Raw genomic sequence first — 70,048 nt, 5'->3', positions numbered from 1 at the left:
GGCCCCTGCTCTGACAGTCCTGCCCGAGGGAGAGCTCTCGGCCCCCCAAGGAGGGTGGCCTGTTTGAGCCTCATGGCCCCTCACCCACTGCGGGCACCCTGGCCTCCTCCCTGCCCATTGTCGCTGTACCTGAGCCTCGGCTTTCTCGCCGGAGCTCATGGAGCCTCTCGTTTTGCAGGTTGATGCTGTCACCTGGCCTGCGTGGATGGACCTCAGAGCTTTGCACCTTCCTGCCTCTTGCCATGTGCCACCCCCCCGCCTCTGTGCCGGCCCTGGCTGAGAGCCCTAGTAAACTGCTGTGGTAGCCAGCCGCGGTGGGCACTTGTCACCATCTGTCATCTGTCGGTCGGCGGCAGCTTTCCGGCTCTGGGACCCCAGAGATGGAGCCTGGGCCGCACTGGGGGGGAAGGGTGGCATGGGTTTGTGAGTGTGAGTGCGCGTACGTGTGAGGTGGCGATATGGGCATGAGATGGGGGAGGTTGGGGACTGGCCTGTGGCCCAGGCCCAGCTGGTGATGCCCCACCCAGCACCCCACCCCACCCCGCCTGAGGGTTCCCCTGGGGAGGATCCCCCCACCCCGTGGGAGGCCAGCGCAGCCGTGGTCCTGCCCCTTGCTCCCCAAGGAGTAGCACACAGCTCCCCACCCTTAGCCGCAGGCGGAGGTTGGATGCAGCTCTGGGGCCCCGCTGCTCCCGACATGATATCATAGCTTCTCTGCTTCCGGGTGCCCGGCCGAGGGGTGGGTACGGAGAAGGGGCGCCTGGGTGGGGAGAGCCTGGCCTGGGCTGCTCTCAGGATCTCCCTCTCCTGCGGGAGTGAGGGCATGGGGGAGGCATCCCTAAACAGGAGGGACCGGAGCCAGAGAGGCCACTGGGAGCAGCCTGGCCCCTGCGGGGGGCGGGGAGGACAGGAAGCAGCCCCGCCGCCCACTGTGCGCTGTGCAGAGCGGGTGCCAGGGAGGCAGACCGACCCCCCTCATTACAGGACTGGAGTCAGCATTGCCCTTCCCAGGCCCCGTAGTTCTCAGGGCCTCGTGAGGGTGAGGGCCGCACACCAGACCCCCAGGGCAGGCGGAGTCCACGGCCTCAAAATTCCAGAAAGGTCTGCAGGAAGCTGCTTCCTGCTCAGTGGTCCCTCAGCCCTCCAGCGCTCCGGGTCCCTCCCCAGCCCCAGTCTTCTGCTGAGAAGCGCCTGAAGCATTCCGGATCCAGGCTGCTTTGTCCCAAAGACTGCTTCAGTTTCGATGATTCTGTGAAGCGCTGAGTTTCTAGACACTTTCTTGCCCAGGGCCTGAGAAATGCGACACCACTGAGGGGTGGGCAGCGGCAGCGGGACAAGTGGAGCCAGGCAGACCCCAGGCTGCGGCCACTTCCTCAGCTTTGCTGCGGTGGCCACTGGCTGCCCAGGCCTGGGGTGTCTGGAGGAGATGTCGGCTGCAAATTGGATTTTACGCCTCCCGGCTGCAGGTGTGAGGCCCTCGGGCCCTCGGGAGGCTTGAGGGGCAGCTGGGGGACACGACGCCAGTTGCAGCACGTCTGGCCAGGCTGGGGGTGGGCTTCTGAGGGGAGGGGCTTGGCCAGGGGCAGGGCAAGACTGGATATGGGTTTGCGGGGGCAGATCACCGGTTCAGTTGTCTCCCACCTGGCCAGGAAGCCTGAGTAGCAGAGGACATTGGCTCGGGCTCCCGCAAGTTGAGGTCCCTGGGCTGGAGTTGTGGCCCCATTTCACAGGTGAGGAAATTGAGCCCAGAGGACGAGCTTGCCTGCAGGGTGGGGAGGGAGCTTGGCTGCTGGGAGAACAAGGCCGGGCTGTGCCGCAGCTCCCTCCCAGCTGCCTGACCTTGGGGAGTCTGGGGGTTGGCCCCTCCTGAGCCTGCACGGGCCCCAGCACCCCGTGCTGCTCCGTCAGCGCTGCTCGCTGGCGCTGGTGAGAGCAGGTGTTTCAAGGTGAGGAGTTCAGGTGGGCAGGCCGAGGGCAGCACGGGACCAGGAGGAGGGCGCCCCGGGCAGTGCTGATGTTGGTGGCAGCTGCCACCGCCCGGCCGGATTCTGAGAATCCCCACCCGAGAGTGACGTGTCACAGTGACCTTGAGCTTCTGCTGTCTGGAGCAGCCGCGAGGTCGAGAGCTGCACCAGCAGCAAGAGGTCCGCCCAGCAGGCGCCCATCTGGTGCCAGCACAGGACGGGCTGGGGTTGATATGACCGGCAGTATCCATGGCGCACCTCCTGGAACCAGCAGGTCTGGGTGGAAGGACCCCCACTCTGTCCCTCCTTCTCCTGGGAAGGCACAGAGAGGGACCGGGCTTCCCTAAGTCACGCAGCGTGTCGCAACAGAGCCGAACTTGGAACCGGTCTCCATGTCTCCAGGCCAGACGTGAGTTATGGGAACCCAGAGGTTGGTCACACCGAACTTACCTTTTGGGGAGAGTGGGGTGATGGAAAGAACACGGCTTTGGCACCGAGTGGGTGGACAAGAGGTGTTTGTGCAACGGGTGGGGGGTCGCATCTCAAGGACCCACATCCCTTCTCTCCCATTTCTCATCCATCCAGGTCTCGACCTCACCCCCCACCCCCACCCCCAGCCATCTCGGCATGCAGCCTGGGTGCTGGAGTCGCACAGCCCAGGGTCGCTCACAGCTCCCTCCCTGTGAGCCTCGGTTTCCCATCTGTAAAACGGGGCTGATAAATCCTCCACCGGGAGGCTGACAGGAGCCAGGCCTGCAGAGGGCTGGGGCTCAGATTCCGTCCCGCGCTGGCTATACCTGCACCCTCCTTGCTGCAGGAGCCCCCAAGGACCCTGCCACGGGGACCCTCTGCCCAGGAGCTGGACTCGGCACTTCAGGGCACCTTGGACCATGAGCCACTGATCTGCAAGAGCCCCCAGCTGAGCCAGCCTCGGGTCGGGGGCCACGTACAAGGAGCCTTTCCGCTCAGGGTGTACATTGTAAAATATATACAATTTCAATAACGCCTCCACTTAACAGGATACGACTCAGGCAAACAACCAAACAAAACAGAAGACAAAACAAAACAAAACAAAAACACCTTCCCTCTCCCTAAGGGAAGGCACTCCAGGTTCCATCCGTGCACTGTCGCTCTTAAGGCATTTTCTAGAGCTGTCGCCAAGCCATGACAATATCCTGCAGTTTACGGACTAAACAACAAACACGACCGCCTCTAATGCGGCCCGTGTAACACTGGGATGGGGCTTGGGGAGTAGGAAACATGGAGGGAATTCATTAAAGAGACAGCAGAGGGAGGACACCCAGCAAGTCCCTGTGGCGGTTATTATGGCCGTGTAACAAAACGCCCCCCAGCAATGGCACCAAACCTGCAGTTATGACGGGGCCTTGCCGGGACAGCTGGTCTCTGGTCCTGGGCTGGAGTCCCCCGCAGGCTCGCTCAGCCACAGGCCTGCTGGTCACGCTGGCTGTTGGCTGGCACCCGAGCTGGGGCTGCGGGCCTGACACCCGCACACGGCCCCTCCCTGTGGCCCGGGCTTCTTCATGGCTTGGGCCACTGGTCCCGGGAAGCAGTCCCAGAGCAAAAGCTGGGCAGAAATGGCATCCCTTTCTGAGACCCCGCCTCAGAAGTAACATAGCATCACCTCCACTGTTCTCTTGCGTCTGCAGGGAGCAATGGTGAGCCTGCCCAGGTTCAAGGGGCGGGAGAGAGGCTTCACGTCTTGGGAAGAATGGCAAGGTGGCCGTTTCTGCAAAGTCCGACTTCCTCCAATTCCCCCTTCACTTCCATCTTCTTTCACTGTGCGGGATCCATCCTTCATTCTGCAGGGTCAGGGTGTGGAGATGCCTGCCTGAACGGGGCTGTGGTGTCCTCCACTGGACACCACGGCAACACAAGCTGCTCCCACCTGAGACAGGTGGCTGTCTCAGCCCCACTGCAGCAGAGCCGGTGCTGTGACCGCCAGTGGAGACAGTCCTCCCGGCTGTTAACAGGGAGGCACTAGTTTGGGTGGTCCCTGGGATGGAAACGGTGTGACTCGCTGGGGGAAGTAACTTTCAGAGGCACAACCTCCATAGGCTCTGACCATGGGAGAGGGGCTCCGGCACACACCCCGTCCTGCAGGACGTCACCCCGCCTCACGGGTGCTATTCCTGGAGGGGTCTTGCCGGGGCCTCTCCATTGTGCTCAAGGCTAGCTGCTTCGGGGTGATGGGGAGACCAGCAAATCCTCTAGGCATCAGGCATTGCTTTGCTTTGAAAATGGTTTCTTGGCCGGAAGATAAGGAAGGCTCTGGAGTCTCATGCACAGAAGTTCTTGCAGAGAAGCGGCCACTTGTCCTCAGTAGCTCAGAAACATCCAGCAGTCTTTCTAATCCGTTCAAGCATCTCCCTAGCCACCCTGCACCCATCCATCCATCTATCCATCATTCCATCCCCCATCTACCCATCCACCTACCTATCCACCCATCCCCCCCACCCCCATTCATCCGCCCATCCATTCCCCATCCGTCCCTTCAACCACCCACCCACCCATTTACTCTCTCGACAGCCGCGTGTTCTAAGCACCTGCTTCTCACCTGGCCTTGGCCCAGGAAGTAAGCCAGGGCCCCTGCCCACCAGAAGCCCCTAGTGTGGAGGGAGATTCATACATGTAACAGAGAAGCCCCAGCACGCTGCAGGAGGCACCCAGAAACAAAGGTGACCCAGAGCAGGTGGCTATGCGGGCTGGCTGGGGGCTAGGATGGCTTCCAGAGGAGGTGGCGCCTGAACTGCAGGCAGGGCAGGAACCTGTCACCTCCCTCCAGCCCAGAGTCACCAGGCCACCAGGCATCAGAGACCCAGAGCCGACTTTGGCCTGAAGTTTTTGTTCTCCCTTTAACCAAATCCCCTCTCCCTTTCCCCATGAATTTCCAATTGAAATACCCAAATTGTTTACTTGCTGAAATCAGTTGACAAGGGATAAGCTTGTATTTGCGATTCGATTGACTATGGTACACTGTATGACAATTACAGCTTGAACGGATTTCTCTTTGATTTATTTTCCTCTTAACGTTTTCTTCCGCTGGTAATTCTGAGACTAATTGTTCTCGCCGTCATTCTCATCAACTGCAGAAGGATAATGAACGGCTGCAGAGCAGAGGCTGCGCTCCCGAGCTGCCGGCCCTCGGGGCTCTGGCTCTGTGTCCCCGTGTCCCTTTCAGACTGCCCATGCCCTGGGACTGGAAGTTTCCACAAAACGTGTCTCCCCAGAGAAGGTTCTGCTGTCACGGCTCTGATGGGAGCTCAGGATGGGGCCGGCCAGGAAGGCTGAGGCCCTGCCTGCCAGGCCCTGCTCTGGAATTGCCACCCGGAGGGAGGTGGCAGGAGCCCCTTCCGGCTCCGAGGGCCATGCTGCTGAGCGAAACTCTCCTCCTCTCCGGGCCTCAGTTTCCCCACCTGTGAGATGGGCCTTCCCTCCCCATCTCTGTGCCCGCGCTGCCCCGTGTCGTCCTGCCTGGAGAGCCCTTCCCATCCTGATGAACAGTCACAGCCGCCCCGGGAGATGCTCCCTCCTCTTCTCGCCCTCCCAGCCTCACCTCCAGGGGGCCTCTCGGCTCTGGGCTCTGTCCTGGGGGCCACTGCGAGCCAGGCATGGGCCAACTCGGGGTGCAGGTGGGCGTCACCCCGGCCTCGCTTTGCAGATGGGCCACTGAGGCTCGGAGGGACCAGACAAGGCTGCAGACTTGCCCAGTGCTGGCCACTGGGCAGCGCTGGACCCGGGGTTGGATCCTTTCCCATTGGGCCACTGCCCGCCTGAGGACACCTGCCGCTGCCTCCCTGGGGGCCTGCCAGGCATCCTGGTGGGGCAGGGGGAGCCTTCCCAGAGCCCCTCACCCACCCTGTGCCGTTCACTGGGCTCGAACACCCACGCCCTGCCCGCTGGGGAGGGATGGGGGAGCGTAGCCTCCCCAGGTGCCCAGACGGCGAGGTCGTGACCCTGCTGGTGAGGCCAGCAGGGCCTGAGAGGCCGTGACCCCATGGCCACCCGCCTGAACATGACAGCTCCCTCCGGGTGTGTCTCTGTGTACACGGCTGTGTGCACACATGTGTGTGTGATGACGGCCGCTCGGAGCCTGGTTGTGTGGTGTCCTGACTCAGGCCCGACCTGCCGGGGGGCCCTGGACAGTTAGCTCACTGCCTGTCTGGGCCTGTTTCTCATTCGTGACGCGGGGTGTGGGTGAGGGACGTCTGTGTGGCCTTTCACAGATGACAAACGTTGTCTGACCCTCACACGCGGTGGGGCAGGGGGCTAGTCACCTGCCTGTGACAGACCAGGGAACTGCGGGTGTGGCCCAGAACCAGCCTCTGCCCCCGGCTCACCCTCCACCCCTGCCCATCCTGGCACTCAGGAGACGAACAGCCTCCCAGGGCTCCGAGCGGATTCCTGTGGATGGATGTATCCATATAGTAGGTACCTGTGGAGACACCTCTGCTGAAAAATTCCCGCACAATGGGGACTTTCTGCTATTTTGGGATATATGGATCCGTGCAGGAGCCGGGATGCCATTTCCATCACGGTGCCACGTCTGTGAGAAGGAGGATCAATAGCAGAGGTGCGAGAAAGGGGGTGGGGACGAGCGAGAGGGAGCCGTGCTGAGCCTGGCACGGGGAGGTCAGCCCCGCAGGCTTCCGGAAAGATCAGGGTGGGGAGGGCGTCCCGCTTGCCGCCCCTGGCCTCACTGGAGCCGCCCCAAATGAGGTCGGCTGGGGTGTTGGGGCCACTGGGCTGGGAGATCAGCTGACCCCCTGGGCCACAGGGGCAGGAGAGCACCCCCAGGCCATGGCCACAGCCGGGCGTGGGGCAGGCTCTTGCCCAGTCACTGGGGTTTCTTCCCGCCATTGTGTGCGATGGAATGGCACCCCCACCGCACATAAGCCCAGTGAAAACCTCACAGTCTTGCTCTGCTGGGGGTCCACCCTCGGCCCTTGGTCTGCTGACCCCCTGCGGGAGGAGGGTCAGATTCATCTCAGTGCAGATGGCCGGAGCCCGGCTTGGGGTCCTGGCACAGGCTCAGATCCAGCTCTGCCGTTTCTCTGACACTCCAACCTCGGAGAGTCAGTTTCTCAACTTTAGCTTCCTTATCTGTAAAATAATCCCTTTCTTTAAAAGTGTTGAGCATATGACATTAGAGAGTCTAGGAAGGTACTTGATAAATGTGGCCCTTTTCTGCCAGCACTGCCTGCAATGGGCTGGGTCGCAGAGGGGGAGTGCCCGTCACTGGAGCTGGTCAGAGCCCACTGTGCCCCAAGGCCTGGGAGACTGGCAGAGGGGGCCCCAGAGGCCCTGCCAAGTGGGGATCAAAAGAATGCAAGGCCCCCCCCCCCCCCCCCCGGAGACTGGAGTGACCCAGCCCTGCTGAGGACCACAGAAGTCCTCCTAAGATTGCACTTCACTCTCGTGCGTTGCGGCCGGGAGGCACCTTCTCTGTGCTTCTGCCCCGAGCCGGCGGTTGAGGGGGTGGTGGCCATGGCTCCCGAGGGGAGCGCACGGTGCAGTGAGATGCCAGGGAGACTGAATGCAATTGCACACCAGGTGGTATGTATGTGACGCCCTGTGAATGCATTGATCCCTCGGGGATCGGTTATGAGTCAGGTAACAGACCAGCTTGTAAATGAAATATATTGGACAGTGCAGGCAGCCTGGCTGGGTGTCAGCTTGAGGGGAATAGGGCAGATTTATGAGGACTTGTTTCAGGCGGGGTGGCCGCAGCACCCGCCGTTCACCCAGCACCATTGCCACTGCTGGACTCACACACGGACCCCCAGGAGCTGGGAAGTCCCACATCACGAGGGCCGCATGTTCCAGGGACTTGCCAGGGGGTTACCTGTGTCCTCTCCAATGACCCTCACACCCAGGAGTCCGGCATCATCATCCCATTGCAGCTGGGCCAACCAGGTTCAGAGATGTTAAGTGGCTTGCCCTGTGTCACACAGCAAAGGAGCAGACAGCGTTTCAAAGTCAGATAGATGACTTGTGCCCCTCCCTTCCCAGTCAGCTCTTCTGAGCCAGGTGAGGGGGACAAGCAGGAATGGGGCCCCTTGGGGGGTCCCAGCTGAGCCCCAGTACTTGGCCTGTGTGACCCTGACCTCGGAACCAGGGCAGGGAGCCTCCCAGAGATGTGCAGAGCCAGCCGGGCCACACACAGGATCGCAGGGAGGGGCTGAGCGAATGAATGGGGTGGGGGTCTGGGCGAGTCTCCATCTCTGGGCTCAAGACCTGCCTGGGGGAGAAACAGGGGTCAGTGTGACCAGGGTCAGGGCTCAGAGCACAGCAGAGACAGAATGAAGTGTCCTGGGCCACACGAGGTCAGATTTCTAATCTCCTTGGCCCCGTTGCTCCACGCCTTAGCTGAATATCTGACCAAGAATACCAGGAGATGCACATAATCTTCTGGCTGCGCCCAGGCCCCTCAGAGACAGGAGCCCTCTGCCCCTCCCCCTGCTGAGGTCTCTGTCGCCGAGGGAAGCCCTAGTGAGCACCTTTGTCGGGGTGGGCGGGTAGTGGGAGAAGGAGGAGGGGCCCGTTCGTCTCTCTTCATGTCTCTCCCTCAGCTTCACCAGCTCCTCAGTGATCTTTATGGCCATCAGTTATTATATCTTCAATTGATATGAGTGGTCTCAATGGTTCTTAATGTTCAGTAAGTATTAAATCTCTCGTGTAAAGTATCTTTAATGTTCGGCATGAAGCCCCTAGTCATTGCCAGTAGTGCCGCCACAGAGGCCTCGACAGGGCCGTGAGTCCTTCAGGGTGGTAGTGAGGGGTCCTGGCCCCTGGGTCCCCAGGTCAGTGGGGCAGGAGTCTCTCCCCAAATCCTGCAGCTGGAGGATTTTATGATGGGAACGGAGACTTTCAAGAACACAGTCGAGGTTTGAGGTTAGGGCAAACACATGGTGTTAGTTGTCTTGTTTCTGCTGTAACAAATTGCTACCAACTTGTGAGTAAAAACAACACCTCTTCATTTCTTACAGCTCTGGAGGCCAGGGAATCTCCAGATGAGTGGACTTTAGGGGGCTGAAATCCAGGTGCTGGCAGAGCTGGTTTCTTTACAGTTTCCGGCGGACAATGTTTCCTCGCCTGTTCCAGCTCGGGGAGGCCCTGCATCCCTGGGCTTGTGGGGGCATCAGTCCCGTCCCTGATTCATCATCACTCTGCACTCCTGTCCCCCACCCCAACCCCTTAAAGGGCCTTTGAGATTACAAGTGGGGCCCCCCGCATAAATCCGGGAGAAATCACCCTTTCAAGCCCTCACCGTAAGGTAGGCCGGCAGCTGCTGTGGGACAGGATCCACAAGGCATGCAGTGGGCCTGTGGTGCGCGGCAACCCAGACAGCCCTGCAGGTGGGGAGGAAGGCCGGGGCTGTGGAGAGGTACCCGGGATCCCCATCCTGCCTCCCCCTTCGTGGCCTGGGCACTGACCCTTCCCGAGGCCCAGTGCTTGTGGCTAAGGGCAGCCTCCCTCCTGAGATTCCTGTGGCCTATGAGTGACCCCAATATGGACAGCGAGGACCTCGCTTCGGCATCCAGGGCCCGGACAGGCTCTGGCCCAGATGTCGCACGCTCTGCTTACCCAACGTCCTCCCACAGCCCCTTGCTCTCCTGCACACAGCCCTGCACACTCAGTGTTCCTTTGGGGTGCAATCCCCTTGCATCCCTTTTCCATGGGCAAACGCCTATTCATGCTTCAAGACATGGTTTTGGTGTCTCCTCCTCCAGGAAGTCTTCCCTGATTATGCCCACCCTACACAGCTCCTCCCACCCCTTGGGGGCTCCCTGTGAGCTGTGCCCTTGCCCAAGGCTGCTTTCCCTGCCCCGAGCAGCTGCCCGACATTTTCTAGGGGGGCTTTTCCCAGCTGGGCTGAGGAGCTGCTGGTGCTGGGCTACCTGCTTGCATGGCCCCATTATCTCACATGTAATTGATGCTTCCCATCACTCTCCTGTCTTCTTGGAACAACTTCAGGGTTTATTGAATCTGGAAAGAAAAGAGAGAGAGAAAAAGAGAGCCAGGTACATCGCACAAATCAGTGGTTCTGACAGTTTTATTAAATAATGGGGCAGTTCGGTCATGTTGTAAAATAAGGAGGCAGGGCCAGGGCTGGAGACGCGGAAGGAGGAGTCTGGTCTCTTCCACAATTGCCCTTGGGTTCTCCTTCATCTGTGGAAGATGGGGGTTCAGCTCCAGGTCTCCCCTCCCAATTGGCAGCTGGGCGACCACAAGCGGTGGCCAATCCCTGAAGGCCCGGAGCCACCCTCGCTCCCCTCCTGGGCCAGGTGGCTGCCGTTCTCCTGTCCTGCTGCCAGGGTCACTGAAAAGTGCCGGGAAGCCATGTGACTTTCACAGGGAAGGAGAGGAGGGCAGAGGCCAAGGCAGAGCGAGAAGGGAAGGAACCCATGTTTCCAGGGGCTTACTGTGCACCAGGAACCAGCCACTGGGCGCTAGTGGACAAGGAGCCCCTGGCAGACAGGGCAGCCCCCAGCTCCCAGGTAGGCAAACAGGCTGCATCCAAGTGAGGCGGCTCCCCTAAGGTGGACACTGGTGCCAGAGCCGGCTGCGTGCGCGCGTTGGTGCCTTGGCTTGTGTGTCCCTGCTGTGGGGTGACAACAGTGGACCAGGGGCGTGGGGTCGTGAGCCCAAGGATGCCCCCCCCCGTCTCCATCCCACCTGACGCCTAGGGAAAGTGAGGCTCAGACATGTGGCCTGAGTCCACGACGCCAGCTGCCTGTACCTGGGCACTGGGGTGAAGTAGAGCCAGTCCCACACCTCGAGGGGCTGCCTGAGGAGGAGACAGACGAGTGCAAGCACGGAGGTCCTGGATCAAATAGCGCGGCCCACGGGGAGCCTGCGTCATTGGTCATGTTTACCCATGGTGCCTGATTTTTCACACTGATTCTCACCCCAAGCCAAGTGAGCAGTGGAGTAGGCACAGTTAGTGGCCCAGAGAGGTTATGATACTTGCCTGGGACCACCACAGCTCAGGAGAGTCGGAGACTGGGCAGAGGCAGGGCCCAAGCCCTCTCACCCAGCAGTGCCCCTATGGTACCTGCAGCACCGCCCCATGTTCCCCCAGGGGCCCTGAGACAGCAGAATGGACCCTCACCTGGCGGGAGCATCATCTTCTTCCTGCCTTGGCCAGCACCGTTCATCACGGCACGCCAGGCTTCTGATGCTGGTCCCCGGGCAGGAGAGGCAGAGACAAACCAATGGGATGTCAAGGGCTCCAGCATACATCTTGGGTAAGTTGTCCATAACCAGAAATAATTGATCTACAGGCTGGCAAGACACCCAGCAGAATACCAAGGTATTTGCGGCTTTTCTGCTTAATAACCTCAAACTCTCCTGGGCAGCTGACGGGCCTGGGGTCTGGCTTGGTCTTTGCAAGACTGGCGGAGTCCCAGGGGTCCAGGGGTGGGTGGGCCCTTCCTCTGGGAGCCCCGGGGCCCTGAGAGGCCGAGGCAGGTGCACCCTTACTGGTGTCCACGGAGCCGCGCTTGTACATTGGGGGCTGGGGTCACAGAGGTCAGCTCACCCCTGTCCATGGGCCATGCAGGCAAGATTCCACTGAATTACAGCCAAAAAAAAAAAAAAAAAATCAGAACAAAATAATGGTCAGTAGAAAGTTGACTTCTCATTTCCCCGACACGCAGGCAGCTCCTCAGCGTGGGAACGGGTGGGGCTGTGGTTTTGTGGAAACGGCAGCAGGCATCTTGGGGTGTTCCCGACAGGGAACCGGGACCCTGCTGCAGCGGCCCCGGGAAGGCGGCTCCCTGTGTGTCTGCCTCCGTGCCTGATTCCTCCTTCAGGGACTGCAACCAGACTCAGATTTGCTTCTCCTCCCACACGCTCCTGTGCAGGTCCCCATCCCCGCTTCTCTGCTTCAGAGCCCGGGGAGCACTGAAGAGCCCGACCCCCTAGGGCCTGCCGTTCCTGCCTAGGGCTTTGGGCCAAACTCCCTGGGTCCATTGTTAAGTCACTCACAAACACACACGGGTCCCTCTCTGAGGTGAGCCCTGTGTGCCGGCAGATGCCCCTATGGAAATCAGACAAAAACCCCAGGAAAGGACCCAAGGGGCTGGTGTAGGCCTGGGGAGGACGCAGGCAAGGAGCCCCAAGGGGGTGGCTTTCAGGTGGAGAAACCAAGCAGAGGCCCAGGGTGGGCTCCTTCTGCTTCTTTAGAGCCTGCCACCCGCAGCCTGCCATCAGGCACCAAGGCCACCAGGACCTGGGGCTCAGTGGGGGGCGGCGGGTGGGGGTGGAGGAACCTGTCCTGTCCCACGTGTGTGCCAGCACCTGTGGAAGGAGACGAGCCCCCTCCCGGGACAAACTTCGCATCTGTCTACTCCAGACCTGCGTCTCGCCCCAGGGCCTCCAGGAAGGGGCACTCTGTGTCTGAAGCTGCTGACAGGACCAGGGGCTCTGGCTCCCTGCTGGGCTGACCTCCCACCTCTGACCCCTGACATGCTGGAGCAACGCCAGATGGACAGATTGCCTGTGCGGCAGAAGACCCGAACAAAGTAAGTTGAACACGTCTTTGAAGGAATCCTCTCCCCCGCCCCCGCGCCGGCTCCCTCCCTCAGGCTGTCTTCGCTAAATAGACCAAAACATGGTAATTTTATGAACAAATCAAGGCATGCATTATACATTTTTATGTTCTTAAGTTAACAAAGTGACTTGGAATCTATAAAAGGCACCAAAATAAGTATTGCATTTATTTTTGCCTTCCTGAATGGCCCTCTCATCCCTTGCTGTCCCCCCCCACCCCCCCCACCCCACCACCATGGCCCTGGCTGGGCCCTGGTTTCACCTCGCCCCACAAGTCCTGGGCCCAGCCCCATCACGTACTGGCGGCCAGGGTGACCCTGCCCCTCCCCCCAGCCTTCTCAAGGCCCCCTGAGGCCCTCTGACGTGCACATGCTGGGCAGAGGTCCCAGCCTAGCACTCGAGTCCTGCAGAGTTCAGTCACCTCCTGCATCTCCCGTCCCTGAGTCTCCACATGAGACGTACTGATCCTCTCTCCCCTCCCCGAATACTCCACACCTCTGCGTCCGCCTAAAATGCACCTCACCTGCCCTTTGATCAGCTGGTGAACTCCTCCCCATCCTTCAAAACCCAGCTCAAATGTCCCCTCCTCTGTGAGATCTCCTGTCAGTCAGCACGCTGACAAGTGCCCACCAACTCTTCTCCAAGCCAAAGGACAGCTTAGGCTGCTGGACCAGCAAGTGCAGACTGGGAAGGGAGGAGTTGGGGGAGGTGGTCTGCAGAGGTTCATCCTGAGAAGATGTGGAAGGAGAGAAAACAGCCTGGGGGTGAGGGGCCGCCCCGGTTTGGGGTGGCTGGCATGGTCAGCAGAGATGAGGTCACGGGGGTCCCATGCCCCAGCATCCTGTCACCACTGAGCGTGCCCTGGCGTTGGCCTGAGTGCCCACGGCCTGGAGGCCCACTCAGCCCCAGGCGCTGACCTGAGCCCTGCCCTCGTGGCCTTCTCTGGGTGACGATGACGTCAAAGGCCTGGTCGGGGGACAGTCTGTTCTGGGCTGCCCTGGAGGCAGAATATGTGGCTCAGAGTTCAAAGGCCGGCTGCCCCTTGCTGAGCGCGTGGCCCTCGGCAGGACTGGCTCTCAGACCCGAGGCCGCGGGGGCCCAGGGGTGATGCTGCCCTGGGGAGAAGCGAGGGGGTTCATCCTGTGTGCCGAGGCCCTGCTCTGGGCTGGCGCCAGGCCTGCCACTGGACATTCATTTTGGTTTCCCTCCGACTGCGGCCGGGAAAGTGAAGATGGGAGTGCCTGCGTCGCGGTGCCCTCACCCTGCGTCCAGGAGTCTGGGGCCAACGTTGTCCCCTGGACCTCCGAGTGGGGGATGATTTTGCTAATGGGGGCATTTGGCAGCAGGCGGTGTCTGGAGAGGGAGGCCAGGTGGGCCCGAGGCCGGCAGCCAACCCATGTGGGATCCAGGCTGGCGAGCGGGGGTGAATGGCGGGTCAGCAGGCTGCCGGCAACCTGCTGCCCTGTGTGAGCGCGGGGCGCCTGCTGACTGCAGCGGCATCCGAGGCCCGCGCTCTCCCAGCCCAGGCCGGTGCGGGCGGGGCCGGTGCGGCTTCAGCGCAGGAGGGGAGGACAGGGGGCCAACTTTCTCGCCAGGACCAGGGCCCTGAGCTTGGCCTATGGGGGCCTACGTGTGTGTGTGTGTGTGTGTGAGCACGCGTGAATGCACTCACACACGTGTGTGAGCAAGCGTGTGAAGCACGTTGTGCGCGTGTGCACAGATGTGTCCGTGTGTGAGTGGGGCATGTGCGCGCCCGAGAGTGTACACACAGTTAGCCTGCTTGGCGCAGACGTGTGGCTCTCTGTGCCCAGCGCTCCCACTGCCCCGCGCTGGCCGCAGCCAGGCGTCCAGAGGAGGGCGTCCAGCTTCCTCTCGGGTCTTCGACGATTGCTCCAGTGGGTGGGTCCCGAGCCCACAAGTCGGTCTCCCCGGGGGTTTGGCCTTGTCACCCCTCCGGGAACGAGTTTGGGGCGGCCCGGGGGCCCCGGCTCCTGCCTTGGGGAGGCCCCCCTGGGAGGAGATCAGCACAGGGCGTGGCGGACCCGATGGAGAGCGAGAGGGGCCCCGCCTGGGAACCCGCTTTGGGCCTCTCCGCCCCCAGCCAGCGGGCTCACGCCTGCGCCCCAGCGTCAGCCTCCAGCGTCTTTGGAGAGCGCTGTGGGGCTTGCGCAAAGCCCACGCTCCCGGTCACCCTCGGGTCCAGCGAGGCTGCCTCTCCAGGGAGCAGGCCCGCGATCCCTTGCTCGGAGAGGCCACTTGCTGCCCTGCCCCTTGCTCTCCTCTCACGGGAGCAGCTGACCGGCCAGCCAGCTCTGAGCACCCTTCAGAAGGAGGCGTCCTTGGGTGGACCCTGTGCTTCTCCCCGCAAGCCGGCTCACAGTCTGAGTCACCGAGGGGCTTAGAACAGGGACACTGAGGCCCCGGGGGACGCCTTCCCCTCCGATCTCACTCCCCCCACCCGCCCCCCATCCAAAGAGGAGGAAGAGGAGCCTTGTCTTCCAGTGGGCAGGGTCTGCACGCGGAGGGGCCGCGGGTTCTGTGGCTGCTCTCCAGACCTTCGGGGCTCGTCTGGCCCCGGCCTGTGGGGCTGGGCATAGGGAGGGGACTTTGGCCTCCAACGGGGCCCAGAGATCAGCTACGTGTCCTGAGCTGGATGGGGGCCCCGCACAAACCCATCTAAGCCCGATGAGCCCTTTGCTGTCCTGGCTCCAGGGTGCACCCATCCCAGCTCCTCGGGGAGCCCTCGTCAGGGGAGGGCCTGGGCTTGGGGACCGTTGGGCATTCCTGGGTCCTTTCCTCAGACGCTGGCGCAGAATACCACCCTGCATCCACTCCAGCAGGGCATCTGTGCGAGCAGTTGTTGAGTGGTGAGCGCTTTACTGAATTCCCCCACTGAATGACCTCATGAATGAACGGCAAGGTGGACGCAGCGGGGCAGGGAGGGGGGAACCTCCAGGCTGCTCCCCGTGCAGGGGTTGCTCCGGGGCTCCCTTGCCGATGGCTACTGTGTTCCGGCTCAGGCAGCCTCTGCTTCTGACCGCTTGCTAAGCTCCAGGTTCACCTCCTTTCTGGAGATGCCCCTTGGAGGAGCCTGAAGCAGCCCCCGTGTGTCTGGCGGCCTTTCTGGGCACCCAGCCCAGCTGTCTCTTGTTTTCTGGGTCTCCATCCCAACTTTGGTATGTTTTTTTCTCCATAAATGGTATTATTTACTTGCTAAAAACGCTCTCCTCCCCATGCTCCCCAGGAGGCTTTGATAAACAAGCCTTCCCACCTCCCGACTGACCCCTAGCCTCCCTGGGGAGATGCAGCGGGCCTGAGCCAGCCCTGGGGGAACTGAACAGCCGGCAGAGGAAAGGAACAGATGGAAGCCCGGGCCAGGCAGGGGCAGCCTGAGCCGGCGGAAGGACCCACCCTGCCCCATGCTGTGGGACTTGGGCAGCCCTACTCGGCCTCCACAGCCCCGAGCCGTCAGACCCCACGAGTGGGAGGGACTGTGAAAGTGCCCCAGCCCACCGCCCCCCCACCAGAGGGTTGACTCCTTCTCCCGAGTCACCAAGTTAAACCCTCTGAGGATGGGGGCCCCCCAGCTCACCGCCACCAGTCCCCTGAGGGCCTGTGCCCCTGGAGGGTAACCACGGGATGGGCCCTGGACATCCGCCCTTCCTGTGCGGCATGCAGGGGACCCAGCTCTATCTCTCAGCTTAGAGCTCTGAGCCGCCCTTAATCCCACGTGGGCCACTGTCCGTGACCAGGCGGTTACAACCTCAGGGTGCAGAGATCCCCAAAAGCCTTTATCCTGTACCCCAGGCACCAGAAGGAGGCCACCCCTGCCTCTGCAGGGTGTGCTGGTGACGGGCTCAGCATGGCCTGAGGGAGGGTCCCCTTGAACCCTGCCATGTGAGACTCAGTTATGACCTGCTGTGTGCAGGCTCCGTGCTGGGTGACAGCCAGGGGACAAGGACGTAGCCCTGTCGGCAGAGCCCGCGCAGGTGGGAGCAGACAAGGAGACAGAGGGCTGTGGGCTGGGCACAGGAAGGGGGGGGTCAGCCGGAGGAGGTGTACCAATGCTGCCCCTGGGTGGGCAGGATCCTGTCCCCCCCCCCTTCTCCTGGGGAATCCCTGGGATGGGGAGCAATCACAGAGAAGCCCCTGAGGGGAAGGGGGTGGGCTCCCGAAGGCCTGAGGAAGCTTGCAAAGGGCCCGGGCTCATGCATGGGTGGCAGGGCAGGGGCCGCAGCCTGAGCGTGGCTCTGGCTCTGGGGTTTAGGGGAGGGCGGGGAAGGGCCCTCGGGTAGGAAAGAGCAGGTGCGGAGTCAGGAGAACCTGTTTGCATCCTGGCCCTGCTGCTCACCAGCGATGGTCTGGAGCCTGGGCCCCCTGGATCACCCCCACTCTGTCCTCATCTGGGAAATGAGCTCCTTGGGCAGTGGCGTGCCTGAGGCAGGCAGGAAGGTGACAGTGTGTGGGAGCTGGGGCTCCGGCGACATGGGCTTCGCTGCTTCTTCTCCAGGCAGGATGGGGGCAGGGAGGCAGGCAGACCTTCAGCCCAGATTAGCAATGGCCTTCTTTATTTGTTCATTCATTCAATCATCCGCTCATTCTTTCATTAATTAATTCATTCAAAATCTTGATTGAACATCTTCTGTCCGTGGTACAGTGTTCTAGGTCCTGGGTATTCTCCCTCTCCTGGGAGAGAGAGGCAAGAAAGGAGACGACAAACCAGCCATCGGAGAGGTGCTGTGAATACACTGAAGCAGGTGGGAGGACTGTGCTACCTGAGGTCTTGGGAGGCCTCCCTGAGGAGGGAGCACTCGAGCTGAGTCCTGAATCCAGGCCAGTGAGGGTCTGGTAAGTCAGGCCGCTACGGGTTGGTGGGACCCTGTCAGGACTCACTGGGATGGTGATGGTGATGGCGATGAGGAGGAGGATGGTGAAAATGAACATTTATTGACCTTAACTAAACGGTGGCTCCAACACTTTGCCATGTGTCGTTAACCCGTGCAGTCCTCCCAGTGAGACAGATGCCAGCATCTGTCCGTTTCACAGATGAAGAGCTTGGGGTCCAGAGAGGAGCAGTCACTTGCTCACAGTCCCGTGGCTACTAGTGACGGAGTCAGAGTTTGAACTCAGCAAGACTGACCTTGGAACGCCTGCCTTTAACCAAAATTTCTAAGAAAATACAGCTGGCTCGCTTGCCTCCTGGGCTCGCTCTCCTAGAGATGCCACCACCAGCAGCCTGCCTGTGCTTCCCTAATCGTTATTGGGAACGGCTCGATTCGTCTTTGTCCAGCTTGCACTTTCCCCCAAAGTTTGAAATAACCTCGACATTCATTTGCTGATTAAACCCGCAGTGAGCCACCTAGTGTGAACACCTGTGAGACTCTAATACATTTCCAAGGAAATTATTGTAATGTGCTAAATGGGAGATTTAAATGTTACTTGTTCCCCTGCAATCTATGAACTGTTTTATGAAAAAGGCATAACTGAAATAACTGAAGTGTCAGAAAGAAAAAAAAAGGATAAGAGCCAATCAACAATTCTCTCATCACTTACACATCATCCCGATTTTATCTGGTATTTTGGCAACTCACCAATCCTTGACTTTTGCTCTGGACAGAGGGAAAGGGGAGAAGGGAGAGAATCACAGAATCACAGCTGTTACAGATGGGGGGCCTCCGTTATCTCTGCTAAGCCTCTGACTTTATTCAGGTAGTGGGCTCCGCATCCCCAGAGGTATTCATGCACCCCATGCATGGCCTCCCGGGCTAGGTGCTGATGCAAGGATCAATGTGTTCTATGGTTGGTGACCCAGGAGAGTCCCAAGGTTCCTTCCAACCCTGAGCTTTAGGATTCTCAGAACTTAGGTCTGGTCCAGAGAAGAAAAGTGACCTCCCCATGGCCACACAGCAGAATCCAAATGAGTCCAGATGTTGGAGTGTCTAGACCTGAGTCTTTGTGGACTAAGTTCAGGGAGAGAAGCTGGGAAGGATGGTAGTGGGTGGGGTGCGGGGGGGTCAGATGTGGTGGAGATGGGGAGAGAGTGGAGGGAAACCTTGACTGCTAGGTCAGGGTGTGTGTGTGTGTCTGTTTAAGAGCTTTGAAGAGTTAGCTCTGCAGTTCACAGGGATGCATAATACATTGAAGGAACACTGAGTGGCATCAAGGCCAGAAATGATCTCTGGCCAGGAGCCCAGACTCTGTCAAGAGCCTGGCTTGGACTGTGGGGCTGGCAGCCTGAGGGAGAGTCCAGGTCTGGGCCGAGCACATCTGGCCTGAGTCTCGCCCTCGGAGCCGGCGCTACAGGTCAGTAGGGGAAGTAGCCTGTAATATTAGCAGGGTGTAGTAATAGCAGGGTGTAACAATAGTGGGCTGTAATAATAGCAGGGTGCAATAAAAGCAGGGTGTAATATTAGCAGGGTGTAGTAATAGCAAGGTGTAGTAAGAGCAGGGTGTAATAATAGCAGGGTGTAATATTAGCTGATTCTGGCAGCCTTACCAAACTCCCCAATTTTTCCCGCCATTTCCCGACAGCACACCATCAGTGAGGTTATGGGGGGTGGCCTGTGGGGCAGGCACAGCCCTCTGCAGACTTGTCTGGGGGCTCTTTCGACCTCGGGGCTCAGAGTCACCAACGGATCTGGTTAACGTGCAGTATTTTCACGGGACAAGCCTGGGTGGAGCCTGAGGCTCGCAGGGGATGCCGGGCCCGCATCACCTGCTGCGTAGCTGCCTAGCACCCGGCGAGTGGTACGTTTCTTTCCCAACTCTCAGCCATTTTAGATGGGAGAGCGTGGGCAGTTTCTAAAGCTGCTGGAGCTCAGGTTTTAAGAGGCTGGGATTCGCAATGTGGAGTCTGAGACTGGCTTTGCCTTGGAGAGGGGCTTGGACTGAGCAGCGGTCTGGAGCTGTAGACTGTGGTCCTACCTCTCCCTTACTGTGTGTCTTGGGGTAAATGAATAAACCTCCCTGGACCGTTCCCTCTCTCATATGCACGGTGCGTGTAATACCCAACTACAGTATCACCCGATACTAAGCATAGTCGCCGTAAGGATAATAAGACCACCAGGAGAAAGTTCCTGGGAACTTAACGGTGAGGCAGGGAGATGAGAGGACATTCCTAGGGCTGCATTAGGAAGGGCGCAGAGGGAGGGTCTGGCAGGATCGGGGTGTGCGAGTCCTCCCACCTCTCCCCACACACACTGCCGGCTCCCTGCGCCGGAAGGATGCTGGGTCCCTGGGGCTGGGCCTGGGAAAGGGCCCAGCTCGAGGGCCCGCACCTCCGGGCTCACTCCTGGTTTCCCAGATGCTCTCGAGGGAAACCCAAGGTTGCGGGGGGGAACACCTGCCCTTCTAGTCTTCACAGATATGCAAATAACCCCGCTTGGGTCCTAAAACACTTTTCTTTTACCTGGAGTGCTTGTATTCTGGCTACAAATGGAAAAACTTTTTTTTTTTTTTTTTCTGTCTCCATAAATAAATGGAAACTGTGAAACTAAACCTATAGCGAGCGGAGCCGTGTTATCTGCTTCTGGTCTGGGGCTCTGAGAGCCGAAGCGTCCCAGCTGGAGTGCCAGCTGGAAACATCCAGAAGATGGGGGGTCAAGAAAAGGGAACGTCCTTCTGAGGGTGGATGGGGCTCAGTGTTGTTTAGGGTCACCTGGTGCTCACACCCCTTCCCACTGGGAGACCCCTGTCCAACCGGGCGGGTTCAGAAACGTCCCCGGGCCCCTTATCTCCCGAGGAGGCCTGGCCTCTGCCGCCCCGTCCCTGCGGCCTGTGCTATTCCTCTGCCCGGATTGCTGTCTCTCCTTTGAGTGGCTGGATTTCCTTTAAAGCTTAGCTCAGAAGTCACTTCCCAGGGGGACCGAGGGACCCAGAGGGCTACATCCCCAAAGGTCCGAGGTCCACAGCCTCCTGCTCAGAGAGGCTGCCCCTCCCCTGACCCATGTGCATTTGCTGATTTCGTTTGCATGGTCTGTCGCCCCCCCCACCCCCCGAAGACCGTGAGCTTCAGGGGGCAGGTCTCCCTTCTGATGGATGCAGGGGGCTTGCCCAGAGGACAAGCACACGATGAAGTGAGCGAGGGGTCAGTGAATTCAGGCATGCTGGACAGGAGCCCAGGGGCAGGGAGCTTTCTGCCAGCTCTGCATCGCCCCCAGACCTGTGCATGCGGTGGGGGGCCCGGACCCCCGGGACCCCGGATTCTTGGTGCGGACGTGAGGAGGGCCCGGGGCGGCTGTTCCGGGATGACTGAAACTGCAAAGCCACCTCCCGCGTGCCCGTCCACCCAAGTCTGGCCCCCCGGACCCGTGCCCCCTGCCCCCTCCCTCCTGGCCAGCTCCACGGAACTCCTGACAGACAGCACGCCGAGCCAGCCAGAGCGGGAGGTGCTTCCGCCTCCCGTCAACACCCCTCCCACCAGGCAGGCCCCAGGGCCCCCTTCCATGTGCAGCACCCCATGGCCGGGCCCTGTGCTCCCGCTGACCCAGAGGGCCATCCATACTCAGGCGCAGACGCGAGGCTGGCCCAGCTGCGGGGCAGGTAAGGGGGATGGGAGGCCCCCGGGCAGGCCCATCCCTTGTTGCACCTGGGGCTCAGCCCCGGCCTGGAAACAGCCTCTAAGTGTGGCCACCGGGAGGCTGGTGAGCGCACCAGCCACGAGCTCACGGGCCCATCCTTTGAGGAAGCCGGGACGGGGCCCCGCAGACGGGGTCTCCAGGTAAGGACCGCGGTGCCCCACAGCTCGCGTGCAGTGTGCTCGCCCTGCTTCCCCCCTGCAGGGCCGTCCACACCGTATCAGTCGTCCAGGACCAAGCCTGGCCTCGCCCGCATGGCCCACGTGGCCTCGGCTGGGGCCTCCTGGGCTTTGCTGAAGCAAGGTCTGGCTGCTGCTCTGGCTTCTCCCATTTTCCAGATGAGGAGACTGAGGCTTGGGGAGGAGCAGGACAGCCTAGAGCTGTGTTCCATCCTGCAGTGGGGTGGAGCGGGGCCCTGGCCCTGCCTCGGTGGCCAGAGGCTGACGCGGGCAGGCAGGGAGGGTCTCTGCTGGAACTGTGGGTGTGGCTGAGAGCAAGGTGGGGTTTGGAGAGTGAGGGAGGGGAGGGGGAGTGGGAGGCAGCAAAGCCAGAGGGCCTCCAACCCCTGCGCTTGGAGCTTGGGGTCAGGCATGGCTCTCTGCAGGAAGCCTCCGGACAGGCCCCTTCCTGGGCTCACAGGGCGGCTTGTGTGCCAGGCCTGCCTCAGGATGAAGCAGATGGGGCTCCTGTGGGAGGGACAGAGCCTGAAACAGGGAAAGTTCGGGATAAAAGCACAGGGGAGGGGGTGCGGGCAGTAGCGGAGGAGGTGGCAGGTGGGCCTCCGTGGGAGCGGGCGGACCCTCGTGATGGACTCCTCTGCTTCGGCCTGGGGGACTGGCCCTCTGCCGCTTCCCCCAGAGCGTAGCAGGCCAGAGCTTGGCCCACTGCCCCTGATTTTGGGTCCCAGATCTGTGTGCTGTGCAGAGCCGTGTGGATGGGAGTTTGAACCTGGGTTTGGCCATGTGAGTGTGGCCTGAGCCGTGTCGATGGCTCAGAGGGTCAGCTTCCGACAGCGAGGCAGCGTGTCAGTTCTCTACTGCTGCGTGACAACTCACCCCTGTGCACGGTGACTTAAGTGGCCAGCAATTATTCTCTTACGGCGTCTGCGGGTCGGGAACCCAGGCGCCAGGGCCTCTCGTGAGGTTGCCGGCGAGCTGGGGGCCGGGTCTGTGGTCTCATCTGAGGGCTGGACCGTGGCGGCGGTGTCAGCGTCCAAGCTCCCTCGCGTGGTGTTGGCGGGCTCGGTCCCTCGTCGCGGGAGCCTCTGCGCAGGGTGGCCTCCCCCAGGGAGCAGGGCAGCAGGTTCCCCCACAGAGCCAGAGAGGGAAACCACAGCCTTTTGTAAACTAATCTTGGAAACGACGCCCCACGTCCTCTGCCTGTTCCGCTCCTTGCGGTTGTGGTGAGTCCTGCCACGCAGAGGGAGGGGCACAGGGACGTGGGTACCAGGGGAACCTCCCTCACAGGGCAGCCGCGGTGATTAAGAGGACTATGCACCTACGAGCTGGTGGCAGCGCCTGGCACACAGCTGAGCAACATGGCCGTTTCCCGAGCCTGGTGCTCTCCTCGCCACACCACAGCCTAATTCTTCAGCAGTGATGCCTCCGACCACCCGGACTCTCTCTGGTGTTGAGGGAGACCAAGATGAATGAGACGAGGATCCCGCAACCAAAACATGGCGAGGCCGGGGCTTTGATATGGGCGGGGAGGCGGGGGGAGTGTAATCCGGCGACGCCAGGCGCTCTGGCTTTGGTGCGGGTGCCCCCCGCCCCCGTCCGCCCCAGGGAGACCGTTCTCCTGTCAGAGCCCCTCTGGAGGGTCCAGACTGAATGGGGTGATTAACCCCGTGCTCAGAGCTCCCCAGCCATGAATCTAGCGCGGGCGAGAGGGTGTGTGGTGCCTTTAAATAAGCCTTATGTAACAAGGATGTCATCGGAACAGCTGACTCTCCGCACACAGGCCTCTTTTAAAATAGATCCTTGTCTTTATATAGCCGAATGCCTCTTTCTTCTGGCTCTGCCGTCTTACAGAGGAGCTGATGTAGGTCAGATATTGCTTGTTGAGAATAAATTAATCTATAACTGTGTCGAAGGAAGGGGAAAGGCAACAAGTAAGCATTCAGTGACCTCGGCACAGCCTGGGAACTGGCGTTGCAGAAAGGAGCTTTGGGAAGGACCTGCACGCATGGGAGCCACTCTTCCTAAGACCGGCCCTGGCCCGCCAAGGGCCAGCGCGGGGAGCTCTGGATTCGGGGCCCGGTCTGAGCTTCTGTCCTGCCTGTGAGCAGCGTCAGACCCAGCCGGGGTGGTGCCAGGCCCGGCCACCTCCCCGGGCCCAGGCCGGCTCAGGGTCAGCCGTGACCAGAGGCCTGGGCTCCCGTGGCAGTGCCGGGCCCCTGCCCCCACCAGCCTGTGTGCCACCCCCTGCTCGGCCCCTGCCCCCCTCACCCGGGGCCCAGCCTGGACCCCCAGGGTCTGCGTCCCGCCAGGTCTCTCCGGAAACCCCACGTGCAGCCGCCACCGCCTGCCCTGGGCGGTCACAGGATCCTGAGCTCCAGAGATCCCCGCAGAGGCTCAGAGCTGAGGGCCAAGTGGCACCCCCCGTAGCCGGCCTGTTGGCAGCTGCTGTGCTCTCTGTCTTCAGAGGAGACGGGAGTCCGGCCCCGCCCGCGTGTCCACGCGGCCTCTCAGGTCTCCTGACACGGTGGGTTCTCAACAGCGCCCCACCCAGGGTCCCGCCAGCACCTGGGTCACATCACGTCCCTGTGTGCAAAACCCATCGGCCCAAGAAGTCTTGAGAGCAACCGCGAGGTCCTAAGAGTCCCCCCTCCTACCCCTCCCCCACTGCCCTCCCCACTCCCGCCTTCTCGTGTGGGTCACAGGCAGGGACAGTGCGGCTCCCAGAACAAGGGGCATTGCCCTTTCTCGGTAAAATACCACCAGCTTGTCCACACTTGGCACTGAAGACGCCCCCTTTCCCCACTCCTCACCTGAGGGTCACTCTCCCGGAAACTTGGTCCTTTGACAGTCGAGCCCCGAGGATGTGCCCCAGGGGCCACCGGCTTCAGAGAGGACCAGAACCTTCTGTTACTGCTCAAAGCACAGGCGAATGCGGGCTGGACGCGGAAGCTCAGGATGAGCCCACGGAAGTCCCCATGCTGCCCACACCCGACGCAGTCAGCGTCCGGAGCCAGGTCCCAGGCCTGGGCATCTGAATCCCACTTCCTCAGAGCCTGACCCAGTGGTGCCAGCATCCGAGAGAGGCCAGGGCCCAGCATGTGCTGCAGCCTGGGGGGCCTTTCCAGCACCGTCCGGGCTGAGGGTCATGGGTCTGTGGTCCGGCCGCTGTGTGTGGCCGAGCCCAGGCCCTGACCCGAGTGAAGTGTGGATGCCTGGAGGCGCTTCCTCCAGCCTGGCCTGGCTACCTCCTCAAAGCCCAGGCCGAGAACAGGAGGGCCGTGCAGAGAGCCTTCCCTGCACGAGCTCCCGCGGGAGTACCCTGTGGGCCTGGCCCCACGCCTTCTCCTGATCGCGGAGCCTGGGAGAAGCTCCCACCTCTGCGGATACACGACAGCCTGGACCCTCTTACAAGAGGGTCACAGCGATGGTTGGCCCTGGGAGGCCCGGCTGACAGGCTCCGCTGTGCACTGCTGGCTAAGGGACCCCTCGCTGGGGCTCGCTCTCCTCCAGCACCCAGAGCATCGCTGTTACACACAGCGGTTTCTGGGAAGGTGTCTCCCAAAGGCCCCCGCCCTGTGCGGCAGCCCTCCCTCTCCCGGGAGCTCTGTGCCCTGGCTCCCCGGTCTCACCAGCTCAGTGCCCTGGAGCCAGTGGTCCTCCTTCGACCAGTGGGGAAACTGAGGCTTGCGGGGTTGTGGAACTGGCCGAGGCCGCATGGCTGGGTGGGTGAGCCTGGTGCTGGGGCCCTGCAGTCCAGTCTCCTCCCCCTGCGTCAGAGCAACCTGCTAACCGCCTTCCCAGCAAGAGACCGTGTCAGGTGAGTCTCCGGTGACTGGAGCCCTGCGCCTTCCTGGTATCTAGTGCTGTGGGAAAGGCTGTTGAACTGACTGACTGGATTTCCAGGACTTGGATCAGACGTGAGGGCTCCCGTCGGGACGGCAGGCCCTGCAGGACAGGGTGCTGTTATTCAAAACAGATCGAGAAAGTCCCCAGCTGTGTGCCCTTGGCGGGGACACGTCTCCCTTCTGAGTCTCGGTTTCCTTCTCTGTGTAGTGGGGATCACCCCGGCGTCGAGCCCTTAAGCGTGGCCAGCCCGGGACAGCCACCTCCTGCCGTTGTGTCCATCTCCATTCTTGCAGCCAGGGTGGTCCAGGGGCCTCTCTTGCCTCCTGGGACAAGGAGACCCTGCAGCTCAGTTTGCTGCGTCCCTGGTTCTTTGTCCTTGTTCACCGTGTGCAAATGTCAAGGAAAAATTTAAATGAGGAAAAAAGCCTCAAAGGTTGTGTTTCTGGCAGGATTTCAGGCACTTGTGATTAGGGCTCAGTGAAGGCCTACCCTACACTTTGGAGACAACAGCACAGCAGAGATGGGCCAGTGCCTTTGGGCCAGTGCCATGGGGACGGCTGCTCCTTGGGTGCCCTGTGGCCAGGCCATCAGCGATCACAGCCCGCGGCCTGCAGCCAGCTGTCCCTCTGAGCTCCCACAGGGGAATGAGGTCTGACCCAGGCACTGGCCCTGCCCTGGCCTGGTCCGCACAGTCCCCTCGGGTCCCCACCCCGTCACTGACCTGTCAGACTCTCTCCGGGTGGGTCTCTCTAACAGTCCTGCGGGAAGGAGCCATCTGTGCCTCACTACCCAGCAGTCCTGGCCCCGGGCCTCCAACCTGGATCCAGGAAGACATTTCTTCATGAGCACCCAGTCTTCACTGAGAGACCCGGTGTCTCTGGCCACGTGCAGTGCAGGGTTTGTGGGGGGCAGGGGTAGTAGGATGCCGGCCTCGCTCTCCAGTGGGTGACCAGCAGCCACAACAACCTGTTGTGGGGAGATGCCCATGGCGCTATTGGAGCAGAGAGGAGGGGCCCTGAGAGGCTGCCTGGAGGAGGTGACCTCTGAGCAGAATCCTGGGAAAGGGACAGTGGGTAGATAGGGGGAATGTGTGTGCACATTGGAGGGAACAAGGGGGCCAGGAGGATAGCAAAGAGCTGGCATGGGCAAGACTGGACCAAACTTCATCACAGCAATTATGGGGATCTGGGATTTGAACCCAGGCAGTCTGATTCCAACAGCCCCACCTTACGAGGGAGGAAAGGGGGGTTCTGAGTGGGGCAGGGATTTTCCCAGGTTGGGGGATTGGACTCCATCGCTGAGCCAGGCTCGTGGTTTAAGGCTCTCCCTGTGAAATTTAAATCAGACTAGAAACAGCTCAGCATTAAAAAAAACAAAACCACGACTCCCCCGCTGCCCTGCCCCAAGCCCAGTTAGGGGGTGTGGAGAGTGGGGCCCCGCCTCCCGCAAGGAGAGGAGCTCTGAGAATGCAATTAATCACTTTTCAATTAGTATTCAGGCGCTCTGTGGGGACGCGAAGAAGGCTATCTCCAGAAGGCTGTAGCTTTCTGATGTGGTTATAAATGTTGTGAGCGGAGGTAGAGCCCTGGGAGCCAGGCTGGCAGCCCCACCAGAGGGGACGAAAGTGCAGCACAAGGAGGGGCCTGTCGCCTGCACGCACAGTGCAGAGGGGCTGGGTATGCAGTTGGAGCTCCATAAATGCTCCTGGGTGGGGACTGTCCCCCGTAGGGACGCGGGTTTGTTTGTGGTTCTCAGGGCAGGTTTAGGATCTCTGAAAGGCTGTTCCGGGATGGGGGGCCAGTGCCACTACTGCTGGGCGCTGTGTGAGGTGCTGCATCCTGGAACCAGCCCAGGAAGGTGGGTCCCATGACCCCATTTTACAGATGACCCAAGGTCAGAGGCGGGGCCACTTCAGGGAGGGCCAGTTTGGTCCTAGGTGAGAAGGCATCACTAAGTGCGAGCAGTGGGCTGGGCTGGCCAGGCGTAGCCTGGAGTCCTGTGGCAGCCTATCCCAGCTGGCTGTGTGACCCTGGGCCCAGCCTTTGGCCTCTCTGGGCCTGTTTGTTTGTAAAATGGGGATGAGGCCTCCCTGGTTGATGAAGAACAAAGTGGCACCAGGCGCAGAGCAGTCTCTGACATGCTCACAGCCCTCCCCATGGGCAGTGCACCGTCTCATGTCCCCAAAGTGCTGGGTGACACGTTGGGGAGGACAGGGTCATGGCTCGGGTGGCATTTTGGACCAGGCTGTGTCAAGGATCCCTCTCTGTTCTGAGGATCTACCCGTCTAGTCAATATGCAAAAAGACAAAAACGAATGAGTAATAACCCCCCTCCCCCACCGCCCCACAGCTGATGGCTTGCGGTTGGTGGTCCAAGTGTCCTCTTTGTCTGGTGGCCATGCCCACTCAGGGGGCAGAAGGCGTACAGCTCCTGGGTGTCCAGCACGGGTGGCCTCCCCAAACCCCCTGACCGCCAGCGTCTGGCTGGGGCTGTATCCTGCCCTTGCGATGGTCAGGCTGCACCAGGGGGCCCTGCCCACGGGGTGTCCTGGACTGGATTGTGTCCCCTCAAATTTGTGTTGCAGTTTCAACTCCCAGTACCTCAGAATGTGACTGTATTTGGAAATAGGGTCTTTGCAGGAGTAATTAGTTAAGACGAGGTCACACTGGGGTCGGCCCTAACCCAACATGACTGGTGTCCTTAGGAAAAGGGAAATTTGAACACAGACATGCTCGCCATGTGAACGTGAAGAGACTGGGTGATACTTCTTCAAGCCAAGGGAGGCCAAGGATGCCGGTACCACCAGAAGCTGGGGGAGGAGCCTGGAACGCATCCTCCCTTGAGGCCTTGGGAGGCGCCAACCCTCCCCACACCTTGATCTCAGGTGTCTTGGCATCCAGGAACGTGAGACAATAGATGTCCATGGTTTAAGCTGCCCCATTGTCCGTGGAACTTGGTTAAGGCTGCCCGGGGAGACTGAGACAGTGTGAGCTGGCCCCGGAGTCCTGGTGACGGGGGTAGGTGAGGAGGGGGGAGGCCTTCGAGGCAGAGTAGCCTCCAGAAACCAGACATGCCTGGCGGGGAGGTCCTTGATTTGGGCCAGCCCGAGCTCCAGCCTGACCCTGGCCTGGGACCAGCCCTCAGAAGCAGAGGTAAACACTCAGTTTACCAGCACTATTGGTAGCAGTAGGTGAGGGGACAGGGGCGGCCCCCCAGCCAGTCGGTTCCTCTCCCCATGGCCCACCGTGACCCTGGAAACCAGGCCCGTCGGTCAAGCTTCCCCTCTATCTCGGGAGCGTGCCATGGCCCCTGCGGCAAAGGGCCCATGGGTCCCCCTCTCTGAGTTACTCGTGCGCTTGTATTCTCAGGATGGTGTCTGACCTTTTGGTCTAATAACTCACTTAATCCTTGGCGTTCCAGAACCACAGACAAGTCCTATGTGGGCCTCTCCGGGCCAGGACACCAGGGCCAGATGCATCTCCTGCCTTCCCATGTCACCGGAGCTCAGCCGGACTCTCCACATTAATTTCCTCATTGCCAGGAATTAGTGTGTAAATAGCAGAGGAAACTTCAAGGTCTTTGTCTTCTTAAGGGGACTCATTATTCCCCACAGAAATTCTGATCAGGGAGCTGGGCAGTGTCCCTGCTGAGCGCTCATCCGTCAGCAGGCTCACGTCTCAATTATTAATCCTTTTATAAATAACCTGAGCTTCATCACGGCTGCATATTCTTTATGATAACTGTTATATTATTTAGCTGTCAACGGCTCTGTGCTAATTGCAGCTGCTGGTGGGGCTGTTAGCTGCAGAGGGCGCTGGACTCTCCTGTCTGGGTTCAAGGTGAGAGCAGCCTTGGAAATCCTTTCTCCTCCCACCCTGCCCCTGCTCTCTGCCCCTGTCACTCACTTCTGGGTGGGCCAGCCACGGACAGCCAGCGGGCGCCAGGCAGCAAGGAAGAGTGTCCGGCGGGGCTGGGCCTTTCTCGGCCGGGCGGTGGGGCTGGCGGGGGGCTTGATGACTCTGCAAGTCCTCAGCGGCAAGATCTTTACATTCAGGTTTGTGGAAATCGGGTGTCCTCTGGCTACGAGGACACGGCCTGCAGGCGGGGGCTTTCTCCATCATGGCCCTGCTGGGGGAAATCTCACACTCTCCCCCGCCGTGGTCATGGGCAGACCCTAATGGGTCCCCTTGTCCCCACACCATCCTCTCCAAAGAGTCACCAGAGGGATCCGAAAGCCGCACCGTCCTGGGTGCCAGCCACACGTGCCTCCTTAAATTGAAATTAATTCACTTTAAATTAAATACAGAAGGGGATGGATGACAAGAGACGCTTGTATCCTGGCTCCATCCTCCCACTGCATGCCCACTCTGACCCCTCCTCGCTCCTTGGTCTGTTCCTTTAATATAAGCCACAGCCCTGTGTATTGATCAGCTCAGGCTGCCATAACAAATACCACATGGGGCGGCTTAAACACAGAAACGTATTGTCTCCTGGCTCTGGAGGCTGAAAGTCTGAGATCAAGGTGTTGGCAGGGCTCGTTCCCCTTGAGGCCTCCCTCCTTGGTGTGTAGACGGCCACCTTCTCCCTGTGTCCTCACGTGGTCATCCGTCTGTGTGCGTCTGTGTCCTGATCTCTTCCTATAAGGACCGCCGGTCAGATTGGGTCAGGGCCACCCACATGAACTTGCTTTACCTTAATCATCTCTTTAAAGATCCCATCTCCAAACACAGTCATCACATTCTGAGATCCTGGGGTTAGGGCTTCAACACAGGAAGTTCGCTGAACACTGTGGGGACGCGGTTCAACCCACAGCAGTCACGTGGCCCCGTTTACAGATGGACACTGGCCCCAAGGAGGTAAGTGACAAGAACCAGCAGGTTGAAGAGGGAGGACTTGACACAGGCATGTCTGTCTCCAAAGCCGGTGCTGTTTCCAACAGGCTCACTGCCCCCCCGAACCAAAGCCCCGGTAAGTTACTGTGTGGCTCTGAGCCTGTTTTCTCACCTTTAACGTGGACATATCATTAGCTCTTTCACCTGCTTGTTTTGGAGATTAAATGAATGATTCACTCATTCATTCAGGGAGGAGCCAGGTGGGTGACTGGCCTCTCCTGTCGGTTCCTTCCTTCCCTCATTCGTTCCGTAGATGGAGCCCCTGTGATGTGCAGGCACTGTCCTGGGTGCAGGGACCACGGGGGGAGGGGGCAGGACAGTCAGGGGTTCTGTCTTCCAGGGCTTCAGGGTCGAGCAAAGGTCATGACTGGGAGGCTGGGGACAGTGCCCGGCAACGCGGGTTTTGAAAGGAAGGGGGCACAAACAGGGCAGGGGCTTCCCAGAGGACTCTCCTTTATGCTGACCGCAGAACCCAGGCTCCCTCTGCCCACGTCCTGCTGGTGGTCACGGGCAGTCACTCTGTGGACCGAGGCAAGGCCTCATCCAGGGAACGTGCGTGTCGAGGCGGAGGGTAGGCTGGCCACTCTCGCTCTCTTGGCCGGTGTGACCCCTGGCCCAGTGGCAGCTTCTGGTCGCCTGCAGGCCTCACTGCCCCCTGCCCCCCCCCCCGCCCGCCCCCAACCTGTGCAGAGCCTCCCAAGTCTCCTCCCCTCCCTCCCAAGTCATTTAAATAAATTTGCATACATTGTTTCCGATGAACCTTGATTGTTTGGAGCCAGACATTTTGAATCATAAAAATATTCACCTTCTCCAGCCTTTTATTGAAGAATTCCATAAATATCCCACCTGACATCTCCCAACTAGTTTTGTCCTGCACCCCCTTCTTTCTTTTAATTTCTCAGTATCACGCCGCCAATGGGGGGCGGGGCTTCTACTTTTATTTTTCATTTCTTGCAGCTTCCCTTCTGGGTGAATTCTGGCATCTTGCCAGCAAGGCCTTCACCCCGGGCTCCTCTCTGCCCCTCTGGGCCCCTGACACGGATGCGGAGCAGGAGCTGGCCTTCCCTCAACTTCAGTTCTCCCCTCGACCCTATGACTTGGGTGCTGTTGTCCCCATTTTACAGAGGAGGAAACTGAGGCTCAGAGAGGCGTGGGCGTCGGCCGGGGTCACACAGCTGGCGGGTGCATCTGAGGCCAGAGTCTGTGCCGCTGGTCACACCCTCCCGTGCATCAGTCAAGACCCTGGGCTGGCCCAGCGCAGGCCCCGCACACAGGGGGTGCTCAGTTCCTGCTTTGTAACACATGCGCTGGTGATGGACGATCAGTGGTCAAAGGGCTCGTGCCCAGGGGGTGCAGGCCAGGGCAGAACGGAGCCTGTGGGTCCGGACCCCTCCTGCCCGTAGGGCCTGCCCCTCGTCCTCCCTTCCCATTCCTGGCTTGGGTGTATCTTCCTTCATCTGTTCATTCATTGGCTCGCATCCCACAGGCATCCAGCGGGCTTTGCTCCAGGCACACGCGGGGTGGGGAAGGGAGGGTACTGGGTCCAACAGAGGGCCAAGGCCTGACACTGCCCCAGCAGGGGAGGCAGAGTCAGGCCCGGAGGGTGGCAAGGACAGAGGCTTGTCCTGTGAAGAGAGGGGCCTGGGAAGGAGGCCGGGCCGGCCCCTGCTGCCCTACCCCTGCTCTGAGGTGTCACACGTGTCCAGGGTGCGATGATTCACTGAACGCACCCGTTGCCTTACCATCGTGTCCCTGGCTGGCGGGATGCGAGCTCTGGATGCTGAGATCCAGGGTGGCACGTGGGCTGACCAGGAGGCAGGACTTGGGTGGGCTCCCCTCAGGGGCCCCAGGTCGCTGTGCCAGGAACTTTGCAGACGGGCTCAGCAGGTCTCTCCTCCCGCCCACCTCTGAGGAGCCTTGGAGGAACTCAGGACTGAGGCGTCGCTCTCCTTTCCCGGGTCCTCCAGCATCTGTCCTTACCTGCCGAACTTTGATGCTCACTTGGTTTTCCTTGTCACCTCCATGAATGCATCTGTGTGGCAGGATGGCCTGATTCGTTCTCTCTCTCTAAAAAAAATTTGTGCTAAAATACACGTGATATAAAATTTACCATCTTAACCATTTTTTTTTTTTTTTTTTTTTTTTTGCTGTACGTGGGCCTCTCACTGCTGCGGCCTCCCCCATTGCGGAGCACAGGCTCTGGACGTGCAGGCCCAGCGGCCATGGCTCACGGGCCCAGCCGCTCCGCGGCATGTGGGATCTTCCCGGACTGGGGCACGAACCCACGTCCCCTGCATCGGCAGGCGGACTCTCAACCACTGAGCCACCAGGGAAGCCCCCCATCTTAAACATTTTTAAGCGTACACTTGGATATACACCTAAATATTAATATCCTTAACATAATATGAAGTATAGTCACATTTTTGTGCGAAACCCTCACCACCATATGCCTCCCCACAGCTCTTTTCATCTCCGCCAACTGAAACCCTGTCCCCCTTAACACTAACTCCCCACCCCCCGGCCCAGCCCCAGTCCCCAGCGTTCTACTCCGCGTCTCTGAGTTTGGCGGCTCCAGGGCCCGCACGTGAGTGGCATCACGCACTGTTTGTCCTTTGGTGACTGGCTTGCTTCACTTAGCGTAACGTCCTCGAGGCTTGTCCGTGTTGTAACAGGTGTCAGAGTTTCCTTCCCTTTTAAGGCTGAATAATATTCCACTTTGTTTATGCGTCCATCCGTCAATGGGCATTTGGCCTGCTTGTGTTGTACATGATCACGAATTGTGCTGCTATGAATACGACGTACAAATATCCCTCTGAAACCCTGCTTTCCCTTCTTTTGGATATTTACCCAGAAGTGGGATTGCTGGGTCATATGGTGATTCTAGGCTTAAATTTCTGAGGAACCTCCACGCTGTTTTCCACAGTGGCCACGCCATTTTACCTTCCCAGTAACACAGTGAACGAGGATTCCAGTGTCTCCACATCCTTACCAGCACATGTTGTTTTCTTTTTTTTTTTTTTTTTTTTTATAAATTTATTTATTTATTTATTTTTGGCTGCGCCGGGTCCTCTCTGCTGCGCGCGGGCTTTCTCCAGCTGCGGCGAGCGGGGGCCACTCTCTGCCGCGGTGCGAGGGCCTCTCACTGCGGTGGCCCCTCCCCGTTGCGGAGCAAGGGCTCTAGGTGTGCGGGCCCCAGTAGTTGCGGCATGTGGACTCAGTAGTTGTGGCACACAGGCTTAGTTGCTCCGCGGCATGCGGGATCCTCCCGGACCAGGGCTCAAACCCGTGTCCCCTGCATTGGCAGGCGGATTCCCAACCACTGCGCCACCAGGGAAGTCCTGTTGTTTTCTTTTTAAAAAATTTTTTTTTATAGTAGCCACTGTGATGGGCGTGAGGCGGTATCTCACTGTGCTTTGATTTACTTTCCCCTAGTGATTAGCGATGCTGAGCATCTCTTTCTATATTCTTATTGGCTATTTGTGTATCTTCCTTGGAGAAATGTGTAAGTTCTGTGCCCGGTTTCTAATCGGTTGTTTGTTTGGGGTTGAGTTGCAGTGGCTGGTGGTCTTGGGTCCTCTCTGTGAAGGTCAGCCAGGATGGAAGGATGGGCACTGGGTATCCTGCACACTGGTGACGGTGGGCATGGATGTGATGGTGGGATGGCGACCCTACGGGAGGGGGTAACTGCAAGCTGGAGGAGGTGAATCGGGAGCCATTGTTGATGACGTTGGTGGAGGGGAAGTTGACAAGGTGACAGCAGTGGGGCCACTGTTGACCAGGGTGGGGCCCCAATTCACGGAGCAGAATTGATGCCATCACCTGATTCCTTGCTTCACAGAAGATTCGAGTGGGGTGTGGGGTGGGTGATTGAGGGCCCTGTAGCTGTCACCAAGGCAGGAGGACATGGTGCATGCAGGAAAGTTGAGAGAGAGTAAGTATTTGTTGAGCGATGGGCTCAAAGAGCTGATCCCTCTGGCCTGGGAAGAAATTACAAACTGTCCTGTCAAATGCTGTTATTGACTGAGGCTGAGACCGAATCTGACGTTCATCCGCCTGCGTTTGACATTCAAGAACAATCCGGCAGTGGGATTTGCATAAATCTCTGGGGCGGGAGAGGCGGGGTGGGGGTGGGGCAACCAATCAAACAGGGGAAGGGAGCTCTGTTCCCAGAGGGATGTCCCCTCCTGCAGGGCTGGGGTGGCAGTGGAGGCGCCCTGCAGCCCGGAGTCACCCGGAAGCAGCACAGTGGGTCCAGGGCCGGGGTCCCCCGGGGGGTGGAGCCGGAGCTGGGCCTCTGCTCTCCGGGGGCCCCTGGCACAGCAGCAGAAGCTGGGGAGGCACAGGCCGTGCCCCGGAGCACGCTGTCTGCGGGGGGCAGACCTGTGAGCTGAGGGCCCACGGGTGTCCTCGAGGCTCCCCGGTCCCCACACGGGGGCTTCTGGCGTGATGGTGGGGCGGGAGCGGCCTGCCCCTGCCTCCTGGACCCCTGCTGCTGTGGCCCGCTGTCCCTCGCCCGTCAGCCCGGGGCCTCCTCTGTGGAGCACTGCACACCCCCCGCCGGCTTTTTTCCGACGGTGTGTGTCGGCCCCCATCTGCCACCCCCAGATTGGGGCTGCTAACAGGCAGGCCGGGAGGCTGTTCCGTTCCTGCCTGTCGCGCAGTATGACATGAGACCCCTGGTGAGGGGTCAGCTCCTCCCGGCCGCAGAGTGACTGGACCCAAGAGAGCGGTGGCCGGAGCACCCTCCCTGCATCGCTGTGGGCAGCCCCGCTGCCCGCAGCCGGGCTCCACGGGCAGGGACACATCGCTATGATCTCCCCGGAACTGAAGGCTCGTGTGCTCTTTTCTCTGGCAGCGACGAACACAGACAGTGTGATCGCTTAATAAAGCAGGAGGAGAGATGACCGCTATCGATCAGAGGGCTCTGGGCTGCACCCAGCAGAAGAAAGTCAATTTTCCCCTTCAGTTCAGCTCAGCAAACATTTATTGAGTGCCTACGACAGCCAGGCCTGTGCTGGGCGCCGGGGGCACCGCGCGGGAATCCAAACACTTCCTCCCCGCTCTCCACCCACTGTCCGTCCAGGAAGGCCGCACTGAGCTGGCGTCCTGCACACTTCACCTCCCTGAACCCTCCCACCCGTCTGCTGGGACCTGGGCAGCTGGAGGGATGTGCCAGCATCAGCCAGCGAGGAAGGTGTGCCCCGAGCGTCAGCCGTGCCGGTGCAGCAATGCTGTTCACTCAGAGTACCGGGCCCTGCGGGGGAGCCACCTGGTTGAGGGCCGTCTGGCAGGGGGCTGGGAGCCTCGGCCCCTGAGTTCTGGGGTCCACGCTGCAGGGGGCCGGGGCCCCTCCAGGCCTCGCTTTTCTCGATGGTACCTGCAACAGCTGATGCCTTGGGCACTGAGGGAGCCAGGTTCTGTGTGGGAGGAAAGACTGCATCGTGGGCGCTGGTATTTCCCCATTTTGCTGGTGGGGGACTGGGCACCCCCAGATCACATGGCCGGGAAGGGGTGGACTGAAAGGGCTCGTGGCTGGGCTCACCCATCAGGTCAGGCCGCCTCTGGGGGCCCAGGAGGGTAGGGGGCCCTGAGCAGTGCCTCTGATCCCCTTTCACAACTGGGGAGGGGGCAGAGCCTGTTTTCCCTTACTTGCCGACCCGCACCACCCAGCGTCCACACGCCCCTAGCTCTCAGGCTTGATCTGTGTCCCTCTGCGCTCTGCCCAGGGATTCCTCTGCAGAGGAGTCTCGGGGACAAAGTTGAGGTCATGAAGCATAGGACCAGCTGCTTCTGGGGACTCCATCTGCCCTTGGATACACAGGGAGGGAGGCATCCATCAAGAAGACAATTCGTCCCCAGGGATGCCTACTGGGTGCCAAGTCCTGGCTGGGTGCTAGGAGGGCCTGGAAACTCCTTCAGGTCCCTCCACCCCAGCTGGAAGCAGCAGAGATTCTCTGTGATGACACAGCTGGGGTGGAGATTCAGAGGTGACCCTGAGTATACAGCTCTGCGACTTAGGGGCACCCTCCTCTTCACCATCTGAGAGGCACTGGAGAACCACAAAGGTAACTTCAGGGTGAGGACCTCGTGGGTCAGCACAGGGCCAGCCAGTGGGGGTCCTGCAGGGGAAGTGCCTTCTCCCATCACCCTGTTCTCCTCATCATCCCCCACACGTTACATCCATCTACGCATCCATCGTCCATTGTTGGTCCATCCATCCGTCAACCATCCATACACCCACCCACCATCCATCATCCATCCACCTCCCATCCATCATCCCTCCTTCTTCCATTCAACCATCCATCCAACCATCCATCCCCCATCCATCATCCATCTTTCTTCCATCCAACCATCCATCTATCCATCCATCCCCCAACCATCCATCCCTCCATCCATCATTCATCCTTGTTCTATCCATCCATCCCTTCATCTGTCCAACTTTCATTCACCACTCATGGCTTCACACGCTGCCCTTCATGTGTGACCAAGGGCTTCTAGGTGAGATGGGCAGAGCAGCCATGTGATGGCACCGCACAGTCATCAGGGTGGGAGGGAGGGAGGAGAAGGGAGAAGAATGTTGATCAAAGCTGGACCCATGGTTACCAATTTCCTGCACCTTCCCTTCAGGCTGGGAGGACCGAGGAGTGGGTGCAGGACAGGAGTCTGGATTTGCCCATAGCTGACACGAAGGATTCACGACGGGGACAGCCACAGCTGTGAGCACCTTGGTTTGTAAGGGTGGCAGTGACCTGGCTCTGAGTCCATGCCTGGGAAAGGCATTGCCAGGGCCGCTCTGATCAAAAGCAAAGGTCTTGTGGGACATCAGTGGGGGCATAAGTGAGTGATGCACAGGATCGCCTAGCAGGTTAGTGCTGTCCTGGGCACTGGCCAGCTGCTGTCCGTACCTCTGCTCCCTCAGCCCTCCCGCAGGCCCGCTAGGCAGGGGTCAGACCCCTGAGGCGCAGAGGGGACGGGATGAGCCAGTCGATTGACCGGAGCTAGGGGGGTCAAGCCCAGGTGTTCCCCGCCCAGCCAGGTGAGTGGTCACATTGCACAGGCTGTGGGTCAGAGGAGGGAGGCCCAGTCCCTGTGGCCCAGCCTTTGCCCCTGTGCGACACCCCACACCCTGCTCCCGGGGCCAGGCAAGACGCACTCAAGATCCCAGTCTGCCTATTAGCTGCTGGGCGGCCCTGGGCCTGTAGCTCGCCCTCTCTTGTTCTCTATCACATCCCTTATTAATTAGACATAACGACGCTGCGTCTGCCCCCAGCATGTCAAGGAGCATCGCTGGTGGAAGAGGTGCAACATAAGTGATGCTTTCTCAACATCTCTTGTTAGATGTTAAGATCTGTCTGCGTTCCTGACACAGCCATGCTTGCTATGTTCTGAATCACGTACCAGTCAAATCACTCTATTTTCCAGCTTCGTATCTTCAAATAATCTCAATGCCCCAGTAAGACAAGTCACGTCTCCTGCTGGCTCCGTGCACCCCTGCCCTGCTCTGCTGGGTGAGTGATTGGGTTCAGGACCCAGGTGCTCCGGGCCGCTGGCAGGGTGGTATGGTGGCTAGAGCGAGTGTGGACGCTGAAGACAGACTGTGGGCTCGGATCCTGGCTCTGTCCACTTCTGTCCACTTCTCCAAATGTTGGCTTGATCACTAGAGCTCCCTGAGCCTGCTCTCCTCATCTTTGAAGTGGGCATGTCCTGGGACCAGCTCCAAGGACCTGTCGTGAGGACCAGAGAGGTTATGCGCAGAAAGCGCTGGGCACACAGCAAGTGCGCTAGCTACCACACGGCTCTCTCCCAGGAGCCCTTACGGCCGGAGAGCAGGCACGTGGCTCCTCGGCGCCTCTGTTTCCTCATTTTCCAAGTGATTATTAGGTGGAAACTACCGTGGGTGAAGGTGCCCAGGCCCGTCTCTCTCTGACCCGGGATAAGTGCATTCCTGGGAGCAGAGGGGGGGAGACCGGCCACCAGGACATTTCCTGCGCTGTGCATTCGGGGCCACCGAGCTACCTCCACAGCCGCCGTTGTCCCCACAGGCTCAGAAATCACAGCCCGCTGACCATGGTGGCCCCAGGCCTGCCCGTGGACTGCACACCTGCTTCCTGGCACGTGAGCAGCCACAGACGGGCCCGTCTCCCCAGGCTGGCCCCTAAATCCATGCTTGGGGCAGCCAGGGGCAGGAGGGCCGGAAGCAAATGAAGAAGACAGTCATCGTCCTGGTGACACAGCAGCCGGGACACAGCTTCTCAGCCACAGGACGTGGAGGGCCTGTGTCTGGATGTGGATGGATTTGCTTTAGGTAGTGCCTGGGATGACAGGAGATTGGTTCAGGTAGATTTAAGGTGTCAGTGGTTTTTAAACCCGGGAAACAGACGCCTTTTCATCACGCTGCATCCAACACCTGAAGACAAAGAAGCCTTCGTTCTCCACGTCACCTCCTTCCCCACTGTTACCAAGTTCGTGGGAGCTTGGCTCAGGCCCGTTCGAGGGGCGAGGAGATGTCTCATCGATGCCTTGTGCACTGTTCACGCTCTCGGTGTCCCAGGAAGCTGGGCAGGGGAGGCCATGGGGCCCCACCCCCAGGTGGGCTTCTTCCTGGACGTCGGTCTGAGGGTGTATTGAGTCCTGCCTGGTGGTCAGAGGCAGAGCTAGCCAGTGCAGAATGGGTCTGGCGTGCCCTGGTCTCTCCCCGCGATGGCATCCAAGATCCCGTCTGGCTCAGTCGCCTTGGTGACCACCCCCCCACCTTATCCAGGACACTGTCACCTTGGTGCTCAGAGCGTGCCCTCATCACTGCCAACCCCTCCCCATCAGCCCGTCACCTCCACGGGGCTCACCAGCCCAGGCACGGCCGCCCAACCTGGTGACATGACCATGACTTTCACGTACACCGCCACCGTCACCTCTCTGCCACTGGGGGGGACCTGGCCTCCTCTGGGTGGTCTGGGGGAGGCTGGGGGGGGGATGGGCCAGAAGCTCCAACACTAGGTCGCTGGCAGGAAGTGACGGTGGCTTGGACCTGAGAGTGGGGGTGGCCGTGAGGACAGTCGCCAGGGTGCCCGCCTGGACCGCAGGCCCCGCGAGGCCCCTCCCACCCCCGCCAGCAGCACCGGCCTACCTGGGCGAGCGGCTCTGCCCTGGGCTCAGCCACGCTGGGGGAGGTGGGAGCCTGTGCAGCCAGTGTGGCCTCTCCACGTGCTCAGAGGATTTGGAGCCCAGCAGAGCGGCCCCTCTGGAGGGTGGGACCAGCCCCCTCCGACTGCCCCCGCCGTGCCCATGAGGGCCCGGCCTCACAGCCCCGATTTCCCCTACCTGGCTCACGCTGAGTGCTTCTGGGAACTGAGCTGGGATTGCCGGTCCCCTGTCTGCCAGGAGGGCAGGCTGGGGGAGCTGAGGCTGAGCTGACCCAGCGAAGCGTCTGCCCGAGCAGCCCTGCCTGAGGGTTTCCCTCCGGGGCACTTAGAATAACGGCCGGACACTCAGAAACCTCACCCAGCAGGGCCATGGAGAATCTGGAACCTTCACTTTTCATCTCCAAAGTAGTATGACTGAATTTATAAACCTATAGTGCAGAAATAGGTAAAAGAAGTGGGAATAAAACACCATGACCCCACGCCTGGGCTAACTTCCTCCCCTGTTTCGGAGGACAAACAAGTGTGCATGTCAACAAACACAGGTAGATGGGTCCTGACTTGCCTCTCTTTAATCACCTGAGCTTGTCAGTTAGCAAAACCGTCTCACACACCTGAGGACATAGCTGCATTTCATCATTTTAACAGGGAATGAGTATTCCATTTATGAATGTCTCACGATGAAGTTAAAACGCTGAAAGTTATCCGTACACCCTGAATCTTTGACACGAAGGAAACTACCCTGATGGTTAACATGCCCTGGCACGTGCGTCAACATGAAAGGTTTTGACTGAAGTTCTCCTTGCGCGAGGCTCCTTCTGGGGAAGGACTGAGCAGGTAGAGAGAGGAAGGGACCCAGGAGGTCTCAGCTCTATCTGTAATATTTTATTTCTTAAAGGAAACGAGAGCAGAGGCAAAGAAGACAATATTAAAGTTTGATAACGGTGGTGTTTGGTAGAGCCACAGCCGTGGGTTCGTGGTGTTTGCTTATATGGTCTCTCCAATCTCGTTTAAAGTAGTTTATGTGACATTTCTAGTCACATCTTTCCCCGTCCTCTCCCGCATCCGTCCCTGGTTTATACAGTCATATCCACACATATCTTGGCTTGGGTATGGGCAGAGGTGCCTGTGTTACAGGAATGGCCTCGACGTACCCGCTTCTGTGCACCGTGGGGTTGGCCTGTCCACAGCCGTTAGCCGGGGTCTGCAGGGGTGACTCCTGTACCCTGAGCTGTGCTGTGGATGCCTGGGGACAGTCAACGCACAGGACCCCCAGGCAAATTGGAATTTCAGATAAACGACAAATCATTTTTCAGTATAAGAATGTCCCATGCAATATTTGGGACACATTGTATCAAAATATTGTCATTCATGTGGTAAAGGATTAAAGCTGTCCCCCAAAAGGTTTGGCCTTTGCCAGCTCCTTGGAGGTGACCTCTGAGCCCTTAGAATGTCCTGTCTGACAAGAGTATCTCTGTTGCCAGGGGTCCTTGGGCCACACAGAGTGGTCTATGCTAGTGAGGTGATTCACAGGGGGCCCTGGGCCACGTGACGTCAGCTCTGCCTCTGGAGGGGCTGGAGTCTGAGGTCAGCCATGCAGGTGGTCAGCGTGTCCACGTGACCGACCCTGGGGACCGTCCCTGGGGCCACAGTCACCGCTGGCAGAAGCAAGCGCTGTCCCCACGACTCCACGGGGAGAGGCCGGCACCCTGTCTCTGGCCCCTGACCTCTTCCCGCGGTCAGTTTTCATCCGGCCCTTGCACTGGGATAAACTCTAACTGCGTGTGTAGTAGTTTTCCTGGGCTCTGTGAGTCCTTCCTGTGAACCGCAGAGCTGCAGGGTGGTCTTGAGGACCCTGAACTTGTAGTTGGCGTCAGAAGTAAGGTGTTTTGGGGTTTCTGAACTTTGCGTCCTTGATCTGAAGTTCAGATTTAACCACGTGTCCTGCGTTTGATCCGGCAGATTTACTGGGGATGGAGGAAGCCGCCTGAGCCCTCCCTGCACAGCGCTCCCCTGTCTTCCCCTCCACGGGGACCGGCCTCGGGCCCTTGGCCCCCTTCCTGCCCCTTCCCCAGGCCCTCTCTGCAGTGTCGTTGGGCTCCTGTGCAGAACCACACCCAGCCTCCTGGGCGGGGCGGCATCCTCCCTCCTCGGCATCCCGGCTGCATCCCCCACAGCCAGGCTCGCTTCAAGTGGACTAAAGTCGTCCCTGCCCAACAGAGCAGGGTGCTACCCTCCCAAAGGGGACACTGAAAGGGTCAAAACTCACCATTACAGGGAACATAGGTCCCTCGTCACCCACCCCAGAATCCAGGCGGAATCATCACCCGCTTCACCGCTGAGGAAGCTGGGCTTCAGAATACCATGCTGGCCCGCTGTGGCACACCCAAGGGAGAATCGTAATGAGGTCTCTCTCTGCCCCACCGGAAACTCAGCGTTTGTACCAACCCCGAAGTGATGCTCTGGACAGCTTGTGATTTACTGAGACATTCAGAGGGTAGACCCCAAAACCTCTTCCAGCAGTAGCCAAGCTGCAGGGGACGTGAGGGCTGAGGCGCTCTTAGGTGGTCCCCTAACTGGGCAGAGGGAGAGCCCCCAAAGTGGTGTGTGCTGGGAGTTACATTTTTCTTGAGTTTTGCAGCTTGTCAGGGAAACCAGGGCTGTGGGGGACCCCGCCCAGGCCCACCCGCCCTGGATGGAAGCTTGCAGAGTCCTGGAGTGAACGGCGGGGGTGCTGCCGTGGGCACCCGCTGCCTTCAGCCTGCCACCTAGAGGGGTTCGACCAGCACCAGCGGGGGAGAGGGCCAAGCACCCCTCGGGGGGGGCCTCCTTGCCGAGGTGGAGAGGCCCGGGCAAGAAGGGTCCTACGAAAGATGCGACAGAGCAGAGGAAGGGGGCCGACGTCCTGAAGACCCAGGGGAAGGGCAGCGTCTGAACGTGCTTTAGGACAGAACAAAAAGGAGAAATTCCAAAGCTGCACGGCTCCTTCAGCGTGACGGAAGGGAATGTCAGCTGGGAAGCAGGAGTGGAGGCGGAGGAGGGGTTGGGCTGGGGGTACAGGGCGCTGAGAGGGTGGAGGGGGTGCAAGAAAACCCACGGGCAGAGGGGGCGCCACAACGCACCTGGGGCGAGGTTACCGTGCTGTTCGGGTCCGGGGTGGGCTTGGGGGAGGTGAGCTGTGCTCCAGTCAGCCTCGGGTTTACAGGTGGCCTCTGGGGAGAAATCGGAGCCATGCGGGCAGAAGGAATAACCACATGTGACGGGAGTAATGGGGCCCGAGCTGACCGCTGACGGTGGCTCAGCCGGCGTCTCATCAGGAGTCCACGCTTCCAGATACGTTCTGGCAGAATCTTCCAACTTTAAAGATCAATAAAAAGAATTCAATAAGTATCTGGGCAGGACGAAAAAGCCTGGGTTACGTCCTAACGAACAAACGTCAGCTTGTCCCCGGCCTTCTCCTCTGTGGCACTGACGGGAATGCGGAACAGAATGAACAAAGCTCAGGGGGAGGACCCTGGGGATGGGTCCCAAATTCGGGCTTCTCTGGGACTAAATTGCTGCAGGAAATCGGGAGGAGCAGCGGGACCCTGCTGGCCGTGTGTCTCGGAGCCGCCAGAAGGTCCAGGCCGGGAAGGGCCCGGGAGAGGCGGTGGGACGCTCGCCAGCCCGGCATCCAAGTGCTCATCCCTGGACGAAGCCCCCGGTTCTCCTGGGCGTGTGAACGTGGGCGGGTCAGACACCCAGATGCAGCGCTGGGTGGGGACTCTCCTGGGCAGCCCCGGTTTCAGTGTAACCCTGAAACTGGACACAGCTTCCTTCTGGAAGAGGTTCTCTCTCAGGAAGGATTCATCAAGGGATTTGATTAAATATAATTGCAAGAATGTATCTTTTTTTTTTTTTTTTTTTTTGCGGTACGCGGGCCTCTCACTGCTGTGGCCTCTCCCGTTGCGGAGCACAGGCTCAGCGGCCATGGCTCACGGGCCCAGCCGCTCCACGGCATGTGGGATCTTCCTGGACCGGGGCACGAACCCGTGTCCCCTGCATCGGCAGGCGGACTCGCAACCACTGCACCACCGGGGAAGCCCGTATCTTTTTTTTTTTAAAGAAAATTCTATGCCTAGAAAATAAAAGCCCCAAACTGTTAGCACAGTTATCCTTTCTGCTTCTTGGTATTTGATTTTTGTTGTTGTGAACAAGAATGTGTTACTTTCTGTGGGAAAATGCTGGAGACAAGAAGGCACACTGTTGGTTCACTTGTCCACAGTTTATTAAATCATTCGATGTTTGATGACCGCTTCGTTCATCCCTGTGAACTGTGGAACACAAAGCAGGACGGAATACCCCTGGTGCGTCCAGACAAGGGGAGAGGAGCCGATGGAGGCAGGTGAGCCCCCGCGGGTGGGGCAGTCCTGGGCGAGGGTGCGTGCACGGCGGGTCCCGGGCCGAGGGGGCAGGGGGCGCGAATGCTTGCTGGCCCGGCCCACGGGGATCAGCTGCTGTCAGCACTGGAGCACTTCCACAGGTCCCTTTGCCTGTCTGAGCCTCCGAGGCCTCCCGGAGGGGACCGCGTGGAGACGGGAGGCCAGAGGAGGGGGCGTGGCTCCTGCGTCAGCGCGCTCTGCTCTTCTGGGGATGGCGGGAACCTGGGGTGGCCCCCGGGATGTACCAAACTCGAGAACGGCCTCTCAGAGAAGCAGAAGGAGTCCAGGATGGAGCTCCTGGGAGGGGGTGACCTTGCGGGGCGACCTTGAGCCTGCCGTTCACCCTCACGCAGGATTGTCTTGCTGGCTGCTTGTTGCGGGCTGGGCGCTGGGCAGACAGGTGGACGAGGCGTGGCCCCTGTCCTCGGGGGTCTCAGCGTCCGCACTGTCGGCCGTGGCCCGTGCTGCTCCGGCTCTCTCCCCACCCCGGACACCGCCCAGCCCCCATGCCCAGAGTCTCCTTGTGGGGCTCCCAGGCTCTCACATCTGCCCTTGCCACGTGACCCCTGTCCCGGACCTGGCACGTGACCTGCACTGGCCATGTCCTCATACTTGTGAAGGTCACAGGGTCTGAGTGGCTTTCTGAAGTTCCCACAGCTGTGCAGCCCCAGCGGTTGTGAAAGGTGAGGTGCTAGGCTTCCCGCACGGGATGCCCCTGTCACTGTGGGGCTCCTGTGTGGCTGAACCCTGGGTCGGCACAAGCCGGGGTGTGGCCTGGCCCTTCCCCTGCAGCCGCAGCCGGGAGGACACCGCCCCCGGGGCCCGGAGAGCATTACTTTACACCTCGACAGAGAAAGAAAGAAAGCAAAGGGAAGATCAGCACATTCGTGTGGCTCGATCCGTGTGCAAACAAAGGATAGGAAATAGCAGTGTTTGCTGGCACACAGGAGAGTCCTGACAGCTCAGCATTGTCACACTGCTGCCCCCAAGACATCGGAAAGCGTGAAGCCGCCTCCTGAAGCCCTGTCGATGCGAGATGAACTTATGAATAAACAGGCAGTGGGGGGCCAGTGGTGGGAGAGCCGCGTGGGCAGCTGCAGGGACCCTCCTCCTGGGGCCGTTTGTCTCGAGGACAGTGGCTGCCTCCCATGTGTCACCATGGGATGGAGGACCTTCTCCCCTTCAAGCTCCACGAGGCATAAGATCCGTCCACTACGTGACGTGAACGGGGCCCGAGCCCTTGTTCCCATTTCCCAGAAGTGGAAACTGAGGCTGGCAGGATGTGGGATGCAGCAGGGACAGAGGTGGTGGGGGGCCCTGCATCCTTGTTCGCTGCTCCCTTGCTTCTCTGGCAAGATGAGTAATCCTCTCCTAAACCATATGCCCCAGACTTTATGGGCAAAAGGTGGCCGACATGCTCAAACAGATTCTGACGAGTCATACCCCACGGGCTCCGACGGGAGGTTCCCGAGACCAGCACGGCGCAGCGCGGGGGAGGGGACGGGGCTCCAGCGGGGCGGCGGGGGCCAGACCCCAGAGCCTGCCAGCCTCTCACTGTCTTGTATGTCTGCAGAGAGCCAGGCCCCCACCGCCCCCAGGCTTGTAGGGGAATAAGGAGGGTGAGCGAGGCCATGGTGTCGCCATAGTGAAAATCCTCTATTTGTGCTTCGGTCTGCACCTGCCAGCGGGGCCCAAGGAGGCCGCCTCCTTCCTTGCTGCAAACCACCCTCAGTTTGTCACTGCCGGTGAACCGCCAGCTTCTTTGTTGTCACCTTATTTCCCAGGGGATGGCATGGCGGCATGCCTGGTGTGCCTCGCTCTGTCTTGTTTGTCTATTCCGTCCCTCCCACGTGCTCTCTGGCCCCAGCCCCTCCCGCAGAAGCGGAATCTGACTTCCTGCCTGTAGCTCACTTAGGGCTGCACTTCCCAGACCCCGGCTAGCATTTGTAACCATTTTCTTTGAAGTCATAATCAGTTATCCATCGTAATGACCAATCAGAGCAGCCTGAAGACCCCCAAAGCCCGGGTGGGCACTTCTGCCTGAGGCCGCACCCTCCTTCAAGCTGGTGGCAGCAGAGGGGGCCGGGGAGCAGAGCTGGCTCACCCGCTTCCAGCCGAGTCCAAGCCGCTCTGGCTGGGCTCAGTTCTATGCCACCCCTGTCCTTCCCGTGAGTCCTGGGGCTGGGCGCCTGTGGCTGCAACCACCAACCACATTGGGACTCACCCGAACGTGCTCCTTGCTGTGGCTCCTGGGATGACAGCAGGAAGGCTGCTCGCAGAGGAGCTCCGGGCCTCGTCTCGGAGGGAAGAGGGGGACAGAGGGCCACACGTGATCTTGAGGGTCATGGCCACAGGGAGTGTCTGCTGCGCCGCACGGCAGGGGAATGGCCGCCGTGCCCGCCTGTCCCCAGCGCCCAGGCTGCTGCCATGCAGGAGGGGCCGTGCTCCCGCTTGGTCTCTGTCCCCAAAATGCTCTGTGTCTCTCTGACCCAGGACCCCTTTCCCGTCGCCAGCACCCAAGGATCAACTAAACTGAAAGGCCTCTCACCTCTGGGGCGTTAAAGAGCTTTTAAGAGGCGATTATTCAGAATTTTGTCATTTCTGCTTCCTAAGTGCTCTCCCCTCGCCTGGCCCTGACCTCCATGAAATTATTTCCAGGTGCCCAACTCGAAAGAGGGTCTGAGCCTTCCCAATATTCAGACACCTCCGGCCTGGCCCTCTGTCCCGGGGGCCAAATGAACCCTCAGACGCCCAGGAGAGGGGCCGCCCACCCAGCGGTGGAGGATTTCTCCCTCCGGCAGTCTGCCCACCCCCATCCCCACCCCCATGCTGGCTCCTCTTCCGGCCCAGAGCTGCCCAGGCCTGGGAGGTCCAGTGGGGAGAGACACCACGGCTTCTGCCAGGAGTCCGTCCATTCAGCGCATCCCTGCCGCCTGGCGCTGATGCCCCCAGCTGCCCCGGAGATGGGAGGTTGTGCTACTGCAGGCGGGGGCCACAGAGGCTCGGAGGGCCCCTCACCGATCTGTTGCTGCCTTGCGATGCCTCTGTGGTCTCACAGGGGCCCACCATGGTCGCCCCCGAGCCTGAGCCCACCCCCCCCACCAAGGGCAGGAAGGGGGCTCCGCAGTCGCGGACGTCCAGTGCTGGAGTTCAGAACGCCAGCACTGCGTGGCGTGAGTTCAGACCAAACTGAACCCAGTTGATGTGACCTAAGTCATGTTGAGTCAACTAGTGAACCAGCTGTGGCGACTTGAGCTGAGCCAGGTTGATACACAGATGGAGGCACGGAGGCTGGCGGCTGGGGTGATGGGAAGCTGGGGGAGGCTCACGCCCACGGGAGTGGCCGGAGGGCAGGATGTGGGTTATGAGAGAGAAGCCAAAAGGATGACTTCAGGTACAGACCAAGGTCACTGCCCCTTCCTCTCCTTGCACCTCTGGTAACACCCTAGGGACACCTCTGTCTACTGGTCCCCCCTGTGTGTAGACACGGTCCTGCACCCCACGCTACATCCATGCTCTGCTTAAATACTGACGTTTCCACTGCACAGATGAGTTGACGGGGGCTTGGGAAGAACAAATGCCGTGGCAGGGAAGTGGCGGAGCCAGCCTGTGCTTTAGCCCCGCCTCCGAAGACATGCTCTTCCTCCTGGACAGCACCGCCTCTCACAGAAGAAGACTGGGTCTCTGTTGGGATCAGTCTGAATTACCACCTCCTCCAGGAAGCCTACTCTGACTACAACATTGCTTTTCTTTTTTAAAATAATTAATTAATTAATTTTTGGCTGCATTGGGTCTTTGTTGCTGCGCGCGGGCTTTCTCTAGTTGCGGTGAGCGGGGGCTACTCTTCATTGCGGTGCGTGGGCTTCTCACTGCGGTGGCTTCTCTTGCTGCGGAGCATGGGCTCTAGGCACGCGGGCCTCAGTAGTTGTGGCTCGTGGGCTCAGTAGTTGTGGCTCACGGGCTTAGTTGCTCCACAGCATGTGGGATCTTCCCAGACCAGGGCTCGAACCCGTGTCCCCTGCATTGGCAGGCGGATTCTTAACCACTGCGCCACCAGGGAAGCCCCCACCATTGCTTTTCTGAGTCAACCTTTATGTCTTGACTTGCATCCTTCAAGAGGCAACAGAGGCAGTTCTCCCCACATGGGCTGCAAATTCTGAGGAGAGGAAGCAGGTAGATGAGTCTGCTGTGCTGTTTACTCCAGTCCCAGGCAGGTCAGGGGCCCTGTAAACACTCTTGCTGGACTGTTGACTGCAGGCCCAGAGCACTGCCAGGCAGAGCTTTGAGCCCAGGGCCCTGCCTGAACCTTTTGGGCTTCTGTAGCCTTTGTCTGGGGCAGGCTCAGGGTCAGGGCTGGGCTCACTGCACGGGTAGACCATGGATGCAGAGTGATTTTTATCACGGGTGTGAATACTGCCAATGCTGGCCAGAGAAAGGGGGGATGAGGCAGCCCTCACTCCCAGGCTCTGCAGCCCCCCAGCAAAAGGGTCACCTCACTCAATGCTCGCAGACCTGGGAGGGGCCCTCAGGATCCCTGGTAAGTGTGGGGAAACGGAGGCTCTGGAGCGAAGCGGCTTTCCTGGGAATACCCTGCACCCTAGGGCTGGGGCCCAGGGCGTGTGTCCAGGGCTTGTGCCTTTCCTGTTCTCTGCACAGAATCGGGGAGAGGAGCCCCCACCAGGGGCACGGGAGCCAAGGGCACCTCTGCTCGGTGGCACACGGTCCTCTCTTTTCCCGTGGGAGTTAGCGGGGGGTGTCCCCCCACTGTCCCCTGCCTGCCTGCGTGTGACAGCAAACACTGCTTCGATGCAAAGCAAATTGGCTCTAATTAACCAGCCACCAGATTACAGCCTGGAGGAGCCGATGGAAAGGACGGTTCTTCCCGAGGGAGGGCGGTGGGCCTAATTAGCGTGGCAGCCCGGCCGTTCCCCCCGCCGGACACCCTGCCTGCTTCCTCTCTCGAGGTCCTCCTGCTGCGAGCCCTCGCCCAAGCTGAAGACCCGTCTCAGTGAACTGTTCAGCTTGGCTCAGAGCAGGCTGTCGGGGGAGCAGTGCTTGGGAATCTCAGGGTGGACGGGAGAGGGCCCACTCACTGTTGACCATGTTTTGGGGATCGAAGGAGACAGGATAGCATCTCCATCACAATAAAGGCCACCAACATCACCTTGACTGCTGTCATGAGTGCTGTCAATCCTGGAGGGATTTCCATAGCTGCTGTCACCACCACCATCACCATGGTTACCACCACCACCTCCTCTACCATCACCATGGTTACTGTCACCACCAGGTCCATCACCATGGTTACCACCACCCCACCCCTGGGCTGGATATTCTCCATCTGGCCCTTCAGATCCACTCTCCTTTGATCCTGTGTCTTGGGAGGCTGACCTTTATGGACTGCATCAAAGAGCTGCTTCCCTCTCCTTCTGGTGGGTTCTGCCAATGGGGCAGTGGGGAGGGGGAGGGAGAAATAGGAAGTGGAGGGAGGGGGAAGGAGAGGAACACTCTAGGAGAAGTCAGAATTGGAAGGAACCAGCTGCGAGTGGATGGAAAGGAGGAGAGGGTTTCTATTTCAACTGGAAGCTTGAGATGCTGGTAGGTTCACACACAGTTGTGAGAAATACAGCAGAGACCCCGAAACCCTTCACTCAGTTTCCACACTGGAACATCTTACAGGAGCTCAACAAAGGAGTGACATGGTGGCCATTCCCTTGGGCCTTCATTGTGCCTGCCAGTGAGGCCCTGGGGTGGACTTGGGGGGCAGGAGGCCAGTGGGCGGTGGGTGAAGGGCCCTCTCTCCCAGCCCCCTCTGTCCACCCCTCCTACCTCCTGGAGGGAAGGGCCCAGCCGTGCGATGGGTGGTCCTCCTGCCAGTTCTGGAGGTCAGAAGGGGGATGCCTGCGCTGGAGGCTGCACCTCTGTCTCCAAGGTCTCACTATGGCCTCTTCCCTGTCTCTAGGGCCTCTCAAAATTGGTTGAAAGGGTTGGTCCAGGAGGCTGAGTCCAGGAAGAGCGCCGTCCAGCCTCGTCCACCCCACCTTGCTCCTCCAAGTATCCAGCTCAGGAAAGCAGGAAGTACCAATGCTGAAACATTCGGGATGCTAACATACTGCTTTGGGGCTAACGCAGGTGTATCAGAGCCCACCAGATGCTGTCCGGCGTGGAGACCGAGGGATGAGGGCGTTGCCTGCACTCACAACCCCTGGGACAGGCTGTGCATGGGAAGGCCGGATGATCAGGGGCCTCTAGGACCGTGGAACTCTGCTACCCACACCTACCCCATGCAGATAGGATGCTAAAATTCATGGCACCCAGCTAAACTTGAGTTCCAAGCAAACGATGAATACTTTCTCAGAGTATGTCTGATGTGATATTTGCTAAATCTGGCAACCCTCCTGTCTCCCCCAGCTCTGGAAGGTAGGGGGACAGCTTTGAGCCTCATTCAAGGGCTGCAGCCTCTGTCCAGCCCTGGCCCTGCCTGGTGCACGGTTGGGGGGTCCTCGTGGGCTCCCGGCCTGGGCTTTGGGCAGACAGAGGGACAGTTCTCAGCACGTGGACAGCATGGCGAGGCCCAGGGATCCGTGGTGGGTGTTCTGGCCCCGGCTGGCCACACCCGCAGATCACAGCAATGCACTCTACAGACAGTAGCTGAATGAACGATAGACTCTCACCTGGCCACACCCTGTCCGGGACCCCAGCGGTGGCCACCTGCTCTCTTTAACCCCTATACCTCGGCCAGGTGGGTGCGGTTGACGCGGACCACCAGCCCAGAGGCTGCAGGGCTGGGATCTGACCCCCGAGAGCCTGGCCAAGTCTCTTCTCTCCTGCGACCACCTCCCGTCCAAACACGTCAGGCCCCCCAGGAGAGGCTCCGAGATCCCCGTGTGCTTCCTGCCAGGCAGACTCAAATAGCAACGTTCACAAAACCAGGGACAAAAATATCTCCCTTGTTGATTTAGGGCATCGAATTTAAAAAACGCTTCCATCATTGCCTTTGATCTGGAGAGGCCTCCCCGGCGGGCTGGGGGTGGGGTGGGAGGGTGGGAGTGAGGCGGTGGAGGGCAGGGCTGTTGGGAGGGCTGCCAGGGGCCAGGCTGGGAGAGGTCTTTACAACCACAGAACTATTATCTCATTTAATCCTCACGGTTTCTACCTGGTAGCCGTCGTATAATTATACCCATTTCACAGCCGGGGAAGCCGAGGCAGGGACAGGCGAGGTGCCTCCAGGAAGGTCGCCCAGTGAGTGGCAGAGCTGGTACTATGGGTTCTCCCTGACATCTGAGTCTGTGCTCTACCACTGCCTTGGACCCTGACGGCAACAGCGACCTCACTACCTCTCCAGCCTGTCCCCACTTGACTCTGCCATCTGGGGCCTCCTAGACCCAAACGGTTCTTTTCTGGGTGACGAGGGTTAGATCTTCCCTCACAGGGTTCCTGCCTGGTTTCCAGACGTCCTGGGTGCCATCCAGGTATCAACCTCACAGGGGAGGCCCAGAGGTGGCAGGGGAAGCAAGCGGGCATCGAGTGGCCTTGCAGCAGGGCAGGGTTCGAGTTGCTTGCGTGAACCGGCCCTGCCACTCAGGACGTGACCTTGGGTAGGTCCCCTCTCCCCTTGGAGCCTCAGCTATTTTGTCTGTAAAGTAGAGGCGCGGGTGGGTGGGTCTCAGTCGAGATGACGTCCGTGAGAACGGCTGGCTCATGTGGGAATTCTCTGCTGTCCCAGAGGCCGGTTGTCCAGGGGGCAGAGACGGGGTGGCTGCAGCCCTCTGGCCCGGAGGCCAGCTTTCCGGACCGGGAGTCCTGTGGATGTGAGCACCGGCTGCTCTGCCCCCGCGAGCAGGGCCAGGGCTGCCTCTCCCCTTCCACTCCTCGCCGAAGTGCCCACAGGGTCCGTGGGTTTTCTCTTTGTTATTTCCCTGAGGAGCCGCTTATTATAAGTCTGAGCACCCGGTGATAACAGCGCTTCAGCTTGTTTTATTCTGGCCGGCATAATGCATAAACATTTTAAATCTTCTTGGCTATGCATGAGTGTGTCCTAGAGAAGCAAAGAATAAACATGACTGGGGGCTGAGCTGCCCGCTTAACGCTGCACTAGAGAATTTAAAATCACATTCACGGCCGGCAGTTGTCCCTCGTCCTGTGTGTCCCTGGAGCGGGCAGGCCGGGCCTGCAGGGGGGCCCTGGGGTCCTCGCTGACCAGAGCCAGGCCCCCAGGTGCAGCATCACGCTTGTGTCTGTTCAGGGAGGGAGTGGGTGCAGATAAGAACGTCCACTGTGGGCGTCTCTGGGCCCGGCCAGTCCTGGGCCTGGGACATCTGGTGACTAACACACAGGCCCAGGGCTGGTTGCCCTCTTCGAGGTGGGGTGAGGAGAACACAGCCCCTTTCAGTCCTGGGAAGTGCTAGACGGGGCCTGTGGCCCATCATGGGAGCCGAGGGACACCGGGCCAGGCTGGGAGGGCTTCACGGGGGAGGTGACACCAGGGCTGACCCCCTAGGCTGGGTGGGAGTGGACGGCAGAAGCAGGGCGGGTTCTGGTCAGAGGGTCAGCAGGGCAGGCCCCCAGGTGAGCGGCTGCGGGCTGGGGGATGTGCCCAGTCCTGCGGCTGCTGCAGAGGGGGCGGCAGGTGGGAGGGAGCTGGGGGGCATGAGGCCAGCAGCAGGAGAAGCAAGGCCCCTGCCGCGTGGCTGGGTCTGAAGGACACATTCCTCCAGGCGGCAGGGAGCAGAGGCGGGCGTGGGGCAGGGGCTGCTTCTCCCCCCAGGAGGGCCAGGAGCACAGAGGTGCTGGCACCCCTCAGGGGCCTCCGAGGTGCTGGGAGAGCCAGCAGCCCCAGTGTGTGTGCGCTCACGTGTATGTGCACGCTGGTGTGTATGCTCGTGTGCGTATCTCCCAAGGCCCCAGGGTGTACGGGTGTGTGCGTGCATACCTGCCACTGTTTTTGAAAATTCTGCAGTCCGTGCATCTTGCAAGGTTCAAGCTCTAATTACCAGATATTGTTAATTACGCAGAACCGTTAGCGATTTGTTTTTATGGAGCCAGACGAGCCCGCGCCTTGGGTCCTCTGAGCTGGGTCTGTATCTGCTAGAGCTGCTGGGCCCTGCGATTCCGGCCTCCGTTGGCCCCATCAGTTCCCGTAAATCCAGCGAGTGTTGCTCAGCACCCCGGGCACAGCCTCCCTCCCCTGTGCGAGCAGGAGGTGGGGAGCCTGCCCCCACCGAAGGTCCAGTAGTGAAGCAAGCCCAGGGTGGTCTGGGCCAACATGACAGCACCCAGCCACGCAGGGCCTCCTTGCGGCTCCTAAAGCGGCTCGGCCTCGGGGCTGCCACACTTCTGTTCCCTCTGCCTGAACGCTGTTCCCTCAGCCACTGCGAGGCGGACTCCGCGACCACCGCCGTCCTTGTCCCCGCCCACCCGGCAGCCACTGCATAGCCCCTCGGTGATAACACAGGCGTCAGGAGGAAGGCGTCTGTCCGTTCTGTGCAGGGCAGGCTGTAGCCAGTCAGCAAAGATGTGTTGGGTCATATGAAGGTCAAATGAGTCCCACGTGGCGACACAAATGGAAGACCTCGTGGTTTGCCTGTCTTGTGTGGAGACAAGTGGCCACACGCCCGTCTAAGCCTCGCTGCCGCTGGGACCGCAGGCTGGGGAGGGGTGCATCCCAGCCCCTCCTGGGGCCTCTCCCTGGGCCGGCGGCGGGACCTAGTGCTGGGTGCTGTCGGAGAAGAGTTTAGAGGCGGCAGAGGAACCGCACACCACACGTCTCACGAGACTGCAGCGTGGGGCCCTGATCCCTCGTGCCAGAACCTTCCAGGACACTGGAGCCTCCCTCTGCCTCCCGGGGGACGGGGGCTCAGGCAGCCTCAGGGGCTCCACGGGGCGGTCTCTGTCCCGCAGCCGCGCTTCCCTGGACGTGGGGGCTCTTTCTCGGCTTCCTTTCCTGCAGGGCTCTTCTCTCCCTGGGGATAGGCCCCCTTGCTGATGGCTCAGCTCTGTGACTGAGTGGGACCCCGGCCTCCCTGTGCCCATCCCCCCCCGCTACTGCCTGACCCCCCAGAGCTCAGGGAACGTCCTCTTTTCCTGGGAGTTTCCAGGGAACGCCCTGCTGGCGCCTGGCCTCCATGTTGCTCTCTCTCTCCAGCACTTGACTGAGTGTCTGTGGACAGTAGGTGCTCAATTAATGTCTGTCGAGGAGAGAAGGGGCCGCGTCACCAGCTGGCGATGCCCTGCGAGCCTTGGTCTGAGGGATTCCCGTCTCTGATCCAATGAGAAGGAATGCTGTGATTTTTCGTACTAACGTTATCACAACGTGGTGATAATTGTCATGCTGCACTGCGGCCGGGGCTGCGGGAAGATGCGTCCTCCACAGCCTGGCCACCTAAGCATCTCAGCCCACGGTCACGCGGCTCCGAGGAGCACCCGAGGTCACAGCCCACGTGGGAGGTTGGGGGGCGTGCCCGGCGCCACTGGTGGCCTGAAACAGTGCAGCACACAGCCTGCGCGGGGCAGCCGGGGGGATCTGGTCCAGCATCAGATCAGGCACCTGCGATGGCTCTGCGCCCATCGTCGGTGCCTCACGAGCTCCCACCCACCTCTGACCTTGACTCAGACTCTGGGACCCTCATTCCCTCTGCCCCATGCGGTTCCTCAAATGTGCCCGATTTCTGCCTGTTTTGGTCCAAGGGCTCTGAGGAGGCCTGGACAACGCAGGAAGCCCCCAGCAACGGTGGCAGAGCATCGCCTCACACTGTCCTGGGGAGGGATTTCCTGAGTTTCCAGAGACGGAGGTCTGGGGGAGAAGCTCTGAAGCCCCCACCAGGGCTGCTTATAAGCAGGAAGCTGCCAAGCTACTCTCCTGCTTAAGAACCTTCTGTGGCTGCTCTGGACCCACAGAGGAGCCGGACATTCTGCAAGCCTCAAGGGTCTCTCCAGGCCTGAGTCTTCCCAACCCCACCTGAGGTCCCAGCTCATGTCCCGCCCCCCCGCACGCAGGTGCCCCTCCTACCCCGAGTACCCGTGCCCACCAGGGAGGCTGAGACCCCAGTGCACGGGCCGGCCCCTCTCAGACACTCCTGCGTGATGTTGGGGTCCTGCGGGCATGAGGAGGAACCAGACTCCATTCCCGCCTCCAGGAGCTTCTAACCCTGAGAGGTCGATTCAGCGAGCCTTCCTCGTTTCCCATGTATCACTTCACCTTCACGTTGAACTTTAGCCCAGTCCAGCAAGGGGGCTGCTGTTAGCCCCCACGTCACAGATGAGGGGACCGAGGCTTAGTGAGATGCAGCCGTGGTTGAGGCTGCCCAGCTCTGGCTACCCTGACGACCGTGGCTCCTCGGATGCCCGGCCCCGCCAAACACTGAGTTCACAAGGGCCACGCAGCTTTCGAAGCCGGGGGTTGATTCATTTGTCTGTCCCAGCCGCCGCAGAGGGAGGGTTACCTCTCCAACTTTGAGTGACTTATGTGATATGTCAACATGCCACCTAGGAGGATAGAGAAACTCCGGCAATGTCACTGATTACTCCTCTCAGATGAGGTAATGACCGTTAATGTGTACTGGATCTCATTAATTAACTCTCTGACTTTAAGTAACTTCTTGCCTATTTCATCTGACATAATATATTATCACAAATGTCAACTTTGCAGAGTGTTTGCTCTCGGCACAAAATAAGATGCGTCACGCAAATGTTGTAGCTTTGATACCGTGTGGGACAGAAATCCTCGGTGCGGGGGCAGACGTGCCACCAGTGGGACACAAAAATGTCCAGATAGAATACAGAGTTCTCTAAATATCTACCAAGACTTCCTAATCGTAATCAAATTTGTTCCCAATCACATTGCCGTGGCTTCTTTATGTCCTTCAAACACACCGCCAATCATAAACATAACAACAGAGCACCTGCGCACAGAGCAGTATAATTTGGGTGGGGAAATTCTTTTTATTTCTACCGTGGTGGCTCCTGGGTTCCATGAGAGCATGCCAGGTATGGGAGGTGACGATGCGGGGTGGGGGGGCACTGACTGAGAGGACTTCCTCTACTTTTAAAGTTGTTGGGACAATAAATGCCCGCTTGTTAATGGAGCCTGGAGAGAAATGTAGAGGGTGGGGTCATAGTCATGAGAACTCAGAATTCCTCCTTATTTTACCACCAGCGCCAGAATCACTGATATCACCACCACTACTGCTATCACGCCCTCCACCACAACCATCACTACCATCGCTTTCACCCCCACCAGCACTGCTAGCACCAGCATCTCATCCCCGCTACCACCAGCATTCCCACCGGCATTGCCACACGCCCCATCGCTGTCACCATCCTCATACGTCACCACTGCCATCTGTAATATAAGGACTGTCGGTCTCATCCTCACATTGCCATCATCTCAGAATCGCCCAGTCTCACTTCCACCTTTGTGGTCAACACTGCCAGCGTCACCAAGACCATTTCCACCATCACCATCACCATCATTCTCACCTGTGTCACAGCACTTCTGCCCCACCGCTACCGTTATCAACATCTCAACTCCCAATGTCCTCAGCACGTCACCGCCATCTCAGCATGACTTAGAGGGCTCTGTAGGCACCAAGTTGCGGGGCGAGGGAAGGGAACTCATTATCGTGACGGCAGCTGGGGAAACCAGAGTCCCCAAGTTCACCAGCAATGCTCCATCGCCACCGCCAGCACATCCTCCAGTGTTACACGATTGCCACTCTGCGTTTGTCCATCACCTCGGCTCTGCGGTCCTGCCGGGAGCGCTGTCGCCCTCTGTTTGCTTCACGGCCACACCTTGGAGACTGACTGAGGGTGGGTCCCTGAGGGCGCAGGCTGGGTTTTCTCCTCCATGTGTCTCAAATACCCAACACAGGGCCCAACACTGTCAGATAAGAATTAAACCTGAGACTACAGGTTGGAGCTGGGCCCCGTCATGTCAGGAATAGTCGGCAACGTGAATTCCTCAGCCAGGATGGTTGTCAGGTGATGGCAGCCCCCAGCAATGAAGTCCACCTTCACGGGGGCGGCCAAGTGAGCGAGCCCTCATCCCCTGCAGCCCGAGTGCCAGCAATCAGTCCAGCTGAGTAGAAGCATTTGACTTAATTTCATACCTCAGTAGGCATTCAGATGGAACACGGAGCTATCCGCCAGCCCTTTGTTTAGCTGAGCCCTGGCACCGTCACCCCTTAACTCATCCCTGCAGGGACTTCTCACTGTTCAGATGCAAACGCATCCCCAGCCCCCTTCTCTCTGCATTGCCTGCATGGCTGTGCATACATGCATCACACACACGCACGCGTCACACACATGCAAACACACGCACACATGCATCGTGCACACATGCACATGCTATGCACATGCTCACACATACCACACACACGTGCAACAGAGCCTTCAAAGCCTCAGAACACAGCAAGGAAACAGCCCCGGGGAAGGGTCATGCCGGGTGCAAAGGGCCCTGGGAGCCAGAAGACCTGCCCTGCCCTGTGCGTTCAGGTAGAGATTCCTTTCCCGGACCTCAGTTTCTCTACTTTTCCATTTTTCTAAAAGCATCTGTTAGGAGCCTACTCAGTGCCAAGAGCATTGTGGGTGTGGCCCGGGGAGAGCCTCTCTCTTGTATGTAGGTCAGCTGGTTCCTGCTTGCTCTGCTCCCACCCTGTGGGCCCGGCTGGGTGTGGTCATGAGGTGGGCTCAGGCTGGGCTGGATCAGAGATGGGCCTGGCGTCAGGAGGGGGCGTCAGGAGAGGGGGCACTGCACCCACTGGTAGAGGCAGGAGAGTGTGGGCCCGCGGGAGTGGAGGCGACATATATCTCGGCACACGCCCGGCAGGTGCGGTCCTGCTGGGGGTGGCAGAGTGGTCCCTGGGCATCTGGAGAGCAGAGGTCAAATGCCAGCCCATTCCCAGGCCCCTTGGGTCAGAGGACAAAGGTTCTTGGTGGGAAGCCGACGTGGAAGCGGACTGGCTGTGTCATCACAGCGTAAATCAGCTCCTGTTCCCAGTTCTTTTCCTCCCTGTGCTTGGAAACACACCCAGACTGCCCTACGCCTCGCTAGCACAGGCCCGGTTTATTTCTCCAGTGGTTGCTGCTGGCTTGACCGTCGAATGGCTTTGGCCGGTGGGTGTGAGCCGGCGAGATAGGAGGCTTGGTCGCTGTGTTTCTGTCATCTGCCGTGGGAAGAACGATCCTGGCAGCCACGGGTCCCACATGAGAGGCACGGAGCGGGCTGACAGCACACGGGCTGGGAACAGACGCCCCCTCCCCCAGACTCCTTGTAGGCCCGAGAGCCAGGAAAAGGAACGTTCCTCATAAATCGCCGAATTAGGTGGATGGTTTGTTACAAAACATTATCGTAGCAGAAACCTGACTCATACACAGGCCTTTATGCCCCTGAGAAAATACTTCCGCCCTCCTGAGCCTGATTTTCATCCTTTGTCAAGATAACAATACGGACATAGTGCTGGGAAAGTTCAGTGCGATTCCGTCTGAGCCTCCGACACTGGAAGCGGCTCAGAACCCCCAGAGCTCTTGGTCAGCTGCTGCTTCTCCAGCCACCAGCTTGGAGTTTGCAGGGCCTCCAGCCACCATCCTGCTGTGTCCTCACGGGGCGGTGGAGGAAACCAGGGCCCAGTGGGCTGAGGGGAGTTGCCCACGGCCAGTGGGTGGTGTCACACAGCCGGGTCTCAGGCCGCGGCTGCGCTCCGTCCCCGGCTCACGGTGGGCTGAACGGGCGCCCGTTTCCCTCCCGTGCTGGCACCGTGGGTGTCTCTCTCTGGCTGCAGTAAATGAAGATGTATGGGGCCGGACAGACGCATAGAATGCCCGGGAGATGCTCCCCGGGTGCAATTCCCCGAGGGCTTGGTGCACCGAGGCTCGTCCCGGGGGCTTCCACCTGGCAGGCAGAGCTGCGCAGCTGACCCTCCACTCGGGATGGGGGAAGGGTCGTGTCCCAGCCGGGAAGGGCCGCCCCTGCGGTGTCTGTTAATGAGGGGGGCTTACAGAGATGGGACCTGGGCACCTGCCTCCACTGTCCCTTCTGGTCTCCTCCCTTCTCCACCAACACTCCTGCCCCCCACAGGTCAACTCCATCCAGCCACAGGGCGATTAAATCAGGGTCCTGTCAGGCTGATGGATGAGCTGAACGGACTGGGCGTCTGGACAGTGTCCAGCGAGGACAGCGCCTCACACAGAAGGCACAGTTGATAAGTGCGTGTCACCACTTTCATGCGACAGTTGGGTCCCACGGTCTGTCATTCCCTTTCTGATCTTTGACGTCCACTGCCAGGTGCCGGCCACGGTGCTGGGGACAGGCGGGTCCCCGTCCTTCTGGAGCTTGACTTTTGATGGGGGGGCGGGGACAGAAAATCAACAAAAAGCCCAGCAAGCGGCCGTAAGTGGTGGTGACACCACAAAGCTGGGACCATGGGGGGCTTGAGGGCAGCAGAAGTGGACAATGGGTCAGCTCGGCACGCATGGTCACTGAGTGTCCACGTATGTCACCGCCAGCTGGATGGGGCTCACAAATGATGAAGCCCCCCGGGCTGGTCCAGTGGAGCTTGGGGGCTGGGGGAGCGGACGTGGCTGTGTACGCTCACTTCCTGTGTGTGCTGCGGGTTACAGGGAGGGACAGTGGCTGCGGGGGCCAGGTCCCTCCCCAGGCGGGAGAGGGTGTCCTAGGCAAGGTGGTGCTCAAGCTGACGTGGAAGAGGGGAGGTGCTGACTCTGCCTACCTGGGGGGTGGAATTTGCCTCCTGGCCGTCCCCACACACATGTTCTGGGCTCAGGGATCATCTCTGATCTCTGCCAGCCCACCCGTTAAACGGGCAGTGTGAGTGTGATCGCCTCCAGGGCCCCGTTTGTACCCAGAGTCTGACCTGTGGCGGGGAGGTGGGTGGCAGGCACCAGGGCCTGCGGCAACCCCCCTCCCCCGAGGGTCTGCGACTTGGCAGTGGGTGCCATTCCCACACACCCGAGAAGTCGGGCGAGGTGGAGGCCGGACCCCACAGATGCCGAGTTTCCTCAGGGAGGACCAGGGTGGTGACACCAACACTCAGCCGCGGTCCTTGGTGACCAGAGCGTGGGGTCCAGGATGGAGACCCTCGCTTGAGTGGAAGCTTCTGGCAGGAGCAGACGAGGGGCACCTGCCCCGCCTGCCAGCTGCCAGGTGGGTGTGCAGAGAGCGGGGCTGGCCTTGTGAGTCCCGTGGATGAAGTTTTACCAGGACACAGCCGTGCCTGTGTGCTTGCCTGTCATCCACGCCTGCTTTGGGGCTGTAACAGTGGAATTGAATAATCATGACAAAGGATGGCTTGCAAAACCGGAAGCATTTACTGTGTGGACCTTCACAGAAAACGTGAGCCGGGCCCTGGTCCTGGGCACATGGGCGCTGGGGGGAGGAGCAGGTTCCAGATGGGTGAAGGAGGGGTTTCGTCCACCCAGGGGAGCTGGGGGTGTGATCCCAGGGGTGGCGGTTCTGATCAGGCCAGGGGCCCCTGGGCAGACTATGCTCCACCCTGTCACAAGGACCCGAGGGCTCGCCTTGCGTCTGAGGCTCTCGGGGGCCCCCAAAGTCTCTGAAGGTTGGTGGACAGGTTGTCCCCACAAGAGGACATGGGTCAGTGAGTTCCACCAGCCCTGGCAGGTCCTGGAGCACATGCAGCCCCGAGACGTCCACACACCTGGAGGAGAGAAGCCATGGCTGCAGTCGGGGCAAGGAAGCTGTTCTTGCAGACTAAATAATTTGTCTTGAAACGAATATTCCAGAAGGAGAGGTGAAGCAGGAATCTTCCGGAAGAAGGGAAAATGCTTCCGGCCGTCCTCTGACTTATCACATCCGCACACTCCAAGCTGCATTTCAGGGAGGCGGGGCCGTGAGCAAGGGGCACTTCTGCTCTGCTCAGGGTCCTGCTGGGGCGACCTTAGGAGAGTCATCCAGCTCCAGAGTCTGGCTGCAATGCTGAGGCCTCCTGGCCCCCCTGCAGGGCTCAGGCTGGCTCTTCCCTTGGGCCCAGCTGGGTCTCCTGGTCCCAGAGGCAGGAGAGGCTTAGCAGGTGTGCAGGTGCCCAGGTGCACAGAGGGTCCGCCCTGGCCATGGCCCCTCTGAGCTGGATCCCCGTCTGTGCGTCGCGGCGATGACAGAGCCGGCTCAGGGCTGTCGGGGGCCTCACGTGTCCCTAGTTGGCAGAGAACAGCCAGTTCACAGGCGGCAGAGGGCCGTGTGCATCGCGGTCCCGGGCACCGAGGCTGCATCTTGTCACTTAGGACTCTACCCTGAAGGTGACGAGAGAGGCCCGAGTCTGCTCTCTGGCTCCCCGCCCCCCGTCTTTTCCTGGGAGGAGAAGGGCAGGGCAGGCCACTGCTATGGGGGGCTGGCCTCCCGGCCCTTTCCCATCTTTTGCTTGGGTGGCTTTATGCTCCCTTACGGGGGAGTAAACAGAGTCAGAGCAGCCTGCCCAAGGCCACGGAGCTCAAGGGGGACGTGGCACGCCAGCCTCATCCCGTGGAGTCCCTCTGGGGTGGTAGAGGAGGGTCTTGGCTTTGAGGGTCCTTGCACCAGCCGGGCGTCGGAGAGACAGCGTACAGGGAGGGGAAGAGCCCGGGGCTGACCGCCTCCCCTCCTTCCCATCTTCTCTAAGGCCTCAAGTAACCATTTACATTTAGTTAGAGCAGCAGCCACCTGCGCGTTACCTCTGCACTAAAGGCTGGAACAAGCGGGAGGAGTGGCCAGCACTGTCCGCGGGGGACGGGGCTGAGGACAGACGGCCGCGAGCTGGTGAGGGCCCCAGAATGACCCGGCAGCTGGAGCCGGCCTTGGACCTCCCACAGGAGCTCAGAGATGCGTCAGGACTCCCGTTCGATAGGTGGAGAAACCAAGGCTCAACTCACAAAGAGCAGCAAACAGGTGGGCGCTGGGCTCCAAGCCCAGGTCTGGGCAGCGTGGCCCCACCTGCCCTCGCCCTGACAACCGAGGCTGGGCTGGCGTGGGTTTGGAAGGAAAGAAGCAGCCTCAGATGGCGAGCTGGCCCTGCCCGGTCACACGTGGGGAGGGGCAAGGTGGAGCTCAAACTCCCGCTCCGGGTCTGGGGCTGCCCCTCCACACACCGCCTGTCTTCTGTGTCAGCAGCTGACACATGACAGGGAGACCCCAACCCCTCACCCACCAATGCTCCAGCTCTGTGTGGTGAGCTAGGGGAGGTTGTCTCCAGACCAGCTCACACAAGAGCCGGCCATTCTGCAGGGCAGTGGCAGGCAGTGGTCTCCACCATTGCTGTCAGAGAAGGAAGCCAGCTCATCTTATTGAGGGAATCAGGGAAGCCCTCTGGAGGAGGTGCTGCTAAACAGGGCATTGACATTGGGGTAGAATCTTGGTGGAGAAAAATGATGGGAGAAAGGCATCACAGAGAGAAGACACAGCGTGGGCAGTGGTCCCAAAGCACGAGGGGCAGCGTGAGTTCAGGAGACAGTGAGTGATCCAGTTTGGCTGTGGGAAGTGGTGTAAAGTTGTTGTAAGCGATGAGATTGGACAGGAAGACTTGGGCCTGGCAGTGGAGAACTTTATCAGGCATAGGTGTTTGAGTCTAATTTGGTAGATAATCGGAAAACGAGGTGCTCGGAGAGCAAGGACCACTACTTTTTAATCTTTTTATCCTCAGTACCTGGTACATCGGAGCATATCCGGGACTCGATTAATATTCACTTAGTGGATAGTCGATGGATGGATGGATGGGTGAAGGGATGGATGGTGGATGGATGGATGATGATGGTGATGAAAGTTGGGAGGTAGGAGTGGACAAATGGGTGGTGAATGATGGAAGATGAATGGGCAAATGGTTGGAGGGATAGATGATGGACAGATATAGGCATGGATGCACGCTGGGGTGAAAGAGTGGGAAGGCAGGCGATGGGTGGGTTGATGGATGGATTAATGGGTGGATGGATGGGTGGGTGGATGAATGTACATTGTGGATCCTGCAGTTCCTAGAACCAGCATAGATGGAGGAAAGGGGTGAATTCTTTGGGGTTGCCACTTACCAGAGATAATCACATCACGTCCCATAAGGGGTGCTGGAGACCCTCCATTCAGATGCGGGCTTTTACCTCTACACTGTGTACTTGGAAGCCTAAATGCCTTCATAAATGTGTCCCTGCATGTTTGGGGTTAGTGTCCTAGATGTATTTTTTTTCTTTTAATCACTGAAATGCTGTCAGGAAAGTCACTTAAGGCTTGTGTGTGTGTGTTAGAGAGAGAGAGAGAGAGGGAGAGAGAGGAGAGAGAGGATACAGGAGGGGGGAGAGAGAGAGAGAAGAGGGAGGCGGGGTGGGGGGTGGCTAGCCCCACAGGTCTCCTCCAGGCTGTTGGTGGGGAATCCTTGGCCCGGCAGTCTGGCTCCTGATCGGGAACTCGGAGCCCTGAGCCTGGTGAGGCCTCTGTTTGATGGGTGCCGGCTCCCCAGGTGGGAGCTGCCTGTCTCACCTGTGAGCCCTGGGCCTGTGCCTGGGCTGTGGCTGTGCCTTCCCCCGGGGGCTCTGTCCCTGCATGGTCTCTGGCTCGCTCAGGGCAGTCAGCTTCCTGTCCGAGGTCTGCGTGACACACAAGCTGCTGCTCCACGGCCACTGCCCGCGGTGTTCGCTCTCTCTTTGGCCGGCTAGCCGCACCCTGACCCCGAGGGTGGTGGGGGCCTGGGGAGGGGTGCAGGGGACGTGGTACCTAGGGGGTGGCACCCCAGGAGCCAGGCCAGGCACCTCTGGAGGAGGAAGAGCCGTCTGCGTGGGTGTTCAAGGTCCCTGCAGAAGACAGCGGGCGTCCCAGGTGACAGACGGGTTTGGAGCCCACATGGCTTTGAGTCCCACCTGTACCCCGTTGAACTGGGACCACCTCCTGTCTCTGCCAGGACAGCCTCTGCTCCCCAGCCCCCACTTCCAAGCTGGGCCCAGGGCCTGTCTCCGAGCAGACACACCACCGTGCTCGTAAGGCCGGTGGCCGGCCAGTCGGGGGACTGAGCGAGGCCACAGGCCCCTGAGCCTGCGGGGAGGGACGTGGGACCGCAGGTGGATGGCGTGTGACTGCGGCCCACCCGTAGCCCCAACTGTCTTCTTAGCTGTACTTTGAATTCTTATTTAATGGTATATGAAGTTTTCTGCAACAGTAATGGATATATCCAATAAGGTAACAGAGGGACCGTGGTGACCCGTGATAAGATTCAATGACTTATGAGAAGTACAGTTTAAATAAGCTGTGTTTTTTTTTTTTTTGCGGTACGTGGGCCTCTCACTGCCGTGGCCTCTCCCGTCGCGGAGCACAGGCTCCGGACGCACAGGCTCAGCGGCCATGGCTCACGGGCCCAGCCGCTCCGCGGCATGTGGGATCTTCCCGGACCGGGGCACGAACCCGCGTCCCCTGCATCGGCAGACGGACTCTCAACCACTGCGCCACCAGGGAAGCCCCTAAGCTGTGTTTTTAATAATAAGAAACAACTTCCCACCCTCAACAGCCCCGTGAGTGGGTCGGCCCCTTCCGCCCACTTTTCGGAAGAGGGGCAGCGAGGACAGGCTGCGTGGCCCCATGCCGCTTGCAGCCGAGGACCAGAGCCGGAGGGCGGGCATGAAGGGCCGTTGGCGACCCCTCCGTCCTCGGTCTCTGCAAGCCCTGCAGGCCTTCCCTGGCAGCGCCCGCCCTTTCTGCTGACAGCGGCTCCAGAGCAGGAGGCCAGCTGGCTGGGAGCCGCTGGGCAGCATGAATGTTTGACTTGCACGGGGCTGCACGTCACTGTGTTAATTAAAGTCTGATGGCATTGGTAGCAGAGAGCAGGTGGGAAGAGCACGTCCAGTTTGGGGCAGTGGTGCGTTATGCCCTCGTGTGTTGCTGGCCGAGACCCTCAAGGGATGGGGAGCGGCCAAGTTTAGCTGCTGGAGCACATGCAGCATTTCCCTGAGCTGGCGGCCGGAGGGCACCACGCCCACTGCTGCCCTCTCCAACGGGCCTTCCCGATGCCCGTCCTGTCTGGGCTCATCCGGCCCATTCACACCTCCCGTCTTTGCCCTGGGTTATCCCTGCCGGCCTGTCCTGGCCTAAAACCCCAGGGGCTCCTCCCTCAGCAACGTGGCTCCTTCCGGGCCCTGTGTGCCCTACATTCGGGTCCCAGGGTGGGGCCTGCCCAGGGTGTCAGCACGCAGCGTCCCGTCGGCGTGGATCCTGGCCTCACCTGCCTGCGACTCACACCTCAGCCCTCCCACTGGACGGCTCAGGGGTGGCAAATGGGCTGTGCCCGTGGGCCCGTTGATGGACGACGGTTGGCTGTGGCGCTGGGTTGAGAAAGGTGCTGAGGCTGCGTCTGGGCTGCAGGGGAAGGCAGAAAGCAGACGGTCAGTCCCTTCCTGACCTCCACCTTCTCCAGTCCCTTCCCAGGGCCCCTGAGCCCAGCGGGCACTTCTGTTTGCAGAAGGACCAGTCCCCAGAGAGAGGAGAGGCAGCTCGGGTCTCCCCACCTGGGCGCGAGGTGACAGGCAGGTGACCGGGAGCTCTCATTCTGGACGGGCCCCTGTGTGAGGTGGACAGCACTTCGCTTGAATTTTATCTCAGATTCTTCTCTCTGGGTCTCTGACGCAAGCCCCAAGCACACCTGGGCACATCTGGAGATCTCCTACAGAGGGGGGGACGAAGACCCCATCTCCCTTGGTGCGGCTCTCTCCCCCTCCCCGCTCTTCTCCCCACCCCCTCCCTCTAAGAGAGCTGCAGCCTGGCCGTCCAAGGGCCATGTTTGGCCTCAGGTACAGCGTCCCTGCGGACCGCGGTGTGACTTTCACAGATGAGGGTTCACCCGTGCCCAGGCCGCGGGCTGCCAAGGCTCATTCCTTATCGCTCCTGGCCCGCATTTCCTGGCCGGGCTCACAGCGGGGGTCTATGTTCCCGTGCCCCGGGTGTAACCCAGAAAGAACCCAGAGGGAGACTCAGTGGAGAACGGGGAGGGGCATGGGGACGGGCTGCCCAGTGCGGCCCCTTCTCACAGGGGGAAGACCCCTGGAGGGGGTTACCTCTGCTGGGCCATGGGGAAACACCCTTCCCACCCAGGACCAGCACTTGGGGGTTGGCTGATGGCTCCAGGCACTGGTTGACTTGTGTCACCTAGAAATATTTGTTGAAGTCCTAACCCCAGAACCCGTGAGCGTGACCTTACTCGGAAACAGTGTCTTCGCAGCTGTAATCAAAGGAAGAGAAGGTCCTCCCGGGGTGGGGGGTCCCCAAATGCAATGACCTATCCTGCTAAGAAGATGAAACTTGGACAGGCCAGCAGGGGGACATCCTGTGAAGCTGAAGTCAGAGGCTGGGTGTCGCGCCTGCCAAAGGGGCGCTGGGAGTGCTTGCGGCCACCAGGAGCTGGACAGACCCTCCCTCAGGGTCTCCAGAGGGAGCCAGCCCTGCTGGCACCTTGACTCAGGACTTCTAGCCTCCAGGCCCAGAGAGAGTAGATCGCTATTGTTTGAAGCTGCCCGGTTTGTGGTAATTTTATGACAGCCGTTCGGGCCGGGTGCCAGCCTGGCCTCCATCACCTTCTGGTTACGTTGACAAGCAGGAGCGCCGTCCTTGCTGCAGCTCTGTCACTGCCACCCTGTCCCTTGCCTCTCACACACGGCAACTGCACATCCGCTTTGTGCCCTGGGCTGGGGCTCCCTGGGTCTCGTGATCCCCATGGCAGTTTCTGAGAAAGGGACGATGGCCTCCATTTCCTGCCGTCGTTCTGCCGCTAAGAGGCCCCACTGAGCTCTGTCTAGACGGTAACTCAGAGGCTACCCCGCCTCCCACTCCCCTGGGCTGGGACGGCCACGGTTGGGTGCGTGGACTCGCCCTGTGTGCAGGCGCTGGGCATGGGCTGCAGTGGGGCGACAGCATCCGTTTGCCGAGTTCTTTGTTCGCGGCGGAAATACCTGCCCAGATGCGACAGTGCAGTAGCACCTGGCTGGGCAGCTCCCTCGGCTCCCCAGGTGAGCTGTCGATCGGGCTGCTCCTCCAGCCACTTGCTATCTGGCTTTATTTTGCTGTAATAGCGGGGAAGATGCAGTTGGTAATGACCCATGACAGCTGCTGTATTGATATTCCCAGTCTTGAGGAGAGAGAGAGAGGGAAAAAAAAAAAGAACACTTGATAAAAGTATGATTGAAGATTAATAGTTGTCTGGTGACGATTCACAATGATACAGGCTGTAAAGAGATTACTTGTCTGCAGAGCCGAATTGATCCCAGCTGCGGAGAAGCTGGTGTTTCAGAGTGGGCACCGCTGGGCAGGGAGGGACTGGGTTCCGCCGTGCGGGGCCGAGGGACAGCCCCAGGGCTGGTGGCAATACCAGTGGCCCTCGGCCAGCGGCTTGGAAGCTTCCCAGCTTGGGAGGGCAGATGGAAATTGCTTCGGAACTGGTTATTTATTTATATGCCACCGTGTTTCAGAAAGGATTTAAAGAGGCTTAGAAATTGCTTTGTCTAAGAAGCTCCCAGTAACCCGCAAGGCTCTTGCCCAGCGGTGCAGCAGGTCCTGTGGCATCAGAGTGCCTGGCAGGGGAGGCTGAGCCAGGAGTCAGACCCAGGGCCTAATGCTGACAATAAGGAACCCGGGTCCCATTGGATCGAAGGGACCTCAACGTCATGTGGTACTTGGGTGGAAAAGCCAGGACTGAGAATCACTCCCTCATTCATTCATTCGAAACCTGCATCTTATATGAACTTTTGTTCATCAGAAGAAACCAAGAAGCCTGGTTACAAACTGGGACACGATACCTTTCTGCAAACATAACCGAGGAAATATCCACATCCCGATTACAGAGGAGGCCCCTCGGCCAGTGAGGACGGGAAGAGAGGCTCCGTCACTGGCCATCGCGGGAGGCAGGTCAAAGTCCCGGAAGATGTGATGGCGTCTGTTTAACTGGTGAAACTTACAAGTTGGAAATGGAGATGACCTGGATGGGGGGAGCAGGGGAAAGGAATACGGGGGACAAAGGGTTAAGCGCAGGTTGCCGCGTGGCTCTGTTTTGCTGGTGGGGTTACGAGTGCTTATTGCATTTTAGAAATAACAGAGTAAGTAAGTGTATCAGTTCCCCGTGGCCACCAAACAAATTGGCACAAACTGGGTGGCTTCAAACAATAGAAATTCATTTTCTCCCAGTTCCAGAGGCCAGGAGTCAGGAATCAAGGTGTTGGCCGGATGTGCTCCTCTGAAGGCTCCAGGGGAGGGCCCTTCAGCCTCTTCCAGCTTCTGGTGGCCCCAAGGGTTTCTTGGCCATGGCAGCATCATTCTGGTCTGTGTTTCTGTCTTTACATGGCCTTCCCCGCATCCCAGGTGTCCTTCTGCGTCTGGCTCTCTTCTATGTCTGACTGCAGCCATTGGAATACGGGTCTGCCCTAAATTTAGAATTATCTCATTTTGAGATCCTTAATTACATCAGAAAAGACCTCTTTTCTGAATAGGGTCCCACACAGAGTTTCTGGGGTTTAGGGCATGGGCATATCTTGGGGGACCCATTCCACCCACTGCAGTAAGTGGGTGAGGAGATGGGTGGGGGATGGGTATGGCCAGCTTTGGAAACAGGGCACGTGCAGAGCATTACAGTTAATCTGGGGTCCCTTAACTTACAGCAACCACAAGAGGCAGACTCTTTATCTGTCTCCCCCCGCGAGGTCCGCGGGTGTGTGTGAGAGGATGAGGTCCTTCTCCTAAGGGACCGTGACCGAATCTCTGAGCTCAAGACCACCTGCCTGGCTGGGTCTGCAGGTCTCTGAATACCAGGGGTTTGCTACTCAGCCAGGGTTCTCTGTGCAGAAAGCACACAGCTACTTCTGAGGAGGCTTTGTCCTGTGGGATGTGCACGTGTGTATATGTGCGTGTGTGTGCATACATGGGTGTTGTGCGCGCATGTGTGTGGCACGTGCATGTTTGTAGGTGTGCATGTGTGCGCACACATGTCTGTGATGTGTGCGTGTGTGTGCATAGTTGTGCGTGCGTGGCGTGTGTACACACGCACAGGCGTGTGCATATGTATGCGTGCTTGCATGTGTCCAAGGTGTGCGTGTGTGTGATGGGTGCATGTGTGTGCACACCCACGTACGTGTGTAGTGTGAAGCTCTGCGTCCTCGGTGTGGTGGAGGAGGCCCGAACTGGAGACACAGGGTCCCAGCAGCATTTCGAGGCGCCAAGTCTCAGGGAGGTGGAGCGTGGCTCTGGGTCCCTCGTGGGCTCGGCGGCCTCCTGACCCGAGCACTCGCTGTGCAGCCCCACTTCCCTCTCCCAGCCTGTTCATTTATATTTCTTTGTTCTAGTTTATGAATCTTCATAAGCTGTCTTAAATCCTTTTTGAACAAGGCAGGGCATAAAGAGATAAATAAATAAAACCCCACGCTTCCAATTTTAAAACGTCTTTCCCAGGGCCCCCTCGTTCCGGGAATGATCCATTTATCACCTCTGACAAATCCCCATCCAGGCCCCAGGCACTTCTGGGCTCAGAAAAATGAGCTGGTTCAGAAGCCGGGTTTTGCCGTACTGCTAACATTTACTGAGCGTCTTTCAGGTCCCGACACCGCAGAGGGGAGGTGTCCGTGAGCGCTGACCCCACAGCTGGGCCCGGGGACCGGGCGCTGGGGCCTGGGAGGTTCCGGGCTGACCGAGCCCCCTGCACCACTTGCTCTGCCTCAGCCGACACTGCGGCCGGACGGCAGCCGGGGCTCCGAGCGCATCAGAGGCTCCAGGCGTGTACCGCATCCCCTGCTAACAAACAACTAGCACTTATTGAGAACCTACTGTGTGCAACCTAGGGGCTGCGCGCACACCACAAAGGCCGTCTCCTAGGGAATAGCTTTAATCGTGTCCTGCCTCCGGCCTCCCCAGCGCTGAGAGCCTTCAGAACCGGACTCAGTTTTACGCGCCGGAGGCTGGCAGGGCTCCCCGGTGCAGAGAAGGTGTCAGTGAAGGCGCTTGCTGACCGGTTAGTCGATTGGTTGATCTGTTGAGAAACCAAGGAAGCCAAGCTGTTAAGTAGAGGCTGGACTAAAAGGTGAGCACGTTTCTTTCTTTATCAGAAAGACCAGGATGTGTGCATGTGTGCGTGTGTGCGTGTGCGTGTCAACATCTGGGCAGGATCATTTTTGCCCTTACACTGATGCTCTTCTTGGTCCCAGACGGAAATCAACAGGCAGCTCCTTCCACTGTGAAAATAGCACGCGTGTGAGTGTGCGTGAGTGTGTGTGTGTGTTGAAGGTGGGGCGTGTGACACTGTCTCAGTTCCACCAGGATTCAAGGTCATTCTCAGTGCGTCCCCAGTGTGGTCCTATTTCAGGGGTGGGAGGAATCCCGAAATAAATTACGGCACCCAAGGCCCTTTTCTGAGATGAAGGGCCCCTCCTTGGTGCAGGCATGACCACCACCCCCAGCCTGTGTTCAGTCTCATGTCAGAGGCTCTGGGTGAGCGATGCAGATAACATATCAGGGA

Source organism: Phocoena sinus, chromosome 17 (genome assembly GCF_008692025.1).
Source record: "Phocoena sinus isolate mPhoSin1 chromosome 17, mPhoSin1.pri, whole genome shotgun sequence".
Classification (NCBI taxonomy): Eukaryota; Metazoa; Chordata; class Mammalia; order Artiodactyla; family Phocoenidae; genus Phocoena; species Phocoena sinus.
The sequence above is the reverse complement of the archived record's forward strand: the minus strand, read 5'-3'. Positions refer to the sequence as shown.